The sequence below is a fragment of the Dermacentor andersoni genome, chromosome 7 (assembly GCF_023375885.2).
Source record: "Dermacentor andersoni chromosome 7, qqDerAnde1_hic_scaffold, whole genome shotgun sequence".
Classification (NCBI taxonomy): Eukaryota; Metazoa; Arthropoda; class Arachnida; order Ixodida; family Ixodidae; genus Dermacentor; species Dermacentor andersoni.
In genome coordinates this window covers 81,159,135-81,230,982 of record NC_092820.1, presented here as the reverse complement: position 1 = coordinate 81,230,982, position 71,848 = coordinate 81,159,135, and the positions used below count along the sequence as shown (strand labels likewise).

Below are 71,848 nucleotides of genomic sequence, written 5' to 3'. Positions count from 1 at the left end.
CGTCGAGGAGATGACGCAACGCATTGCCGCCAGGGTCGCGAGCGAAGCTAGGCTCAGGGAGGGGACACGTGACACGACTACAGCAACGAGGAGCGCATCACGAGCCAGCACCGAGGCGCAAGCTGAGCGGATGCGGGAAGGTGACCGCTGGATGAAACGCCAGGATGTGTTACCTGCGTCTTCTGTACACCACGCTCAGACGAAAACGCAGACCGTTTCAATTAAGCCCGCTATTCGCAAAGTGAAGGCAAGTGCGGAACCTGCTGTTGACTACACGGAGGTCATAGCTCTTGGAGCGACGGATAAAGGACAGCAAAGCGCTGCTGCACGCAGAACTGAATGCATCAGGGACGTCTGTAAGAGACGAGTCTCGATGACGAAATTACCTGCGCTCGACAAATGGGCACCGAAGGAGAAAAAGAAGGCAGTGAAAAATATAAATCTCCAGATTGCAGATCGTTCATGTTTGTCGCGCAGCAGTGAAGATGCCAGTGGCGATGCTGAAGTGCGAAGGGATCCTCATCCTGCGACAAGCACTTCGGGACCCGATCGTGTGGATGACGGGCAGGAATTTCGACGATCCACACCTGAAGTCAATTCGTCATGGACGCTGCTGGCAAGTCCTGACAGTACCACAGACCGTTGGACGGAGCAGGCAGTCGGCGAAAACATGCCTTCTCAAATTATGAGCACTGCAGACCTTACAGAAACCGCCGATGTCGCTTTGACTGTTCGGGAATTGCGTGAAAGGTCCGAGTCTAGCGAAGAAGTCGAGTGTCCCGAGATCGGCGTCTACGAGGAAGTCGTTCACGCGCAGGATGACGACGTGGCTTCTGAAGACTTGCAAGAAATCTCCGACACCGCTGCATTTGTTGAGTCAGCTGGGACCTTGAATTGCGAATCTGGCCCTGACACTGAATCTGAGAGTGGTTGTACAGATGATGAAAGTGAGGATGCTCAACTCGTCGGCAGCGATCAGACAGAAGAAGCAGCTGAGGTTATCAGTGCTAGCCTGCCTGCATCAGCAGAAAATACGGACCAACGTTCGACGGGCACCAGTGGAGCTTATTCCACAGCGTCGATGCCTTTGATAGTAAGCGCGGTCGGCGCCGCGGATAGCCTGTGGTCGCGGTCGTGCGACCAGACATCGAATGGACAGGACAGTGATTGCAATGCTCCGGAAGAGTCACCGCGAGGAAATGGCCCCACCGAGCAAGCTTTCGTCTCGTCGCAACGCACCGAACCTGTTGTGCGGGACGCTTGCACGGATGCTTGTTCCGCCACGTACTACGTTGATTGCGAACAGGAGACCGCGTCTTACCTGTCGACGTTGACCGACGCTTGTTCCACCACGAACTGCGTTGATTGGGAATGGGACACCGCATCCAACACGTCGACGTTGAACGGCAGTGGCGCCGACTATGTCATTCCAGTGTCCGAGAGCTTCCCCGCCGCAGCTGTCGCACGCCAGAGCCTGGAAGTGCCTGGTCCTTCGACGACCCCCACCGGACCATGGCGAAGTGCGGCGCAGGAGCACCAGACGCCGCCACGGGAACCCGGCCCTCTAGACGCTGCCGCCACCTGCGACGCTTCCGTGAGCGCTACCGAGGGCGCCCTGTTCGAGCTGAATGCGTTCGCGGCGCTGGCTGTCCACGACTTCTTGGGAGACGAGGTCGCCAAGAAGCAGACACTCGCTTGGTACGCCACGGCCAGGCGCACCAACACGAAGCAGGCGTGCACCCATGAGATGCTGAAATTGCTCTTGACCGCGGCGAATAGCACGTGTGCTAAGCGGGAAAACCTGTCGAAGGCTCTGCGTAGGCTCGCGCGGTTTCAGTTGACCTTGCAGCATTCGAGTCCATGCACGAGCCCCACGGCGCAAGAGCGGGATGACCTGGCCGATGATACGGATGCCTAGATTGTGGGTCTCTTTCTGTATGACGGCTCCAAAGCATCCGTCTATCTCCACCTCTTAACGGTATAGTTAGGCTATTCCACCCATCGCCTTACCAACCATACCGTTAAGAGGTGGAGATGGACCGAGGCTTTGGAGCCGTCATACGGAAGGAGAGTGCAATGTGAACTGTTCTTTTTTTCTCTCAGGTCTTCTCCCGTACACACGTACTCGTGTCATTCCGGTGTCCTGAACTAATCTCATCTATTCGTGCTTGCATTGCTCTTGCGCTAACCAGATGCGTGCGATCTCAGTAGCAAGACTTGTAACGTCGCCTCCAGGTGGACTAGTACAATGACTACAAAGCAGTGCTTTCCGTAGTTAACGTTCTTACCATAAGGGTAGCGATTTCATCTGTTACATATCTTTCGCTCACTTTGTTCTCTGTACAATGCGACTATCTTTTCTTTTTGCGCTCGATCTCCTTTCCATACTCCCTCATTGCGCCTTCTTCCGCGAAGTAAAAGCTTTCTGCTACTAAGTTGTGATTCATACGTACGTGATTCTTACGTACGACTTGGCGCCTCGAAAACCGTGCTTTGAGTTGATGGGGCGCCCTGATGGGCCATGTAATTTTGCTGGCACTCATTGCGTATATTATTAAATGGCGGCTCTGGACCAGATGGCCCTGTTTGCATGCAAACGTTAAGCGCATATTTCTGATCATGCGAATTTTTGAGTCCTGAACCAAACCCAACGACACTTATAACTGATGATGGCGTACCATTGTCCTATCGGGAAATGAGTGCTGCATGGAACATATTTTCTAAGCGGTGGAAAGTCCCCCACATACTTTGCGCTCGTAAAAGGACCACACTTAACAATTATCAGGGTTGGGAACCGCAATATAATTTATTTTCATGCTAAAGTTGGCTCGAAATGCAGGGCCCGGCGTCGTCTACATTATCGCGACGCCATGCCACAGAACAAAGTTAGCTGGCTCTGTGTAGTGATAAGGCGAATCCTACGATGGTGTTGTAGTTACTAAAGAAAAGTGATAATCCAGGATGCCGCACCGGTTTCATTCTGAAGTGTGCCGTAACCGCAGCGCTCATATGAAAGCTGTGAGCCAGTGTATCCGTGACGTCATAATGCATCCACATCCTGAATGCCTAATCGAAACTGCTTCATAGAAATAAGTATTATTACCTGCCGTGGTTGCTCAGTGGCTATGGTGTTCGGCTGCTGAGCACGAGGTCGCGGGATCGAATCCCGGCGATGGCGGCCGCATTTCGATGGGGGCGAAATGCGAAAACACCCGTGTACTTAGATTGAGGTCACGTTAAAGATCCCCAGGTGGTCGAAATTTCCCGAGTCCCCCACTACGGCGAGCCTCATAATCAGAAAGTGGTTTTGGCACGTAATACCCCCTAATTAAATAAATAGAAAAACGTATTGTGATATTTTTTTAAAATTTAGCATTGCAGTACACACTGCGACGTTTAAAGGGTTTTGATTTCCATTTCACACACAAAATGAAGTCGTACTTGTCATGTCAGTACTTTAGACGTTTTACAGCTTCAATACAATGAAAGTTGGGACAGTAGATATTTTTAAAACGTCTAGCCTGCGTTAATCCCTCAGAGTCCCCTTACGTGAGCTGCTATGTCGCACTGTTGTTGATATCTATGGCACCCCTTTCGAAACGGGGTCGGGACAAACAGCCACCTGGGTCGCTTTAGGTTATCAGGTATTGTATACTTCTATCACAATCAAGTAGCACGCCCATCTCCCCTTGATGTTCTCATCTATTTATTTATTTATTTATTTAGAGAATACTGCAGGCCTTGTAAGGTTCCATGCAGGAGAGGCACTTATGCAAAAGGAAGGGTCAAGTAAGATCTGCTGAAATTTATAGAATGAAGAATGACACAGGCGCATAGCAAAGAATAAACTAGAGCTGTACACAATGCAACTCACGAATACACTCAAACTGTAAATAATAACAATACTGATAACGGCTAAGAGAGAACGGCGAGAAAGAAAGTAAGAATTGCTGAAGAAATAGAAATGTCCAGTGCAGCATGTTCTGGAGTCAACACGTTCACTACAATTTGTGCTGATAAGAAGGGATAAAGGTAGAGCGTTCCACTCGGTTATTGCACGCGAAAACGAGGAATACTTACAGATGTTTGCCCTAGCGAAGCAGGGGTTTAATGAATCAGCCTGTTAACTTTTTTTATTATTCGATTAAAATTTGATTGATCGGGTTCCTTTTTAAGTTGATGCCCAGCCCTAAAGATAATGTGTAGTCAACCACACCAGCATGTCCAGCAACAACTCCTTCGGAAGCGAGTTTCCTCACAAGGCAAGATATGCTCCGTTCTCATTAATGACTCCTGGAGTAACTTGCTTGCGCAATAACCGATACCTCCCATTACACTTTGCAAGCAGCCTCTGCCATGTCCGTAGGGGATATGCTCGAGCTGTGCCAGATGTCGGTCTTGCCCTGAACCCCGTTGTTACCCCAAACCGCGGCGATCGATGCAGTGAAGCCGACGTATAGCTATTTTCTTCCGTCAGCGGGTGGAGGACCATGTGACGTTCACGCTCTCCGTTCCTCTTTCGGGGTGTAGATGGATCTGGACGTAAACGAGTCAAGACTTTGTGCGAGCGGTAGAACTCCATTGAAGAGCGGATACGTGCGTGTGTGCATGCATTTCAGTTTCGGTTGGAAACTTGGCCCGATTGACTTAGCATAGCTCACATTCTGGCGCGCTTAAGACGAAGCACGCAAGCACACTGTGAGCGTCGCTCTTTTTTTGTATGTTTCGTTGAGCGCTGTTAACCCAGCACTTGTCTTTGCATTGACGGGGCCTTTTAAGGTATCGTGTGTTCAACTTCCGTGTTTTCCTTTAATCTTTCTTGCTTCCTTTCTTTTTCTTACGTAACGCTTCACTTCTTAATTCACTTTGAGGTGGTTGTGGGTCCCAACAGCCCTGAAGCTTTTTTTTTTTGTTTTCATTTTGCGCGCGTTTGTGCTTGTCGGAAGAAAAGAAGTTGGGTGATAAGTGTACAGCGGTGGGGGGGGGGGGGGGTTGCAGGGTTGGAGATTTACCGAGCCAACTGAATTACATTGCCTCTCAACGACTGCAATTGGAAGACAATTTTCCTTTTCTTTTATTTCGTTTCCTTTCGTGTTGCCTTTTGTCCTAGCCGTACCGGTGGTTGCCCCAAAACCAAGTTTCAACTGTGCGCTTTCTCGGTACGTGGGCCAGGAGTCCGTACGCTGAACACACTCGGAACCTTTTACAATCCAGACTTCTTCAAACATACTGCCAGCTAGAGAACTACACTACGAATAACGGGGCGTGCTCCGGCTATCGATCTGTAGGATTAACGGACGCGCCACCCATGTGTGATCAAATGTAGGTCCAGCTCAATGCGTCGGGGTATCATCAACATCATCATCATCATCATCATCATCATCATCGTCGTCATCATCATCATCGTCATCAGCCTGGTTACGCCCACTGCAGGGCAAGGACCTCTCACATATTTCTCCAATTGCCCCGGTCATGTACTAATTGTGGTCATGTTGTCCCTGCAAACTTCTTGATCTCATCCGCCCACCTAACATTCTGCCACCACCTGCTACGCTTCCCTTCCCTTGGAATCCAGTCCGTAATCCATAATGACCATCGGTTATCTTCCCTCCTCATTACATGTCCTGCCCATGCCCATTTCTTTTTCTTGTGTCGTGGTCTATACTCGGCTAAGAATTGCTCGAAAGACTGACAGAACGACTGGCACTGCCACAGGACAATCGAGTTGCCGTCTCCTACGATGCTCTGCCATTCATTTAGAGAATGCACCCTCTACGAGAGTACTGTGTTACAAAATAAGAAAGGAGTCTGAGGAGTCTAACATGCATGCATGTATGTTAGCAAGATGGTGTATAGTCGGAAGCAAATTACAATGGACGAGTGCGATTGGCCGGCACCCTACAGTGATGAAGGTATTTAGCATTTTGCAGCAAGTATCTGCAGATATTTGCCACACTCGGCCGAATTGACGTATGAAATAACTTTTCGGGTCATAGTGTACAGTCGTGACGTCACTTTGTATGCCAGCCGATGGTCCGCCGCAGAAACCAAGCAGCTTCAAGGCTCGTTTCGGCTAGCTGTAAGTTCATTTTGAGATCGTTTCCTACCGTCGTTTTTCTAACGTGTTGTTGATGTGGTGCCTGTGTAGAGTTGAACCTGTGATGTTGAAAAAGTTCTATGCACCTGATTGTTCTGGAAATTGTCCAAAGAAAAAGGAAACGCTTTTTATGTCCATTTCCTAAACGACAATGCGCTCGGAACGACTGGATATGCGCCACTCCTTGGCTGAATTTTATGCCTGTGTTGTAATCGCAGCGAAGGCAAGAAACTTCTAATGCGAATCGTTCTTTGTCTCATTCCAAGCCCTTTACGGTATAGGTCAGTAGGATAGGTAAGTTGTTAGGTAACTCGATACGCGGGTATTCACTGTCTTGCCATACTTCGGACCTCTGTATAAAAGGAAATGGATGACTAGCAGTAGACGTGAACCTCTTCCTTCGAGCGCAGAAGTTCAATCCTTCGACCACTATGAGCCGCGTATAGCAAGCATACTCCTCTCGTCCCAAACAGATTAGCTCCTTGAGACATTTGGCGCGTGAGTCACGTGCAAGTATCTCGTGTTCTTTGCTCTTGGCAGATCGCACTTTGAGACACTGTGTTAGACTGACCCCTTCCAACCCCCCCCCCCCCCCCCCCCCGCATCAGCGATCGGCCCACATTCCCGGATAACAGCTAACACTAAGTAGGAACTGTGCGACGCTGTACCTCCTTCATGATTAATTGGCCTATGTCGAACAGGCTTTAACGCTTCATCGCTGAGTGCAAAACTCGTCGTAGTTTTAACATACACCGCATGACGTGACCATATGCACAGGCAAGAGCAAAATATTACGGGATCTCCGAGCGCCTGCCAAACTGCATTCTTGTGTCATGGGAGAAGCGCCTGGTGTCAAGACGCAAAGCTCTGAGCTTGCGCACCCTTTCGTTGCTCTGGCGTTTGTCTATACGCCCATATCCGGCTAGCTCTCTGTCATAATCGCGACGAGTGCAAAAGATAACGCTACGAGCGTAGTGTCTGTGTCGGCCATGGTGACGTGCGACAGTGCGCCGCACGGATGGAGCTTGTCCACCTGATGTCTACTTCTACTTCAGATGATGAAATATGAAAGGGTGACCGACAGATCATTCCGATGCTGAGGTCCCTAGTGAATGTCATGAAAGAACTGTACTGACAAGTGTCACTACTAGAACCGCTCGAAGTAGCCTGCAAGTGCTGGACGCGCTGAGCTCAGTCTCAGCAACCCTCGAGTAGAGCCATGGCTGACAATCATTCATCGTTCCGCAAAGAGGTCACGAAGCATTGATTATCCAGTGGAATGCCAGATGACTATCATTTCTGATGCCTGATTTGCGTCAGTATGTATATTCTAACCGCTTTACAGACATCGTAATCAGTGAATCGAAATTATAATATGAAACCCAATTTGGCTATCTGGTTACGATTCAAGCATGTCATAAACCTACAGCGACAGCAGCAAGGTGGATGTTCATTCGCCAGGAGCTTACCTGTGTCTTTCAGCTTGTGCCGCCTCATGATGAGAACAAGTATGTTTGCATGACTCTTAAGAAGAAAAGGCTTGATTTTACACCAGGTGGGTACCTACTTATCCCCCTCACCCCGGTTTGATAGCAAGAGACTACAAGACTACTTAACAGCAACCCCTGGCCCATGGTTTACCTAGGAGACCTTAACGTCCACCACACTATTTGGGGAAGCTTCAAAATAAACGCAACGAGCCCGCGACTGGCTTCATTTGTATCTGATCATGGACTGTTTCTGCTTAATGATGGGAGACCTATCTTTCTACTAGGCTCATCGCACAGCAGCTGCTTGGGCTTGTCGTTCGTGCCATGTCGCTTCGCTACTCGTGTTGGGTGGTTTTTAGTCGCAGACTCGTGGGAATGATCATATGCCCCGGTACCTAAAGATGAAAGCTTTGGCCAGCTGTCATTCGATAAACACAGTCAGCGAGGTCTTCATTCAAGACTAGCATGGAAGAAACTTTTCCCAAAGCTAGGTCTCCCTTCTGGCTTTCAGCAAGCGGTCAAGGAAGCAACGCAGATTGCGATGTGCACGCTGACATACTCTCCAGTGTTGTCGCAATCAGACGTTGAAATGAAGAGTATAAGTGCGATATGTCGGTGCGGAGCGAAGATATATACCGACGCACAAATTCCATCCATGAACTAAGGATAACCAGACGCACGCATAAGAAGATCCAGCGCCGACTGGGCAAATTGGAGTCTCAACGGTGGGCCATATTTTGTCAATCCTTAGACCCCCGAAAACCTCTTTATCATATATGGAGAACCACCTGAGGCCTACGTCTATTTCTTGAATATGCGTGCCATTCAAAGCCCTGGCGCTTTTCCATTGTTGTGAGGACATTAATGCAGCGGAAGATTTCTGTAGGAGGATTGTAGGTCGATCAACGTACACATGCTCCCTTGGTATACTGGTAGCGTCATGGCGCATTTCACCACCTTCACGACCTGCCTTTCACCATCGAGAAGCTCGATGCGGCTTTTACACTGTGTAATCGGTGGTCGTCGCCTGGACCAGACGACATACCGTACGGCATCTTGTGCCACCTGGGTAAGCGAGTACGAAATGCATTGCTGGATATATTCAATGAATCCTGGCGGGGTGAAAACGTTCCTCGAGAATGAATACAAGCCGTCTGGTACTCCTCCTCAAATCTGGCAAGTCTACACTAGAGCTCATGTCATACCGCCCAATCGCACTGGCAAGTTGAGTAGGGAAGGTGATGGAGCGTAGGATACTTGTCATATTGGAGTGGTACAGTCCCTGCGGAAATAATATTAGCACACGTGACTGGTGGCCGGAGCGGCAAATCGCGACACGCGGCGCTGCTGTCGCCGAGCGCGCCGATAGCGAGAGTGCAAGGCACATTCCATTTTCCAAAGCAGGAGTGGCCGCCAGAAACCGACCGACCTTAAAGCCCGCGTTGCGAAAGCTATCATATGCCTCACTTTTCGGTCAAGCTATGCGCCAACGAGGCTGCGTGCGTGAGCCCATAGATTTTTTATGCGCGGGCGTTATCAGCCATGGTAGTTTCTTATCGAAGCCGCCTGGAGGCTTACGAAGCTGCCATGAAGGAACCCATCCCGCTATCGAGGCTCGATGCCGCAACAAAGCTTCGCATACTCGCGCGTGATGTCACACAATCCATGAGGAACACGCAAGGTTTCTGGCATACTCGTGTGAACCGCCTGGACCCGTCCCTCGGACTCCGCATTCCACCTGGACTTTCCCGAATCTAGACAACTGTTCCCTGCCGACTGTGCTTTGGAGTATCGATTACGAATGCATTTGCTTGCCGCATCGAAATGGGTGACACTGCTGCCTGTGACAGTTGCGGCAGCGCGGAAACCACCGAACATTTCTTCTGTTATAGCTCCCAGCTAGAGACTGTCGCTGGTCACGGCGTTGGCACGCCTCGACAACCAGCCGCTTTCTGAGCAGACGATCTTTGAATGCCGGCTGATACGGCCTTCACAGCAGAAGGCAACGAAGGTGCTGCAGTTCTTTCGGTCAAGAGACCTATAGTTCAACGACTGGCACTCCTGCGTTCTTTTGTAAGTGTTCCTGTCTTCTTTTTCTGTTCCTCTCTTTCTATGTGCGTGCTTTCTGTCTCGCCTTACTCCTTCACCACTGCAGAGTAGCAAACTGCATATCTATCTGGCGGTTAACATACCCGCATTTCGCATCACATTTATCTCTTCAAACGATGCTGGGACCAGCAAAATGCTTCGCATAACATCGATTCCCACAGTGGGTGGGATCTGCTTCACCTTATTTTGCATTCGAATAGTTATGGCAGCGTTCATTTTCGCTGCTCCTGTTATCAGTTTTTAGTGCAATGTCCTAAAAACATGTTGCTCGAAAGCGCATGCGTTCCGTTCAAAGTGTGAGGACGTTAACTGATGGCTCACTTGTAACGCGAGCTGCTTCTTTTAGTTTCTGTATGGGTGCGCAGTTCAAGTGTTCATGTTTCTAGCGAAAGACAGTGTACATTGATTTGCGGCCATGGACACTTACACCCCGCCGTACCTGGAAAAAAGCATGATAGAGCGAACAAAAGCGGCTCATTTCTATAGCTTATAGAACCGCAGTAAAAATGGCAAAGGTTAGCTTAGTGTTTACGTAAAAATGAAAGGTTGTAAACCTATGCGGTCGTCTCGGGCGCCGTCCGATCGGTACTACAGGGCTAAGCTGCACTGCTCGTTTACATTGGCTGCTCGATTGCACCCATTGCCACATCTCGACTGCGCGAAATAAACGCCACCGCCCACACCTGACTCGCGACAAACTTAAAGAAGCCTCTCCTGCGATGTGCCATGGCTATGCCAGAGCTTCAGCTTCATCGTCTCTACGGGACTTTCGGAACTGCGTCCTTATTTTATGGCTGCACTACCCTCGATGTGCACAGAGGTATGTGGTAGCTATAGCGCGGGCACCGACGCTCGGACATATAAACACACATTTTCACATCGAAAAAAAAAAGGGGGGGGGGAAACCGTAGAGTCACTACACGTCCGTTTCCTTCTACACCGCTGTCGTCGGCGGCGATGGCTGACAAGGAAAAGGGCCTCCTTGTTTGTAGAAAATCTTTCCTGGCTTCCCACCTCCTTTCCACCTACTGTCTGCGCAGGCGTGCCTGGCTTTCAATCGACAACCACGCTAGCCGGAGCGGTCGCGTTCGGCTTCTTTTCCTCCTTTCTCTCTAGCGGGGTTCGGCAAAGCCGCCGGAACGAGAACGTAATGCCCGGCATTTCCACCGCGCTGCGCGCGAGAGTCTTTCGTCGTCTTCGTCGACGGCCGGCCGTTGGGTCAACATTTGCGCCGGCCCTACCGCTCATGACATTCCGCGGCCCCCGCAGCAGGCTCGGCTAGGCTTGGCTCTCGCGGAGGCGGAGTGCGCGATGACGGCGATGACGATGCGGTCACCGATTTCTATGGGAGCGGGCGTGTTTGTGTATAGCGTTCATCTCTTACCGCGCGACTCGTGGCTTGTTTGTGTTCTTGCTCCCCGCCTCCCTCTTGTACCACTTTCTTTCGGTCCATCGTTGCCGCTGTCTTTCGATTACTCGCTTCCATTTTGTGTCAGTGATAACGTCGTAACCCTCCTTACTTTTGTCTTCACGTCTTTTTCTCTCCCGTGCCTCTCGCCGCTACGAGTTGGTTGGGGCCTAATCCGGGCGCGAGACCAATTGCCACGCTGGTCTTCCTTTCCTTGTTGCGACTACCGCTAACGCCCGCGACGGAGTGTTATTGGGAGCAATACAAGCTAACTGTTCCTTGGACAAGTGGATCCTTTCTTGCGTCACGATCTCGCGCGTTGTTTATACACGCCTCCCGGCGTAGAATTAGTCGGTGCAGTCGCGTAGGCGGCTTACGCAGTCGAGGCGCTGACGAGTTCGTCGTCTTTCGCTTGCCCGAGTGGTCTATCGACCCCGCAGCGGATGAGAAGCACTTATTCTGTGCCAACAAGTATACGGCGGGCTTATTGCACACATTTGCTAGCTTCCATTCCTTGAAATGCGCAAGGCTGTAGATTGTTCTAGATTGCTCCACTCGACTTCCTCTTGAAGCTCTGAGAATAAAGGAAACGCTTCAAATGCTATACAGCGCACATCAGATTGTTTTCAGCGTGTCACCGAGGCATTTTTCTGAGTTCGTCTCAATTGTCAACTCTGCACGGCTGTTGTGTATGTCGTGCACCTCAGTGTCGCATAAAAATTTAACGTAGTACTACTGTGTGCACATGTCAGGTTTCGTTCGTGACTTACCTCGTGACGTGAAGTCTCGTGAACCTCGCGAAGCAACTAACGTGAATAGCTTATAAAGCCCTCTTTTGTTCATACTGCAATTTATTTGCAAAGCTTTCAATCATCTGACCCCTTTCTCCCAATTTCTTTTTCCTGCGCCGGCACCCACCTTCGCCGTTTTCAGACAGCCCAGTTCAGAGCGTGACCACAAGAGCGGCCTCTCAGTAACACTGGTCGGTACTGAGTAGTCCTCAATCATAATAGTCGTCGTTATGACCAATAACACGCACACGCCAGCGTACACAGCATAATCGGTATGTATTATCATCGAGCTACTACAGGTATATATACAAGGTTTCATCGAGCTACGTGACATACGTCGAACTGACGATGCAGCTACATACAGCATCCCTAAATCGTTGTCAAGAAAACCAGTGACGTCGCACTAAAGAACCGCGCGTCCGTTCGAGCATTGGTTGCGGCGCTTTTTATGTACAGTCATTTTAAAGGCTCTGTCCTAAACGAGCAGGTATTGTCGTAAAATTCATGGAACACACAAATCTGAAATGCGAGTACATCGTTTATGACTTTCTGCTAGCGTTCTGCGTATAGAATCGGTACAGCAAGTGTGCTGTATAACATCGTAACTAAAGAATCTTCTAGAGAACGACTTCATCGGCATAGACTGGGAGATTACTTCCTAAATTTTTATACGTTTCTTCAGGCGAAAAATATTTCTCACCAGCGGAGAAAAGGAGAACGACAGCTTTCTTTTTCTTCGCTTAAATTTTTGTGCCTGTACCATGATATTTGATACGTCATGCGCATCCAGGTATATATAATGCGAGAAAATCCCAGGAAAATGGCCAGGTCGAGCGCTTTTTTTTTTTTTCACAATGTGAATTTGTTTTCTTATGACCAATGTAATTAACTCAACTCACCAAAATGCTCTCGACACCTCCAACGTCATACGCAATGGTCCGAGAATTATGAGAGGGCGAGAAACAATCTAATCCTAGAAATTTTGTCTATTCATCGAGCTGGACTTGTTACTTATCTTTAATCTCCCTGTAATATCACTCACTTCTGTCTTTACTTCTGTATTAGTATATTATGTCGGAACGCTGCACTATACGGTCAATTGGACCAGTAATAGCGACACTATATCAAATAGGGTCTCTACTAATACTGCTATTTGAAATTTAGAGCCGCTCTCTCATAGACGATCTGGCTAACCCTCGGAAAAAGAGCGTCAAACGATGTACTCACATTCGAAAGTATGACAATGTTGGTCTTTCGCCGTGAGGGCAAAGGATGCTGTCGTAACGTTTTCTCGCACACAAAACGAACGTCCGCGTAGATTGACTGTCGTCACTGACAGGCGTATTCGCCAGCGTCATTAATACTTGCTGAAAGTTAATGCAGGTTGACGCCTACGGCACTTACACTGTAAACGCGCAAAGTTCACTGGGGAGCAGTTTGATTTTGTCTACCCCGGAGCTCCATAGCTCTTCCGTGGTTTGTGAGAGAACACGGTCTATGATTATCACACATCATTGATCACCACTGGTGCAACGTTCGGAGGGCCGATGTGAAGCTGGAAGAGGAAAAAAAAAAAAAGAAAAGCTTTGGCACTGCCATTCGACTTGGAATTTCGAGCACCTTGTACGTATACGCCGCTTGTTAGTTGAGAAAAACGTCGAGTTGAGAAACCATGCCTGCAACGCCATTTAGGTAGTTCGCGTCGACAGAAGATCAACTCCGCACTTCCAGCGCACATACCTCACACAGGTACAGTTAGGTTTTGCCCCTGTCAGACACAATAGCGCAGTGTTCTTTGTCGCTTTCGTTGCCGCGTTCTGTTTGTTTCGCCCTATATATGACTGAACTGCACCCTCATAAGGTCAGCAGAATCTTTCCTTGTAGTGAGGTTGCAGAGCACCTGCTTCTGGTAAGAAATCTGTCCTTCCGAAAAAGTCAGCAGACTGCACGAAGGCGGTAGCACATTCATGGTGACAGTTTCTTCTAGCCGACACCGACGAAGTAAGCGACATAACTATTTCTGCTTTTGGAAGTGGTCTCCTTCACAAGCCAAAGATTTGCAGTTTCAGCCTGGCTTCCTAGCAGTCTTGGTCGACGCGCCACCTCGCGCCATCTACTATTAAAGCAAGGATATGCCTTCAGTGAGAAGGTGATTACGAGTTACCACGATGCTTATTCATCCCGACTGCATCGAAGGTTTCTTCACATCGCATGTCTTCAGAGCACTATGTCGCAGAGGTCTTCATCTTGAGGCAGTTCCTCTGGCGCTCCTTGCCTGAGCGGTTGAGGTCTCGTTCCGGAAGCGGCGGCGAAGTCCTGGTCCTCTTCTTCGTCCTCCTCCTCCTCTTCTTCGTCCTCGCTGAAGTTGCAGTCGTCGTCGTCGGTGGCGACCTCTCTCTTGACGGTCGCCTGGGACGCCTCGTGAGTCCGCTGGGGTCACGAGGCGTCCCAGAGATCCAGTCACCAGGTGCGTCCCTGCAGCTGCAGGTAGGACGGGCACATGGAGGTCATCGCGGCTCCCGGCATGCCTCCGGCTCCGGTAGCCGCTGCGTTGCCCACCATGCTGCCCGGATTCAGGTCGACCGCTTGGCCGTACGATGTCATGCCTGCGTAACAGATCGGTAAACTCGTTGAGAGACATCCCAACACCTTCAAAGGCACAAAAAAAATTGGAACAGTGTCTTGACGCACCCTATCGTGCGAGAGAGACAAGTGTAGTTATTCTGATAGAAGAGATCATAAATAATTCTGTTCTATGAACTTGTTCTCATATATGACATTATGGCTTAATGCTGAAACAGTGCGCGGCTTTCAAGAAATGACCTAAGCAACCAGCGGAAGTGACTGAACAATATTTGGAACGCGTTGCCGTACTTCGGTTGGGCATCTGGCGTGCTACTAACTTACTAACTTCCTGTGGCCTTTTCAGCTTATTCCAGCTTCGTTGGCACCTCCGTCGCCCGACTTTTCCTTCTATCCCCCTTTCCCCTGACCAGGCGCAGTGTAGCGAACAGCACATTCGCATCTTGTCAGCCTCCCTGACACTCTGTCACTGTGGTATGAGATCTAGCGCTTAACGTGACCTCGGATCTCATTGAAAAGCGCACTACGAGAGATGCAAGCTTCGTGTTGTAACGTGTTCGACTAACGACATTCAGCTGCATTTTTTCAACATCAACGTGACTCATAGTGGAATATTAGGTGAAACCTTACAAGCAAAAGTCAATTTCTCGCAACTCTTATTCCTATCCTATATAAGGATGCAACGAAGCATCAGGTTGGCCACCCTATGTTTCCGTGGAAGTACACGCTATCTTGATTTTCACGCCTCCTCGGTCTCCTCATCACTTATACGGTAAAGGGCGTACAGTACTCACCGTTGATGTTTAGAGGGCTGGAACTACTGGGAGGCGCCCCGCACATGACCCTAGCGCCGGTCGAGCTGTCCACCAGGCACGACCTGTGGTGGTGGTGCTGGTGGTGGTGGAGGCCTCCTGCGCCAATGCCGTTGCCGCTCCTTTGCGAGGAAGAGGACGAGGACTGGTGGTGCGAGGCGCCCACTCCGCCCACCGAGGAGCCAGTAGAGGAGAGCAGGTCCCCGACGGCGTCCTCCTCTCCCGAGGAATTGCCGCATGGCTTGCCGTCCTTCACCAGTACCGGCACGGCTACCTGAAGAGTCGGGTACGGTGAACGGGGAACAGATTATTTATAACTGAACTGAGCGGAAGCAAGCGATACGTTGGTTTAAAAATCGCGGAGCAGAGGCCGTGTTATGTAACGATTATTTCTTGCCTTTCTTCAGTATAGCCTACACTCGCTGCGACTGGTGATACAAAATCAATAGCATCGAAGGAAAGAAATCCCCACATGGTACAGACCGAGAGTACATTCCGCGGTATTTCACTTTCGAAAGGAATAGACAATTTGACAGCTCTGAAATAGCGGGGCTTCCATGTGCGTCTTTGCAGCAAATATACTGTTTCTTGAGGAACCAAGGGGAGTACGAAGGGAGGTCCCACGTCTACCACTCGCATTTCTGCGAGGTATTGGTTCGACGGACAACTGATAAACGGTGTGTGTAAACTGGGACGATACCATAAGACTGAGCAGCTGCCGGCTCAGAAACGGAATAAGCGGTCTGAGATATGAGAAGGTATGATATAACCCACGAGAGGACGAAACAGACTCGGACGGCCATGCCAGTCCCCGCTTGAAGCGACGTCAACACAAGCCCTGCAATTCAGCACCAGTTTGTTCTTTAGGAGCTGTTAGGTCAGTCAGTCGCTTTGTGCAAAAGTTTCGCGGCAAGATAACTGTGCAAGACAGCGACACGGACATTTGCTTGAAGACGAGCCACGCTCTGCTCAGGATTAGTGCACTTCCTGGTCTCAGTAGCATAATTTATATCGCAAGTCACTCGGAACGATCCACATATAAGGACGTCAAGTTCTGGCCCAAGGTTAAAAAGAAGTATGAGGCTGACAGTAGGCTGTGACTCGACGAGCCTAAATCTGAAACGACTCGGAGAAGTCGCTTGACGGTGCAACGTGTCAGTAGATTATTCTGCGTCTGTATTTGTCATTGCAGGTTACACTCGGACTTCGCTTTAACTGTTTCTGATGATAACGTTTCCTGCTTCGAAGCATCCGTGACCTGTGGGTTAGTGGTGGAAGAATTCAGAAATTGTGCGTGCGCATGCGCGTATGATGTATACCTTTCTGGGGGAGTGCGACCCCTGGTGCGCTCCTGACGCCGTGCCTGCGCTGACGCTGTTGGTACCGTGCTGCAGCTGCTGCTCGGCCATGGCCTTCTCCTTGGCCTGCCGCTTGCACTTGTAACGGTGGTTCTGGAACCAAATCTTCACCTGCCCGTAGAACAAGATGCGTTTGACTATATTGACGATGATGAGAAGAAAATTAATGTAAAGAGACCGCAAGGTTTTCCGCCACTTCGTAACGCTCGCCACAAAGAACTGCATTTCGAGGTCACACCGATGCCGTGACAGTGGGTTCGTAGTGTAGGTTATCCGTAGACCTCGGCCTTATGTTCTGAAGATTCAAAACTTTGCTGTACTGTAACCTACCTCACATTTTCGTTTAGACCTCGCCGGAACATGGCATGCTTATGGTGGTCGACAGTATAGCGATTCAGCGAAGACTTAACTTCAACAAGTGCGTGTGACCTTATCAGAACTAACGCTGAACTCGGTGCTCTAACCATATGACCATTTTTCGCCGCAAATTGAAACACGCACAAAAAGGAAGACACGTAGAGGACGACACGGGCGGCAATATGTCTATGTGTTTTCCTTTTGTGTGTGTTTTGATTTGCGGCAAGAAACATGTTTTTCAGCAGCACCAACTAGGCCAACAAGCCGTTCTTTTGAAACATTTGACCATTTTCGTTTAGCGCCTGGCCTTTCCACCTCTTTTCTTTGATCTGCGCCTGGGCTTACAATTGACCATGCAGCCTACATTCTAAGATTTCAGCAGTAAATGACGGGCTACTTAGACCAGTTATTTAAGGGCTATGCTGTCTTAACTTCAACTGCTTACAAAAATATTCCGCATTGCGCTCTTATGCAAACAGGTGCCATAGTTCGGCATTATAAGCGGGCCAATTATACATACTGTACATAAAAGCGCCTCTCCTGAAAATGCATCACTCGAATCCAGCATGTATCCAAGCTTTTTCGAGTCATATTGTTACGTAGGAAGACGCAGACGAAAAGCTATGTACAAATATATTTACAAGGAAAATACGCTGCGCTTGGCCAAGAGGCAACAGCCCGCGCTAGCTTCTAATCGTCGTCGTCGTCTTCACACTGCTGGCCTTTCGTGATCGCGCATATTGTGCCGTAGCACTACCCCCGGCTGCAAAAGCGCCGTCCCGGAGCGACTAAAGATCGGACTCGGAAGCAGTGTAGTAGGCCTTGAGCCTACTGACGTGTACGACATCACTAGATGCCACAGGAGAGGACGAGGTTGAGGCCACAGGAGCAATTTCGTAAGTCACAGGCGTCACCTGGCGCAGCACGCGGTAGGGCCCTGTGTATCGCGAAAGGAGCTTCTCTGAAAGTCCGACGTGACGAGAGGGCGACCACAGGAGCACGAGCGCACCAGGTGAAAACTGTACGTCACGATGGCGGGCGTTGTACTGACACTGCTGAGTGGTCTGTGAGGCCGTCAGTCGGGCACGGGCAAGCTGGCGTGCATGGTCAGCGAGGGCGATGGCGTCGCGCGCATACTCGCTTGTTGAGACCGCAGCAGGAGGAAGTGCCGTGTCTAGGGGCAAGGTAGGTTCGCGACCGTACAGTAGATAAAAGGGAGAAAATCCGGCGGTGTCGTGCCGGGAAGAATTGTACGCAAATGTTACGTAAGGAAGGGCAATGTCCCAGTCGTGGTGGTCCTTGGAAACGTACTTGGCCAGCATATCGGTAAGAGTACGGTTTAACCGCTCTGTCAGGCCATTGGTTTGAGGATGGTATGAAGTAGTCAGTTTGTGTTGAATGGAGCAGGAACGCACAATGTCAGCGATAACTTTCGAGAGGAAGTTTCGACCACGGTCAGTCAGCAGCTGTCGCGGGGCGCCATGAAGCAAGATAATGTCACGCAAGAGAAAGTCCGCGACGTCATTGGCGCAGCTGGTAGGGAGAGCCCGAGTGATAGCGTATCGGGTGGCGTAATCAGTCGCGACGGCTACCCATTTGTTCCCAGAAGATGACGTGGGAAAGGGACCGAGCAGGTCTAATCCAACACGAAAGAACGGTTCCACAGGGACGGTGATCGGCTGGAGATGACCGGCAGGTAGCACCTGAGGTGTCTTCCGACGCTGGCAGGGATCACAGGCAGCAACATAGCGTCGAACGGAGCGAGCGAGACCAGGCCAATAGAAGCGGCGGCGGACGCGGTCGTACGTGCGGGTTACCCCAAGATGTCCTGAAGTGGGTGCGTCATGCATCTCAAAGAGCACAGTCTGTCGTAGCTGTTTTGGCACGACAAGAAGAAGGTCAGAGCCGTCAGGGAGGAAGTTCCTTCGACACAGAATGCCACCCTGGAGGACATATCGGCGAACGGATGCGTCGGTAGGTGTAGAGCGCAGACGCTCGATAAGTGCTCGCAGCGATAGGTCTCGGTACTGCTCATCGGCGATGTTACCGAAGGCAGAGACAGAGAAAATGCCGTTGGCGCTACTACTGTCGGCGTCGTCAGGCTCGTCGACCGGGTAGCGAGACAGGCAGTCAGCGTCCTTGTGTAGTCGGCCAGATTTATAGGTGACAGTATACGAATATTCTTGGAGGCGTAAGGCCCAGCGACCAAGTCTTCCTGTAGGATCTTTCAGTGAGCATAACCAGCAAAGCGCGTGATGGTCTGTGACAACGGAAAAGGATCGGCCATATAAGTATGGGCGGAATTTCGCAACCGCCCAAACTAGGGCCAGACACTCACGCTCAGTGATGGAATAGTTGCGCTCCGCGGGTGAGAGGAGCCTGCTGGCGTAAGCGATAACACGGTCGTGGCCACGCTGGCGTTGTGCCAGTACTGCTCCAATTCCGTGACCGCTGGCATCAGTACGGACTTCGGTAGGCGCAGAAGGATCGAAATGGGCCAAAACGGGAGGCGTTGTGAGAATGTCGATTAGATGAGAGAATGCAGAGGCCTCGTTATCGCCCCACTGGAAAGGAGCGTCTTTTTTCAAAAGGTCGGTTAGTGGTCGTGCTATGGCGGCGAAATTTCTCACGAAACGGCGGAAGTACGAACAAAGGCCGATGAAGCTGCGCACATCCTTGACACACTTCGGAACAGGGAAGTGCGTAACAGCATGGATCTTGCCTGGGTCCGGTTGCACTCCGTTCGCGTCAACGAGATGTCCAAGGACGGTAATCTGGCGACGGCCGAATTGGCACTTCGATGCGTTGAGTTGCAGACCGGCTCGCCGAAAAACGTCCAGGACTGCTGAGAGGCGCTCGAGGTGCGTAGCGAACGTTGGGGAGAATACGATAACGTCGTCCAAGTAGCACAGGCACGTGGACCATTTGAAACCGTGAAGAAGGGAGTCCATCATGCGTTCAAAAGTGGCAGGGGCGTTACATAGACCGAACGGCATCACTTTGAATTGATAAAGACCGTCGGGTGTGACAAAAGCAGTCTTCTCGCGGTCGAGATCGTCCACGGCAATCTGCCAGTAGCCGGAGCGAAGGTCAATAGAAGAGAAATAGCGAGCACCGTGGAGGCAGTCAAGGGCGTCATCAATCCGAGGTAGGGGATACACGTCCTTTTTGGTAACCCTGTTAAGGTGCCGATAATCCACGCAAAAGCGCCATGAGCCATCCTTCTTTTTGACCAGTACTACAGGTGACGCCCATGGACTATATGATGGTTCAATAATGTTCTTGGCAAGCATTTTGCGAACTTCTGCGTGAATAACTTGACGCTCAGCTGGTGACACTCGATACGGGCGGCGATGAATAGGAGGGGCATCGCCGGTATTAATGCGATGTTTGACAGCTGTAGTTTGGGCTAAAGGACGATCGTTAAAGTCAAAAATATCGTGGTAGGAAAACAGAACGCGGTAGAGTTCACGAGCGTGCTCGGAGGGCAAGTCGGGGGCAATCATTTTCCGTAAGTCAGCGATGGTACAATTTGCCGACTGCGATGGTAGAGGAGTATCGGATGAAGTGTCGTCTACTGCAATGGATGCTACTGAGTGATCCTCGAATGAACAAAGCTGGGCCAAAGACATCCCACGTGGCAGCACTTGTGTCGTCAAGCCAAAGTTGACCACTGGCAGGCAGACGCAATTCGCCGTAATAGATAAAACTGTATGGGGTACTGTGATCCCATGTGTAAGGAGGACGTCTTGCATAGGAGCCGCGATGTAGTGACCGTCGGGGACTGGTGGGGATGACACTAGGTCAACGTAGGTCAGTGCCGAAGGTGGCAAGCGAACGAAGTCGGCGGAACTGAGGCGACTGGGGTGTGGTTCAGCAGGATCCAGAACAGGCAGGTCAAGGCGGAGAGTACTGGCGGAACAATCGATGAGAGCAGAATGTGCGGAAAGGAAGTCTAAGCCGAGGATGATGTCGTGGGGACAGTGGGCGATGACTGTGAATAGCACGATTGTTGAGCGATCGGCGAAGGAGACGCGGGCGGTACACATACCAATTACGGGGGCTGTTCCGCCATCGGCGACACGGACAACAGGCGTCGTGGCGGGCGTGATAATTTTCTTGAGCCGGTTACGAAGGTCAGCGCTCATTACGGACAAATGCGCCCCAGTGTCTATGAGAGCAGACACAGAAACACCGTCGACTTGCACGTCAAGAAGGTTCAGATGAGTGGGCAAAGTCAGTAGAGGATTTGGCGGCGTAGGGAGCAATGCAGCGTCACCTCGAGGCGCTGCATCGTCTAGTTTTCCGGCTGGGAGCGGCGTCCGAAAGGAGTCGGCGAATAGGAGCGACGGGGCTGGGGAGAGCGAGATTGTCGTCGTTGGGGCGAAGGCGAACGAGAATAGGGGCGGTTCGTTGCAGGAGAATCAGTGGCGGCATTATCGGAGCGTGCGGCATAGGGACGAGAAGGGCCACCTGAGGGGCGAGAGTAGGCAGTATAAGTAGGCCGGCTCGGGGAACTCCAGCGACTACGACAGTGCCGAGAAATGTGCCCGATTCGATGGCAGTGGAAACAAATAGGCTTGTCGTCAGCAGTGCGCCATTCAGATGGGTTGCGGAAACGTGGTGGGTAAGAAGATGCGGGACGGGGCGAAATCGAAGAAGCCGGGCGGGTATTAGGGCGATGGGCCGAGCAGATGGTGTGAAGACCCATGTTTTCAAACTCCTGGCGGACAACTGCCTGGATCAGTGAGACCGTGACTGCAGATGTGTTGGTGGCACTGGAGTCGAAGGCAGCCGGATAGGCGGCCTCGATCTCACGCCGGACGATCCTGGTAACATCGGCAGTGTTGTTGGGACGAGGAGCGTCGGCACAGGAAGATGTCGCTGGGGTGTTGGGCAGACGGGCAAACTGCTGGTCTTTCGTGATCGCGCATATTGTGCCGTAGCAATATTTCTCCATCTTCTTTGTCGCTCTCAAGCGCGTGGCATTGTTAGCGTAAAGTCTATCCCAAGTTCTCTCATCGCGTTTCTTGTTCCTATTTATTGTGACCACTTCTCCACTTTCATACATGTACCAATATACCGCTGCTCACTGCAGGTGGCGAGAAAATTTGAAATCACTCTTCCAGCCGTATAACCTTTAAAACCTGACCACTGAAATCGTCGGACCGAAAGTAGCAGGATGGGTTTTAGTCTATACCACGTTTGATGATCAGCGCACACCGAAACAACTGCTTCCATTTTTATGGGTTACAGTAATGCATACCTGAGTGGGTGTTAGGTGTATGAGACTAGCCAGGTGCTCCCTTTCAGGAGCTGACAGGTACTTCTGCTGCTTGAACCGTCGTTCCAATTCGTACACCTGCGCCTGCGAATGGAAGGAAATTATGTTGAACGTGCATATTTCATCCCGAACCACGCGCCAGAATTGCAGTGGCTTCTATTTTATTGCGATAGCAATTATTTGGACACTCCCGGCGCATTTCTGCCGTCGCCGTCGCCGTGAGGTTCCGTATAAAATCCAAACGCGATAAATTCGTCGCTGTTTGCTGTTTGTGTGCTGTTTGTGCGAGTGAAAGCGTGCCGGGGTGAGCAGGCGATCGCAGCTCAATCTCGCGCACGTAAGCGAGGGAAGCGGGGAGGAAGCGGGGAGGAAGCGCGCCGTCTTCCGTCGCGCGCAAGGATCCGAGGGGAGGGAGCGCGGCCGCGCGCGCCCGCCCGGGCCGCTGTATATGGAAAGCCATCTGCGACGGGGACAGAGTCCGGCCGCGCGCTGTGTTTCCGCGGCTTAGTTCGCGTTGATGCGAGACGCAGCACGACGGTTAATTCGCTCTCCGCTGCTGCCGCGCTTCCTCGCTCCAGCATTTTGACAGCGAGTTTCCGTGGTCATTGAGTGATATGTGTTCATATTTGCGCGTGCGCGCGTGATACCACGCATATTAATTTAGTTAGGCATACTATATTTACAAGTTTCTACGGTCGATAAAACCACTATCCTTATTTCGTACAGCTAGTTGTCCAGTAATTTGCTATCGCAATCAATGCTTCGCCTTTCGGGCGAAAACTGCGACTTTTTTCTGGGTTCAGAACGTTGTTCCGAAGGAATAAACCACCTTCCTATATTGAAATTTGAACCATTTCTTCACTGTATAGTATTCAACCAGTGGCTCCACGAAAGCGCGCGAGCGAATTAAGTAGATGTAGCACCTTGTGCGAGCTAGGCACAAAGTGAGTGAATTATTCCCACTTCAAGCATATGAATGTTGCAAACTTCTTTCTTGAACAACATGCCACACCCGCACAGTAACGAAGATTATCAACAATCTTCGTCATTTCTGTCTAGAACGATGGAACGCTGCGCTGCTAAACGAAGAATCAATAGTTTTAAGGCGGAATTTGAATTTCAGAGACAGTGCCAGAGCTCAAGGAAACGTACGCGAACCGACAAATCACATAATCTTCAGTACTGTATTTTGAATCTATAGAATGCTGTAAGATTATGCTTTATTTTGTTCAGAGCACTAGGCTATACAGCGCTCTCTACAATCTCGACGAAGCCTGTACCTTCTCTCTCAAATGTTCCTCGAATCCCGGGAAAGGCGTGCTGACAGCTTGGCGGGCACGGACGTAGGCTATATGAGTCTCAGAGTTCAAGTCGCAGCCAGTCAGGGCAACGACGCTAAGACGCACAGCGGGCGCACTCCAGTTTAACATGCGGTTTACGGTGGCTTTCGTTGCTATTGAACAAACGGCACTTTAAGAACTCTAAATGTACCATCATCTGTCGTTCACATGTAACTTCATTTTGTGTTCAACTCTACAGGTATGCACTCTGACTAAACAGCCTTTTGCGATCCCTGTTCAAATGAAATCAGTGTGCATGCGCATACTGAGCGGAGACCGTGTGTTGGAGCTTAGAAAATTAGAAACTTGAACATTCTATAGATGAGTACCATACACAACGCATAAGTTCCATCCCTTAATGATCTGCTCTGACTACGGGCTGTGTCACATGCCTTCGACTAAAATACACCCGCAACTACTCAATCCGCATGCGGCAGACTGTACCCCAAATCAGTAACTTCTTTATTCAATACACTGACATCCCTCCTTTATATATAAGCGATATAACAAGGATTGACCGCTAGCGCAGAAGCCACATGATACGAAAGTAACAAAATTAAGTGAATTGACGCTGCCCCATGCGTTCTTGCTCATATACTGAATCTTTAGACTGCTGCGGCGGCTCTTATGGGGTTCTGCTGCTGGTCACGAGGTCGTGGGTTCGATTGCCTGTTGTGGTGGCCGTGTACCGAGAGAGATGCATGTGCAGGGACGCTCGTGTGCCAAGCTTTAGGATGCACGTTGAGGAGGCCCAGGGTGGTCAACACTAGTCCTCACCCCTCCATTATATACCTTGCATGACATTGTCAATCTGTATGCTTGTTACGCTAAGCTCAATCAACCAATCATACAGTACCCGAAGACCTCTGTGATAGCGGAACGCTCATGTGCTAAGCTTTAAGATGCACCTTAGAGGGCCACACAGGTCAAGAACCTGCGAACGGCGGCTGTGGCGTATTTCGGGGCCGTTTGACTCCACCGCTGAATCACTGAACATTGTGGTGATATACATAGCGTGCCACTGGTAAACAGGAAGGTTCCACAGAAGTTAGCTTACCTGCGTGAAGAGCACGCGCCTCTTTCGGCGCTGGCCCAGGGGAAACTGCATGCCTGCGGCCGCGGCTGCGGCTGCACAGGCGGCGGCCGCAGCAGCCGCCGCGGCTGACTTGCCCATCGAGTCCGCGCCCGAGCCCGGTCCTCCGCAGGCCGCGCTCAGCGCCGGGCCCAGCTGGGCTCCGGCACCGGCACCCCCTGGGCCGCCCATGAGCCGCGAGACTGCAGCAACAGTGGCAACGGGTTAGCAATGACACATCCACGGATGTACCGAATATCTTCTACTGGATATCGAAGTGAACGAGGAAGTGAGAGAGCGAATGAATGAGTGAGTTGAGTGAGTGAGGGAGTTAGTGAGTGAAAGAGTAAGTCGGTGGAGTAAGCGAACGAGTGAGGGAGAAACTGAATGAGTGAGAGATAGAGATAGTGTGATTGTGAACAGGAAGAGGCGCTATTTTCTGCAGCCCTCAGCACCTAAAAAGGTGAGTGGGTGAGTGGGTGAGTGGGTGAGTGAGTGAGTGAGTGAGTGAGTGAGTGAGTGAGTGAGTGAGTGAGTGAGTGAGTGAGTGAGTGAGTGAGTGAGTGAAAGAGAAGGTGAGCCACTCAGTGAACGAGAGCGCGGGAGTGAGTGCAGGGGTGAGTGAGCGAGTGAGGGAGACATTGAGTGAGTGAATCAGTAAGTGAGTAAGTGAGAGGGGGAGGAAAACTTGAGTAGGGGAGGGAGTGGGTGAGAGAGCAAGTGAGAGATAGAAGTTGAGTGAGTGAGGGAGGGAGTGGGCGAGTGAGGTAGTGAATAAATGAATAAATAAGTGAGCAAGCGAGTGAGTGAGCGAGCGAGGGATCTGTGTTACCTTTATGACAAAAAAAAACAAGGAAATTTAGCCGTTCTTTTATGTGCATGTTGGATTGTACGAGTTGCAAATGTATATGATACGGGCAGACCTAAGAAAAAGCTCTCCTTTCGTATTTCTCTTGAGGCTGACACCAATTAAGCCATGTTGTTGAGGACATCAGCGCTTACACTATTACAGCATCCACATAGGTATGGTCAAGGTATGCCTTGTTTGGACTTTCCCAAACGTGAAATCATGCCTCATCTCTCGTCAAGCCTTCAGAGAGAGAACGCTGGCAATGTCTTTGCGAATTCCTTTTATGATTAGTTCTACGCACCAGATCATGTAAGAGGTCATACATAGCGAACTTGTTCTGGAAAGACTTCGCTCTATGGCGGTTTCAGGGGAGTATACGGTCACATGACGGACTTAGTCCGCCCATCCCCTCACCAAATTTAAAGCCCTACATGAAACATCGGTAAGACTATCCTCAAGGTGGATGGTCGCAGTCAAAAAGGCTGGAAACGTGACACGGGAAGGAATACAAGGCTCTATGCAACAGATAAATCTGCTTGCAAGCCTATCAAATTGAAAATTTTGTTTTCAACGATTTTGAAAATTCACGCACGTACACACCCCTCGCCCTCCCCCCCCCCCCCCCCCACATGCATGAAATATTGTTACGGAAGGATGAAAGAAGACACAGGAAGAAGATCGCGAGACGCTAGCAGCTGCGTGTTGTTGGTGGTCAGCCAGCTTATCTACTCTGACTCATCCTGTATATATATTGTAAATACAGTCTTTATATACTCCCAACGGCCCCGTAACATATTGGTGGAGGTGCGGGGTACCACGGCTGGAAACGGAGCTCCGCAGTGGTCGTCGCATCACCGTCCGCACAATGAATGACGGTGAGCACGCGGAATCAACGTCGTTGTCGCCTCCCACATCACCTTCGCCACATATACGTCGCTGTCGCCTTCGGTTGTGCGACCCAAGGATCCTGGAATTTTCTGCGGGACCGATGGCGACGACGTTGAAGAGTGAGTGGCTATGTACGAACGCGTGAGTGGAATCAGCAGATAGGACCCTACGCTTATGCTAGCTAACCTGTTGTTCTACCTACGAGGCACGGCAAAGGTGTAGTACAAAAACCTCGAAGAGGTGCTAACCAGCTGGGACCAATGCAAAGAGAAGTTGACAGAGTTGTTTGGCAAACCAGCCGGTCGTAAAATTGCCGCAAAGCAGGAACTGGCCTCCCGTGCCCAATCCTCCGCGGAGTCCTATGTCTCGTACATCCAGGACGTGCTGGCATTTTGTCATAAAGCCCATCGTGAGATGACAGAAGCCGGAAAGGTCGGGCACGTGCTTAAGGGCATTGCTGACAAGACCTTTAATCTGCTCATGTGCAAAAGTTGTTCTACAGTTGATGTCATCATGAAAGAGTGCCGACAATTCGAGCAGGCAAAAAGCCGACGCGTCTTACAATCATTCGCCAGACTTTCCAATACTGCCGCAACGTCGATGTGTGAAGATCAACTCGCACAGCAGCATGCGCCGCCATCAGAGGACGTGGTGCGAATGGTTCGACGTGAACTGGATGCGATGGCACCCGCAGCTTTCTGTTCGCGTAGCCCAGATGCTACCACTTTTTCGGTTGCAGCCCTCAGAGGTGATGCTTCATTGCCTACTGCAGCAGCAAATCGTCGGTCTGTTCCCACAATGAGAAATGCAAAAGGCGTTAAAATAGCCGGCGTACCTGTCCAAGCACTCGTCGACACTGGAGTCCACGTACCTGTGATGAGTGCTAGCCTACGTCGACGTTTAAAGAACGTCCTCACCCCAGCAGCTGCCCGAGTGCTTCGTGTGGCCGACGGCGGCGTGCTGGTTGTTCTTGGAATGCGTACTGCGCGTTTAAGTATAGCCGGCCGCCCTAATTCTCTTCTCTTTGCTGTGATCGACAACTGCCCTCACCACGTTATCCTTGGATTGAACTTTTTATCCGCTCATTCTGCTCTCATCGACTGCGCGACCGGCGTTCTTCAGTTAGAACTAGTTGCCTCAAATCGCCAATGCTCCGAGCACCGCCCCACCGCACTTGTGCTCGCTTCACGACATGCGTCTGTCACCCGAGACAGTTACTTGCGTCACTTTGACCTCTCAGCCACAGGCTTCTGACGGCGAATATGTGCTTCGCCCCATCATCGACGTGCTTTTGAACCGTAACGTTGCTGTTCCTCATACATTGCTCACGGTTACCAATAACGACGTCGTTCTACCGCTTCTGAATTTCAGCCTGAGCCCTCAAGTGATTCCGGCCAGCATGTTCTTGTCTGGTGTTTCTAGTGGTTCTGAATTTGACATTGAGAGACTGAATGCCGAGAGTGGTTTATTAGCGCCACTTGCAGCTCACAGCTCTGGTTCTTTAATGGATGACCTCGCGAAAATGATTGCACCTGACCTCATGTCGGCACAGGCCACGGACATGCGTCTCCTGCTTGAAACGTACAGTGACAATCGTTGATTTCGGCGACAGGCCTTTTTGCCAAACATCTATTTTCCACCACCGTATAAACACTGGAGACAGGAATCCTATTCGTCGGCGTCCCTATCGTGTATAGCATGCTGAACGCCGAGTCATCCAATCAGAAGAGGACAAAATGCTCCTAAAAGGGGTCATCGAGCCATCAGCCAGCCCTAGGGCTTCGCCTGTCGTCCTTGTGAAAAAGAAAGTTGGTACCTGGCGTCTTTGCGTCAACTATCGCCACTTAAACAAGATCATGCGAAAAGACGTTTACCCATTTCCACGCATCGATGACGCCTTAGACTGCTCGGAGTTCCGCACGGAGTTAAATACTTCTCGTACATCGATCTTCGATCCGGCTACTGGCAGATTTCACTTGAATAAATGCACCACGAGAAGACGACCTTCATCATGCCGGATGGCTTATATCAGTTCAAAGTCATACCCTTTGGCCTATGCAATGCTCCTGCGACATTTGAACGTATGATGGACTCTCTTCTTCGAGGCTACAAATTGACCACCTGTCTTTGTTACCTTGACGACGTTATTATTTTTTCTCCCACGTTCGGCAGCCACATTACCCGACTCGCTGCCATTCTTGCGGTCTTCCGAAAAGCCGGCCTCCAAATGAACTCCACGAAGTGTGAATTCGGGCGCCGTCAGATTACCGTGTTGGGACACCTCGCTGAAGTATGTGATCTACGAGTATAGAGAAATTATGTATTGTGTTGCGCTCCGGTGTATAATCAGAGCGTGCCGTTCAATTTTTTTATGCGGGGTGAAACAGCTTGATTTAGTTTAGACATTTACGAATATGTGAAGTTTCACCGCATCTATTCCTCTTTTCTCTCTTTTTTTTTTTTTTTGCTTTATATCGCAGATGCGCTCCGGTGAACTTCAGCCGGTTGAAGGATTGCCTCTATATATATGGGACAAGTGAAATACGCATATCGAACCACGGTGCTGCTTCACTCGTCGACCGCGTTTGGGCCCAAAGAATCTGAAACTGAGGTCTCGCCTCTTAGATTAGCGCTGTGATTTGACCATGCGTCCCGCTTTCTTTGTCTTTTCTTCGAGACGTTGCAGCGGACTCGCGAGCGAGAAGAGAAAGGAGAAAAGGAAAAGATGGAGGATTAAGTCGTCCGCGTTCTTCAAACGGTTTGTCCTCATATTTGGGACCGCTTTTCTAAAGAAAGCACCTACCTTTCCCCCCACCCTCTTCTTCGCCTAAGCTCGCCTTAATGGCTTTCTGTTTCTGCATTGTTTGTAGTAAGTCTGAGAAACAAGGCCATTCACTATAGTTTCTACGATGTACTGAACCTGTACGTGTTTCCTGTATGGTGGTGTTCGCATGACGCGCATTCGTGTGTGAGAGAGAGAGAGAGAGAGAGAGAGAGAGAGAGAGGGTGCGTGCGGGCTCGGTGTAGCTTCATCGAGAGGATGAGAGAGTGAGAGAGAGACAAACTGGGCTATGGAGATGTCACAGTCAAGCATTTCTCCAAGTTACTCGAAAAACGACGTCCGAATATCGTGTGCGTCTCGCTCGTTTCTACAACGTTGTATAGAAAACCATCTCATGAGCGAGAGTACCGCAGTGCTCGTTCGTAGGCATTGCCGTGCTCTTCAGTATCACACATTCTTCCGACGCACTCCTCATCAAGTACTCGCTGCGTTGCCGTCTTCCTTGCCGTCGCCATGGAAAGGAACCTCCCAACGAACCTCACGCTCCCTTTCCTCCTACGGCCACGTCCTTTAGGGCGCCGGCGCGCGTCGCGTCTAGTCTTCTACACGAATCACCTTATAGCTCTTCGCCCCACCAGCCCACAACCGCCACTGCGACCAGGCAAACCCTCCGCTTCACTCTTCAATATCCTGCACGGGGAGGCACTGGAGAGGTGCTTGGGGTTCCGTCGTGCACAAGGACCTTCTAGTACGGACTCCCCCCACCCCTTTTTTTTTCTCTCCCTGCTCCCTCTTCCTCTCTCCCCGTGCTCGCTCTCAGACACCGCTGCACTCGTTCTGGGGCGCTCTTCAAGTTCCGCCGCTGCTTCAAGGCGCTCGGTGTAGGCTTCGGCGGGGGAGAGTGAGGTAAAGAGCACCTCTCGTCGAAGCCGGGGCGCTCAGCGTCGTCTGGCGCTGCGCGCACTCCAAGGTGAGTTCAGCGGCGGAGTGGTCCCCGCGCGTGCTTCGGCGGGCGTTGTGTGGGCCTCCCCGACGTCGCGCTTCTGAGCCCGCTGCTGTCGACGCCGTCTCGACGTCGAGACCTAAGAGACCCTCGAGTCTCGGCGGCGGGCCTTCTAGGGTCCTCTTTACTCCCTGCACAGGGCCTCCGGTTGTATAGTGCGCTCGCGTCCGCAGATGGTCTCGTCTCTTTCTCTCTCTTCCTCCTTTCTCGTCGCCAAGCTGTATAAAAAAAATTAAGCAGGGGCCGCGATGCCAGTCGTGGTTCAACATTGGACCAGTGCGGTCGACGCCGTGCGGTCGTACTCGGATACTGGGGAGTCTCCCGTTCTGGGCGTTTGAGTGGTGTTCGGTGTCTGCCGGTGCCGGTGATTATATACGTTCGGTGGCTCGGAGGAAAGTGTTGCTTGCGGTGTAAATCACGCGTTCCTAGTGTTCGTGACTTGCACACTTTTTCAAGGTCTTCGAGACGACGTGGACGTCACCGAGTTATCCACGGTTCGTGGCCAGTGCAGTACGTCTTCTCCAAAGCCACCGCTTCTCTTCGGTTACGGCCGTGTCGTCCCCGAAGCTGAAGACGCTGTCACCGTTCTGTGACCATACTGTGTTCTGACGTTGTTCTACCATTAGTAGAAGCAAGCCATCTAGGGCAGTGAGCTCGATGAACCATATACATGTGGCACACGATGAATACATGTGATTCCACGCGATGTCTCCGAGGCCCTAATATTCTTGCACACATTAACCCTTACGAATGCTGATAGGCCAGTGAGAAAATTTGGATTGCAGACTCAGCGGCTAGGGACTATATACGAACTCCCATGACTATATAGCGCGTCGCTTCAGCTCTGATCGTCTGGTAGCGTGGTTTCCGTGTACAGAAATGCGGAGTCAATGCACGGGAAGTTTTGGATACGGGCTGATCGCGCGTGAGGGGCTTGACGCGCAAGTGTCTATCCTTTGCGTTGTAATACGGTACCGACGTTAGGTCTAACGTGCATGCGCATCCACGATTACTGCAACTTCGTAGTGAGGAGTACCTATATCATATCATGCGTGCTTACATTGGCCCAGTCGAGTTCAGTTGGCTTCACAAACGAGAGCCGTGGTGTTATGGATCGATGCCTGCAGTTCAGCCTCCTGCGCCGCTTACCACGATGTGGCTTGGCGCTCTTATATCGCCTATATAGGGTTTGAAGTAGCCTTCGCGATTGTTTATACTCCTTTCTCGCTGATATGGCCGATTGTCTCGAATGTAAAATTTGAGAGCGCAAAGAAACGACTGGCGCAACTTCACGGTGAATGTTCGCGCTTCGGCGACGCGTCGATACGCAATGCAACCGTCGCCTCAAGGGAAACAGAATACTCGAACAATGTTTGCAGCTTATTTATACGTCACCCCGAATGCCTTTATAAAAGCGATAATGTGCTTTGCGAAAGCACTCGGACAACGTACAGCCGTGATCATTCTCATGCATCACACATTTGTGCGCGGACAGTTCATTCTTTCCTCTCCCTTTCTCGCAATATTTACTGCCTTTCACCTTCCTCCAGTTCAGGGCAGCAAACCGGTACCCGGTTTGCTTCCCGATGTGTCATGCGGCGACGACGAGGGGAGGGTTAGGGATCCATTTGCATCGGGCGGGCTCGCAAGTGATTTTTATGCCAATTCGCCGCCTTCGGTGCATGATCGCACAATTGCGGATTAAGGAGGTGATGGAATGGGGCTGTTCCTTCAGGCGTTATACCTCTGAAAGCCGCAGCCGCATGAAACTAATTAACAGGATATTTGCGGTTGCGAAGTTGCATTGATTTGCTTTTTTCGTCAAACTTTCGTTGATTACCTTTCTTAGAGCAAATCAGTTCTGCGGAAGCCCGCAAGGTGGAGCGAATCGTACACGAAAGGGAACAACTGTCATCCACGTGAATAGCAGCGTGCGAAGCTACAAAGGAAACCCATACTAGGTTTCATTTGTAGCTTCGTGCTACAATTCATGTGGATGAAGTTTTTTTTCTCTTTCATGATTGCTTTTTTTTTTATACGGCAGTATACGCTGGGAGACTTTCGAGAAAGATTATGTCTGTAGCCCCAATGTATTTACTAGCACATTACGCCGTCGGATCTTTCAAAGCCTGTTCTATATATGCTTTCAGTATTACTGCTAAATGGATGCGACCTCTCTACTATACCCCAATTCGACTCTGCGGGTGCGGCACGTGCCCTGAGATTAATAGTTAATATTTCAACCATTGCCACTACCTCACCAGCTCATTAACTAAGCATCGCGATTCATCCCCCGTGCATCGGCTCCTTTCCCTATAGTCTCACTCGGGTGGTGGAAGTTTCTCCGTCGAGCCTTCGGGGCCAAGGCGACCCTTGCATCCTCCGTATTCTGAATCCGGGGCCCAGCACCCGAAGACCGCGTGACGGGCCAAAAGTGTTCTGGCTCCGCGTCATGCAGCGGATGCTCGCCATCTTTACGTGGCTGTGTTCCAGGGACAAAGGCCACACGACAGAAAGTGCTTTGCGGTGCCAGCATACAAGTAAACCTACCTAGAAATGCGACGAAAGTAAGTTCCCGCGGTCGAAGCATTGGCAGCAGAGACATTCCCTGTTATTCTACCATTGCTACCCACGAGAAGTTAATTACGGACGACAAGTACAGAAGGCCACTCGCGCAGCTTCTTCATATGACCGAGGTCCTACTCGCCGCGTTTGTATAACTATGGTATTGTTAAGTGGGAAGAGAACGGCGATAGCTCCAAGTACGACGAGAAGTCAGACTGTGCTCTCTTCCGTCTCCGTCAACGTTGTGTATTTCTAAATGAATCCTGTACATGGTTTTATACGCGTAACAATATGCCGTTTGGCAACCACTGCGGACAAAAAGGAAGTGTCGTCAAGCAAATACGCCGTTTTATTTATTCTACGCCCAAAATAAGAAAAAGAAACAAGTCTTTACCTCTTTCGGTATATCAGACGGTGTCCCTGCATAAGTGGGAAATTATGAAAAGACCACTGGCGACTTGAGTCGCGATGCGTATAATGCGACGGGTGTTCAAATTACAAACTTGTGCACGCGCAGACTATAGACCGTTCGAATGCCAAGAGCAAACATGCGGCTCGCGGCTTGACCGATTGAATCGGTCGCGCGTATTCAACCGTCGCCACTTCACGTCACGTCGCGCGCACAAACACGCACGCTCTATACGTGAGCGAGTATAAACAGCGCGTGCAATGATTTGAATGCTACGGTCTCTGCCCGAGTGGTCGTCGATGCTGTCTGTACATGCGCTCGCAGCAACCGCCGCCGCTCGGGGCTTACATATCGTGGTTTCACGGGTCGCGGCGCTTCGGCGAGGAATATGGAGGGCAAATAACAACCCGCGCGGCGCGCGCTCTGGCGTCGCTCCACCGCGTAAAGGCAAGCGAGCGGGCAAGCACGCTCCGCTTGGCTTCATCTTTCTCGTTCGCTCACTCCATCGGGAACGTGCAAACACGGGCTTTTCTCGTGATGTTGGCAGCTCGGAGCCGCGCCGCGTAGCCCGAGGCGCCCTTTTGTCAATTCCGATGCAATCTTTGTCGGTGCGATCTTGAGAAGGGGCCGTGTAAGCCTGTCGCGGTCTCCCCGCCCGCAGAGCCGGCTCGCAAGGGAATAAGAACGTAATAATAGATAACGAGGTTATCAAAACACAGTGCCGTCGTCGACGACGGACGACGCTATAGACGTGCGCGCCCTCTGTGAGCGACGGGTTTGGCGGTAGGCCGTCGGCGCCATCTTTAGGCAAACGCGTTCGCCCGGCCAACCTTCTGTTTGCGTAGCAGAGAACGCGTGGAGAAGAGCGAATGGCAGGAGTTAAAAAGAAAAATGGCGTGGCACTACTGCCCAGTGTTGTGTACACACCAAGTGGCTTTCGAGGGCTGCATATCCGTGGCGCGTTTGAATGCATTGGCCACGCATATGTTTCGGCCGCGAATCGCTTGAAGGCATCGACTCTATTACAGCTGTATACTCGGTACAGCGGCAGACCTGGAGGCGTGTTTTTTTCTTTTTTTTTCGCGCGCCCTTAGCGTCAACCTCAGCGCCGATTAACTGACGCTCCATCAAGTGGCATGAACAAACGAGCGTGGGCAGATGGGTTTTCGCGCCGGCGTCGTCGGCGCTAATGTGTCACTCGGGTTCGCACCGTATCATCATACGTTCAAAGCAAAGCCTTCGAGCGCAAACGGGAAATCTAGACACGCACATCTCGAGTGACGTGGCATGGGATTAAACAGCGACGTGCGAGCGAGTATTTCTATCTCTTCTTTTCGGTTATTTCTGATCAGTAGTGCGAGGGATACAGCCGCAAAAGAATCTGCAGTGAGTGGCCTTATAATTTATATATGTCATGATATAGCTCGAGACATACGCTGGGGCGTGAGGCAGTCTAGCGTGGCGCGGCTTATATATGTTCGGGACGCCTGGTTATACGCGCGTGCAGCGCTTTATAGATAATCTGCATGCATGTCCGCGCATCTGAACGGGGGATTTCGACGCTCCCTGCTTGTCGTTTCGCAGTCTAGCGGAGCTGAACTCTGGGAGAAAGGGTCGGGGTTGCGACCCGTGCGGTTCTAATCGCTGGCGTGCGTGGAGTTCATTAGGTTATTGCAGCTCGTGGTGGCGTTGGCTGCTGGCGTGCCCCATATATGGTGCACGTTCTTTTCTGTTTTGTCCCCATAATTGAAATGCGAGGACGTTTCCTAGCGTTTGGATGGCGCGTCAGAGAGGACCGGCGTGGATATTAGGCTGAGCTCTGGCGGTTTTCGATTGGGGGCATACGTGTGCTAATATTTTCGCGTAGCCTGAAACACTTGGCGTGCATTCTTACGACAGTGTAACGGAGCCCTGTATAGGCGGCACGGACGCATTATACCAGCGGGTTTACAATTCTGATTTAATATCGTATTGAACGGGTCACGAATGCATACCCACAAGCCCATTCCTTACAGACTGTATACAGATGTCGAGCGCTCAAATTTGAGTGACGTGCAACTGTAGACGAAAGCACCAATAGAAACACAACAGAAATAAGCTGAGCAGCTATCACCGATAGAAACACAACAGAAATAAGCTGAACAGCTGAAACGACTCATGTGACCGCTGTAATGCCCGCGTATACCCTTGACTTGTTATCTAATGACTGATCGAACTGTGTGAAGTTGCCTCAGTTGGTTTTGTAAACTTAGTGGCATCACGTCCCTTTTAGAACTTGCTTTTTTTTCCCAGGGAAGAGGGTTGGGAGGTAGGGGGGTTTGGTTTTGTAAGTTTTTTTCCCCGCTTTTTCCTACTTCCGGTAGAAATAAACACGCTGGAAGTAACAGCCGCCTTGGTGTTTTTCGTTGCTCAAGTACAGCGCGCGCGACCATGTTTGAAGGTGTCGACAACCCGCAGTGCTGCTTGTCCAAAATATGCCGGCTACACTCCTCACTGTACGATGACAGTGATCTGCATTAAAAGTTCTTGTGGGCACTTATTATGCCAAGCACTTCTGCGCGCTTCGCAGAGAGAATTGCACTGGGAGCGCACGTATTTACCATTTAAACAATATATGCTGATACATGACGTATCGCAGGAAAGCTCCCTTGTCGTTTATTAAAACGCATGTATATTGCGATGAATTCTGTCTTACAAGTCATGTTAGTGGCTGTGTGCATTCTCACGGGCTGCAGCAGATATATTTTTGTCCCGAGTTTCCCGCGCCGTCTGATGGAAGTATAGACAAGTCCTTACTGCAGCTTGCCAGCGTGTAATAGTGCCTTTAATTGAAATATTATTGAAATGTTATTGAAATGCTATTGAAATGTTATTTAAATGCTATTGAAGTATTATTGAAGTGTCGTAGTACAGCTACCCTGAAGACACGCATGATGCAGTGTGCCGTGATATCGCCCTGTGATTCTCTTTTATTAGTACAGGAACCAAGGAAGTTATTTTTCATCAATCTTTCCTCGCATTTCGTGCTCAGGAGCGAAAACGTTCGCACAAGGCCATGTGAGTATACACTACTCCAATCGCCACGAATTTCCTCTTGTTCGCGCATCGCCAGCCTTCCTTCTTTCTTTTCGGTTATTTCTGTGCAATGATTTATTTATTTGCGTGTCGAACTCCGTATAGCATGCGAAAATTCGACTGTCGATCTTTGCCTGCTCTACGTCGAGTCCCTTTCCGCCAGATTAACCGCCACCACACTTTGATGAATATGACAGAGTACAGCCCGGCGGTGCGTCCACTTAGCTTCGTCGTCTTTGCAACTAAACGTATATCGCACGACTCTGGAGGTCTTCTAAACCACGCGCGCCCCGCACAAGTGCTGTCAATACCAGGACAGCCCGTCGGCGAGTCGCCAGCGCGCCTCGAGTGTCTGTATGTCGCAAAAAAATGAATCTTCATTTTACACTCTGTTTAGCAAACAATTAACCATTGTCCCAGACGGAGCATTGCTATACAGGCATGACGCGTCTTAACTGTGCATGCCTTCGCTCTCCGAGACAGACGCTAATCCGAAGCCACAGCATTCAGGCGCTATATACCGTGCGTGTACAACAGCAGCATGGCAGCGCCAGTATTTTTAAGCAGTTTTAACGAACTGTGCGGCCTCGTGTGTTTGAAAATTTTTCATTATTATCGCGACAGCAATTACGCCGATGCTGGAGGCTCATTCACGCCTTCCCCGTCGGTGCAGCTTCCAGCGCCGTCATGCTGTCACGGTATCGTCGCGCACGCGCGTTGCCTATCGCGCCGTGAGTGCTGAGGCGCCTTCAGCGCTACGCTGAACATTGTTATCGCTTTCAATGCCTCGCCTTCAGATGAAACTGCCATTTTCTTTTTCAACAATCGACGACATTAACCTTACACGATGACACAATGCAAGTAGAACATCACACGTCGTTGCGCCTTTTGGGTGAATGCGCTCTTTTCAATGCGACATTGCAAGAACCACCTCCGTAAAAACAATAATAATAATGTTTCATTCATGAGGTATTGGCTTCTAACATATTTTAGTGACAAAACTCGGCGGATTCCACACATATGTGGGAATCGGTATGAGCGACGCTTCCTTCGAAGTTTATTTGAAATGCCTTCTCTTCTATCGCGTGCTGCTCGCTCAACGCACGCTCTGTGCCATTTTCATTTTTTTTGTTCACTTAGTTTTTTTTCTCCACACTCGGCTGCCCCTGCTGCCCACTCCTTCACTTCTGTGTAGCTGACTTCAGCGGCGGCAGCGGCAGCGGAAAAGTCGAAGGAAGAGGCAAAGAAAGCTTCGCTTAAAAAAAATGCACACACTAACGTGGTGCAACGCACTACAACTTTCAGAGCCGGCCGCACAAACCACAGGTCCTTAGGTATCGTAGCAACGCGTTTGGACTCTCAAGTGCTGAAACCGGTCCCGAATCGTGCTATGGACTCTCTCCTCCGTCAAGGAATCCAGTACACTAAGCACCGCTCGCTGCTGACGCGCGAAATTATTTCAATGTATCACGGTAGAAAGTTTGATAGCCTGTGTGTAATTTCTCCGTCATTTGCGTTAACACAAAGGGAGATTACGTATCTCAATCTCAATTCATTTTAAACCGTACACATGTGCCTCGCGCATTACCAACACATGACAAGTGACTCGCTATATCCATCGACACGGTTTTGACAGCTGCCCCTGTTTCTGCGCATGCCTACTCACTATACATACGAAGGTCTTAATTCGCGTCGTCAATAATGTTGGGAGTCAGCGTTGTGTGTGTGTTTTTTCTTCGTTTGTCCCTGTTTCTCGCGCTGCTGTTATTTCAACAGCGTGAACTGCCAACACGCCCAAGACTCTACCCTTCATGAAATGAAGAGGACGAAATAACAATTGTGGAACAGCTGCTACATGCACGATGACGATGCAGTGACTACGATGGAATGACCACAATCACATAACGACACTGAAATCATTACGAGAAAAGGCGACGACAGTACGACCACGAAGGCACGACGACGGTATGATGACAACGACTGAACGACAACGAGACGACAGAGCCGGAATGATGACGATGTCATGGCAACGACGGCATTACTACGCTGGGACGACGATCCAACTGTATGTAGACGGTATGTCGACGACGGCACGACATCATATGGATGACGGCGCTGAAACGACGACGACGCAATGATGACGACATGGCGCGAAGACGAACGCACTTCGACAACGGTATTACGACAGAGGAGTTACATCGACAGCAAGACAACGATTGAACGACCACGACGACTGCAGCACGGTGACTGTATGACGACGACGTAATGAAGAAACTGGCACGACGGCAGTGAGATGACGACGACGTTATGACAACGACGGTTCGACGATGTCGGCGCGATGACGACAGTGATGGCGATGATATGACGACAACGACGGCGTTTTGTTGTTGCTGCTCACGTCACGCTTACGTGCATGCATCGGCTGCCGCCCCGGGTCGCCTCAGTTGCCACTATATTCGATGCTTCATTGCGCTATGTACCGGCCAATCGTGCAAGGCAGCCAGCAACCAGAACGCGATAAGTGGGAGAGAGAGGCAAAAAAGCTCTTTTTCGGAAACTAAAGGAGCGGAACGCGATTCGTGCTCGGGAACATTGTCGATCCACTTCCATTTCGTGAGGGGGAGAGTTTAGGTTCTTTCAAAACTAGCCTTGTATGATTTGCCTACTTAAGTGTGTGTGCGTGTGTGTGCGTGTGCATGTGCGTGTGTGTGTGTGTGTGTGTGTGTGTGTTTGTGTGTGTATGTTCAAAAGCAGTTCTTCCAGAGGTCTCCCGCAGACTTCCGTTTCACGGAAACTACATCATCATCGCCCAACATGGCTCGACACAGGACAGCCCACATATATGGAGTCGGCGTGTAAGGATATAAACCGTCGGCAAACCTCTGTAGCAGCACAGCCAAAGCTACACGCGCACACGGTCGGACCTTCTTCTCTTGTGTTACCACGCAAAGTATCCTGCCGACGTTTTGCTGGCGGTTTACTATACTATAGGAGATCTTAAAGGACCAGGAAAACCAGACATGGATACCAGAAGGCTAAAAAATTAAGCATATGTTACGCATTGTGGGAATCGATGTAACCGAATCTTTCTGTGCTGTATGCGTTCATTGACGGTATACGGCGATCATGTTGACTACATACGACAGTTGTGCTGCGATATTAAATGTTACCTTGCCTGCACCACTTGTGTTTGTTCACGTAGTATACACAGAACACAGAGAGACGTGTCATTGATTCACTCATTTCTTTACTGAAGCGAATCCAAATGAGCAATGCTTTCTGACGACGCATTTTCTTCCGCCCGTGTCGTGTCAGGTAAGCTGCCACGAGCGCAGAAGGGCAACATTGATCACCCGCTTCCTGACTATATAGTCATCTGTACCGTTCCCCTGCAGTTCTGGTTACTGGCTTCCTTCCCCACGGAACGCAACGCAACGAAGGAAGAAACGCCGAGAAACAATCATCCACCGAGTGACAGGATTTACGCAAATTCATTTATGTATAGCAGTCTCCGGTAACCGCGCCAACAAGTGAGGCAAAAGCCATTAGGTGACAAGCACAATTAACTTTATATGAGTAGCACAATTACGAAGTACTGTTAATCGTGTTAATCAGGGTTATTTGCTAGCAAGCACAAGTTTAAACCCCGAGCACTCTGCTCTCAAGCACCTGTAAAAGGTGCATTGCCTCTTTAAATATGTTTATGTGGTGAAGCAAACATAAAAAAAATCATGAAGGTTTGGTATACAAAGAGTAAGAGTAATTACGCAACGAAGGAAGAAACGCCACCAAAATATTCTCACTGCAACAAATATGCACCTTTAGGCGCATCATTCCCTTAATAAACCGAATTAATTTCCTCGATGCTTTCGCCCGCTTTCATACTCGAACAGGGGCGTTTGTCATAGCACGCCGACTGGCTGTTTCAGGCGCACGCGCAGTCGCACAACACCTTTGCGGCGTGAAAAGCTTTTTTAAAAAGATGCTGTTGGTGGTGGCGGCACGTTGCTGCTTTTCTCCGCCACTCAATAGTTTCTGGTCTCTCAAAACGTGCTCGGCATCCACGGGTAATGCACATTTCAATGCCGTACGCTTGCAACGTATTATGGCTGCTGTTATGCTGCTCCCACGATGACTTCGCGGTTGCAGCTTCTGGGGTAATCTAGTAATTGACTCAGAACATCAACTAGACCGAAGGTATTGTTTCTTCGCCCTTTCAAGTGGGTGGACGGGGCGTCCCTATATCATGAGACAATTGCTACAGCCTGCTTCTCTGTCTCTGCGTATATACGTGGTGTTACATATGCTTACGGGATTACTAATGACACTGTGTCTCCGCGGGTGGCAAAGCAGTCATTTTCGAAAGCAAGTGTAAAGCGGTCTTCGTGCACAGACATCCTGCGATTGATAAGATTGTTCCCTCTGCTCGCCACACGAGAAGCCGCGTCGTGACAAGTATAAAGGACGGTGCCGTTATAGGCGAGTTTTGCACGTTCAAACACAGCAAACTGCGGTTGTATTTTTCCATCTGCCTAAAATTTTTCTTCCCGTTTTCTGATGTCTGCTGTCGTTTGCAACGTTGAAATCGTCGTGACGGGCCGCCGTGTCTAACGTACGCCACTGCGTGCTCCTATAGGATGAAGCTCAAACGCCGTGAATTCGAGTGAAAGAAAAAGACCCCCCCCCCCCCCCCCCCCATTTTATTCTCTCATCGCCTTGTATACACATCCAAGCACAGCATCACCTGATAATCTCTCGACTCGTCTTGTACGTATACACGTCCAAGCAAAACGTGCTACGATCAACGACAGGCGCCGCTGTCACCGCTCGCCGTGTCACTCACGTGGTGTGGCGTGTCGCGTCATGTGTGAAAGAGCGATCCCAGCGCAGAAATGTTCTCGGACGATATGATTTCCTAAAGCAAGCAGTGGCGTATGATTTGTTATCGGAGCGAGTGAATGCATAATTTTTGATGCTCTCAGAAATTTTGAATGTGACCTTCCGAACGACCTGAATATATTGTTGCCATACAACCTACGGCTTATAGAAGGCAGGGCACTGCCAAGAAGATGAAGGGGTGCCTCTCTATAGCTGGGCTCCTGGCGCGGGCGGGTTTTCACCTTCCTTTCGGTCGGGCCTGCTTTTGTGAATGCAGCGTAAGTGTATAGACACTTTTGTTTGCGCTTCTCGACGCGTATAGCGTTTTGGTGGAGGCGCTTCTGATATATTCCTAGAGAACGAGGGTGCTATTCTGCACATATGTAGGCGAATTTCGCCATATTCTCAAATTCTTTAATGGAGGCATTTCGAGCCAATCACAGAGGCTGTAGCAGCCCCGTGAGCCAATCAGAGCTGGCAAGATGGCGGATTCGACACTATGGCCGAATTCGCTGCAATGCCGAGACTATACAGCACCGCCAGTGCGGTGCCGGTCACGTGCCGAAACGAAATCGGCTTCAGATTCCTGCGTTTAAGTATATATGACACAAACACACAAGTCGACAAAGGCCGTGCGCACATATGCGTGCTAAGCGATGTAAGTAACGTGCATATTGTCACGTGGTCGTGACTTCAAAGAACACAGTAGCAATACTGTGAACGACAAAACTAACTTTTATTGGGCGAACCTGTGCCCACAAAACAGGCTACACTTAAGCACAACGATTGCGGCGAACACGGTCGGCGATCGTCGAAAATCTGATCAGCGGGTCCAGCGCGTCAGCTTTTATACAGCAGTCATCGAATGTTCCAGACTAATCGTTGGGACCCGCGTGCCTTCCACAAAGTTCTACACCATTCGCGTCACGCGATGAAATCAGATAACACAAGGTTCGGCGACAACCTACAGCGGATAGAAGCATCGATAACTTTCCAGAAACTTCGGATACATGCAGGCGCGTCCCGTGCTGTGCGATAAGATTTGTTAGGCGGCGAAACGTGGTCGCCCGATAAATATAAGTACACTTGTCAATACCCCCCTCTTAAAAAGCATCGACCCGATGCTGCAAACAAACGAAAGTAATAAGGAAAAGCACTCGTAGCAAAGAAGACAACAAAATAAGGAAGTTCGTCAGCGTCCGTAAAATGGTTTAAGGCGCACCACGTGGACCACTTCAGATCGTGCGCGGCGCCGCTGTGAATGCGAAATGCCGTCTGGCACGACCTCATAGTCCAGTGCGCCAATACGTCGGATAACCTTGTAGGGTCCGAAATAGCGTCGCAGTAGCTTCTCACTTAGTCCTCGTCGGCGTATCGGGGTCCATACCCAAACACGGTCGCCGGGCTGGTACTCGACGAAGCGTCGTCGCAGGTTGTACTGTCGGCTGTCGGTACGCTGCTGGTTCTTGATCCGTAAGCGGGCGAGCTGTCGAGCTTCTTCGGCGCGCTGAAGATAGGAAGCGACGTCAAGATTTTCCTCGTCAGTGACGTGCGGCAGCATAGCGTCGAGCGTCGTCGTCGGGTTCCTGCCGTAAACCAGCTTAAATGGCGTGATCTGTGTTGTTTCTTGTACCGCCGTGTTATAAGCGAATGTTACGTACGGCAGGACCGCATCCCACGTCTTGTGCTCGACGTCGACGTACATTGCTAGCATGTCGGCGAGGGTCTTGTTCAGGCGCTCCGTGAGACCATTCGTCTGCGGATGGTAGGCAGTTGTCCTCCTGTGACTTGTCTGGCTGTATTGCAGAATGGCTTGCGTGAGCTCTGCTGTAAAAGCCGTTCCTCTGTCGGTGATGAGGACTTCTGGAGCACCATGTCGCAGCAGGATGTTCTCGACGAAAAATTTCGCCACTTCGGCTGAGCTGCCTTTCGGTAGAGCTTTAGTTTCAGCGAAGCGGGTGAGATAGTCCGTCGCTACGACGATCCATTTATTTCCGGAAGTTGATGTCGGAAACGGTCCCAACAAGTCCATCCCGATCTGCTGAAAAGGTCGGTGAGGAGGCTTGATCGGCTGTAGTAATCCCGCTGGCCTTGTCGGTGGTGTCTTGCGTCGCTGACAGTCTCGGCATGTCTTGACGTAACGGGCGACATCGGCGGTTAGGTGCGGCCAGTAATACTTTTCTTGTATCCTCGATAGCGTTCGGGAGAAACCGAGGTGCCCAGCGGTCGGATCGTCATGTAGGGCGTGCAGTACTTCTGGACGCAGCGCCGACGGAACAACAAGAAGGTAGTTGGCGCGGACTGGTGAGAAGTTCTTCTTCACGAGTAGGTTGTTTTGAAGCGTGAACGAAGATAATCCACGCTTAAATGCCCTAGGGACAACGTCGGTGTGCCCTTCCAAATACTCGACTAGGGCTTTTAGCTCCGGGTCCCCTCGTTGTTGTTCGGCGAAATCTTCCGCGCTTATTATGCCAAGGAAGGCGTCGTCATCCTCGTCATCTTGCGGCGGCGGGTCAATGGGGGCGCGTGATAGGCAATCGGCATCTGAGTGTTTTCGTCCGGACTTGTATGTTACAGTGATGTCATATTCTTGTAGTCTGAGGCTCCACCGTGCCAGCCGTCCTGAAGGGTCCTTTAAGTTAGCTAGCCAACACAACGCGTGATGGTCGCTGACCACTTTGAATGGCCTGCCATATAGGTAAGGGCGAAATTTCGCTGTAGCCCAAATGATGGCGAGGCATTCCTTTTCGGTTGTAGAATAATTGCCTTCCGCTTTTGACAACGACCGGCTAGCGTAAGCTATCACGTGTTCATGTCCATCTTTTCTCTGGACTAGGACGGCACCAAGGCCTAGGCTACTGGCGTCAGTGTGAATTTCGGTATCGGCGTGCTCGTCGAAGTGCGCAAGTACGGGCGGCGACTGCATGCGTCGTTTGAGTTCTTGAAATGCGTCGGCCTGCGGCGTTTCCCACTTGAACTCGACATCACACTTGGTTAGATGGGTTAGCGGCTCCGCGATGCGTGAAAAGTCCTTGACAAAGCGCCTGTAGTAGGCACACATGCCAAGGAATCTACGCACTGCCTTCTTGTCGATGGGCTGCGGGAACTTTGCGATGGCAGCTGTCTTCTGCGGGTCGGGGCGGACTCCAGATTTGCTGATGACGTGGCCTAAAAATAGAAGCTCCTGGTAAGCGAAATGGCACTTTTCCGGCTTCAGAGTAAGTCCTGATGACATGATGGCCTCTAGTACTGTTGCAAGCCGCCTAAGGTGATCGTTGAAATTGCCGGCGAAGACAACGACGTCATCCAAGTAAACGAGACAGGTCTGCCACTTCAATCCTGCTAAAACCGTGTCCATCACCCGTTGGAACGTTGCGGGCGCCGAGCACAGTCCAAATGGCATAACCTTGAACTCGTAGAGGCCGTCCGGGGTGATGAAGGCGGTCTTTTCGCGATCTCTTTCGTCGACTTCTATTTGCCAATAGCCAGACTTGAGGTCCATCGACGAGAAGTATTTAGCGTTGCAGAGCCGATCCAATGCGTCGTCTATCCGTGGGAGGGGGTATACGTCCTTCTTCGTGATCTTGTTCAGACGACGATAATCGACGCAGAAACGTAGGGTTCCGTCCTTTTTCTTCACCAGGACAACAGGGGACGCCCACGGGCTTTTCGACGGCTGGATGATGTCGTCGCGCAGCATTTCGTCGACTTGCTCTCTTATAGCTTCACGTTCTCGCGGCGAAACTCGGTAAGGGCTCTGGCGGAGTGGTCGAGTGAACTCCTCGGTGATTATGCGATGCTTGGCGACTGGTGTTTGTCGAATCCTCGATGATGTCGAAAAGCAGGCTTTGTATCGTCGGAGCAGACTTCTGAGCTGTTGCTGCTTGCCCATGGGGAGACTTGGATTAATGTCGTAGTTTGGTTCGGGAACCATGGTCGTCGGGGCAGATGCGGTGGAATCCGAGAGGACAAACGCATTACTGGTTTCCAGAATTTCCTCAATGTACCCGATCGTCGTGCCCTTGTTGATGTGCTTGAACTCCTGGCTGAAGTTTGTCAGCAACACTTCAGTTTTCCCTCCATGCAGTCGAGCGATCCCTCTTGCGACGCAAATTTCACGGTCTAGCAATAGACGTTGGTCGCCTTCGATGACGCCTTCTACGTCAGCGGGTGTTTCTGTGCCGACCGAAATAACAATGCTGGAGCGAGGCGGGATGCTCACTTGATCTTCGAGCACACTCAAGGCGTGGCGACTACGAGGGCACTCCGGCGGTGTCGCTTTATCTTCCGACAGCGTTATAGACTTCGACTGCAGGTCGATGATTGCGCCGTGTTGGTTCAGGAAGTCCATACCGAGAATGACGTCTCGTGAACACTGTTGGAGGATAACGAAGGTGGCAGGGTAAGTCCGGTTATCAATAGTTATTCTTGCCGTGCATATTCCAGTCGGCGTGATGAGGTGTCCTCCAGCGGTCCGAATTTGAGGGCCTTCCCATGCGGTCTTAACCTTCTTCAACTGGGCGGCGATGTGTCCACTCATTACGGAGTAATCGGCCCCTGTGTCCACTAAGGCGGTAACTGCGTGGCCGTCGAGAAGCACGTCGAGGTCGGTGGTTCTTTGTCTGGCGTTGCAGTTAGGTCTTGGCGTCGGATCACGGCTGCGTCGCGTTAAACTGAAGCTGGAACGTCGCGTCGTCACGTAGTCTTTTGTCGGTGTAGTCTTGGCTTTCTGACTTCGTCGGGACGGCGGCGTGTCATTATTATGTCGTGGAGATGGTCTCTTCGGCGTCTCCGTCGGCGTCGGAGGGTATTCGTCAGTTCGACGAACAGCAACCGCACCTCCATCGGTTGCTGCTTTTAGTTTTCCGGATATGGGCTCGCAGACCGGCCCCGGGCTGGGCCAGTGTATGGTCGGCGCTGCGGCGACAGGTAACGGCCTGGTGACGGCGAACGGGACGGTCGTCGAGGGCTCCACTGAGTGGCGGCGAGGTAGTCGGCGATATCGCGAGGCCGTTCGCCAATCTGTGGTCGCGGCGCGTTCACGGCGAACCCTCGGAGTCCCATCTCCCGGTATGGGCATCGGCGGTAGATGTGCCCGGCTTCTCCGCAGTGATAGCAAAGCGGACGATGGTCAGGGGCGCGCCAAACGTCAGTCTTCCTTGGAATGCCGCGTGGGGTGACGGGTTGGCGTGCTGGCGGCGGGGTTGGTGGTGGACGACGGAACTGTGTCGTCACTGGGCCCTGCCGTGGGCGCGGAGGGGGAACGTGACGGCGGGCTGCAGCGGCGTATGTCATCGCTTGCGGCTGAGGCTGCGGCGATTCATGGGCTACTCCGAGTTGTTGTTGGAGCTCCTCACGTACGGCGTCGGCAATCGAAGCCACTTGAGGCTGCGGTGACGGGAACAGCTTTTGTAGTTCCTCCCGCACGACCGCTCGGATAGTCTCGCGCAGGTCGTCGGTGGCCAGTGACTGAATTCCTGTGTAGTTGGTAGAGTTCGTGCGGCGGTTGAATTGCCGGTTCCGCATTTCGAGTGTCTTCTCGATGCTGGTGGCCTCGTGAAGAAACTCTTCTACGGTCTTCGGTGGACTTCGTATCATTGCGCCGAAAAGTTCTTCCTTCACGCCACGCATGAGAAGGCGGACTTTCTTCTCTTCGGGCATATCCGGGTCGGCGTGGCGGAACAGGCGGTTCATTTCTTCCGTGAATATGGCGACGTTCTCGTTAGGTAGCTGCACTCGGGCGTCCAGCATAGCTTCGGCCCTTTCCTTGCGCACGACGCTTGTAAAGGTGCGCAGGAAGCCGGTACGGAACAGGTCCCATGTTGTCAATGTCGACTCCCTGTTCTCGAACCACGTTCTGGCGGCGTCTTCTAGGGCGAAGTATACATGCCGCAACTTGTCGTCGGAGTCCCAGTTGTTGAAAGTCGCGATTCGCTCGTACGTCTCCAGCCAGGATTCCGGGTCTTCAGTTGCTGCTCCATGGAAGGTCGGTGGGTCCCGAGGTTGTTGCAGGACAACGGGTGTCGCTGGGGCAGCCATTGGGGTTGTCTTGGCCACGATCTTCTTGGTCTTCTCAGGTAGAAGTCCGTGTTCCGGGGGTAGCTGTTGTAGACGACGGCTTACTCGATGGTCCGTGACTACGTTGGTGCTCTCTTTACGGTCCGGGCTTGGATCACGGCTTGTCGGCGGCGTCCGGTACATGGACCAAAAGCACCTCCACCAGATGTCACGTGGTCGTGACTTCAAAGAACACAGTAGCAATACTGTGAACGACAAAACTAACTTTTATTGGGCGAACCTGTGCCCACAAAACAGGCTACACTTAAGCACAACGATAGCGGCGAACACGGTCGGCGATCGTCGAAAATCTGATCAGCGGGTCCAGCGCGTCAGCTTTTATACAGCAGTCATCGAATGTTCCAGACTAATCGTTGGGACCCGCGTGCCTTCCACAAAGTTCTACACCATTCGCGTCACGCGATGAAATCAGATAACACAAGGTTCGGCGACAACCTACAGCGGATAGAAGCATCGATAACTTTCCAGAAACTTCGGATACATGCAGGCGCGTCCCGTGCTGTGCGATAAGATTTGTTAGGCGGCGAAACGTGGTCGCCCGATAAATATAAGTACACGTGTCAATATATATATGCAGTCGACAGCGATGTGAAATGAAACGTCTACTCTTTTGAAAGCAACAATTAATGACTATCATCATCATTATTCTGTTTTATGAAACGACTTAGCCTTGTGTCGCGTCAGCAGAATCTATCACATGCCTTCAGATTTCCTAATTTCATCGCACCACTTAATAATCTGTCGTCTTCGACTACGTTTCCCCTGACACACTTGGCCACTTGCTATTATACACTTGGCGCATGCGCCATTACGAACCCGCTACTCTAAGAACCATAGTTTCCCACCAGTACTACACGAGTGAAATCGGGCGCTGTGATCGTTCGGCTATCAAGGGAATGATCGTCATAGTAAACGGATTTATTTAAGGTTCTTGCTTGCGGTTTTGAAAGTTCACATGACGTTACTTGTTACGCTTTATCTTCCTAAGTGTCCAAGCACTCTTAATTTTCTAAGCAGAGCAAGGCAATTACTCTACGCGCATGCGTAATAATTACGATTTTTTGCGTTTGCGGCGCGGTATGTTGCGGAAAGTCATCGATTGCCCGAATCCCCTCTATAGTAATTCTTGAGTGTTTGTAACTCCGTGCTTGTGTCTTTGTGACCTTGAGTGTCACATTTTGTAAGTGTCAAGCGCGGGTTTCGTAGCTTTCGCATGTACGTGGCCATCAGCATTGTTTGTCGTGTTCGTCTGCACGTTCATTTGTCGGGGCGCTTTCTGAATAAATGGCTATAGGTTGGCGTCCATCTCCTGCTAACTTTCTTTTTCTTTTTTTTTTTTTTCTGCTCAACGTATGATCCTCGCACTGACTGAGTTGAGTTGAGTTGAGTTGAGTTGAGTGATTGTGGGCTACTGGTGGGATTAGCCTTGCAGTAGCTGCCGGCAACTGCTCCGCCGTAGCGACGCCTAAAATACATAAATCATATAAATCAGACACAGACCTCACAACTACACATAGTCACTCCTAAGGTCACCATGTGGAGGCCAAATCCGTGTCCTGCAGGTAATTTAAAAGAAGGCGAGAAACCTCCTTCCTATCTAACTGGTTCCCGCGTGGGGAAACAATGTCCTGAAGAGAACTTTCATCTTTAGTTTGTTACGTTAGTATGCCTACGCGCACCGCCGTCTTAGTGGACTGATAAGGATCAGGATGCATGTACAGAATAATGAATAGGTTCTTCCGGAAGCGTAAAAACAGGAAGCGGACCCGGGAGAGCCCTAACGGGGAAACAAGAAATTAAATAGATTTCGCATACTCTCTGCCAAATCCAGCATGCACTGTGTAGGACGTAGAAGTGCTAGGTAGGAGAAACGGCAGTGATCACAGTTAGTGAAGTCTAGGATTGCTCTCAGTTCGAAGCGAGAAAGTTCAAAATGAGTGAAGAGGAAGCAGACCATCTATAAGCATGCAGTCAAGGGAAAACTAGATGAGTTCAGGCAATAGTGCTCGCGAACAAATATGCGACTTTAGAACAGGGAGATGAATACAGCATATAGATGAATAATCGGACCATAACTAGTGACTCATTTCAAAAACTGCAATGGAGGTTAGAGGTAATGCACTAAGACAGCAAATAAGTATAAGCTCTCCCAACTAAAGAAGGAGGTATTAAAAAGAACAAAGTATAAAAGTGATGAGAAGGAAACTCAAGTGATATCTGGTATTATAACTTATGAATGATTGAGGAAGTGGGGGAAAATGGGGGCAGCATGAAATAAATGAGAAGACTTGGTATAGGAAAGAGGAAGATGTATGCATTGAAAGCACGACAATGTCAGCAGCATTTTTGATGATGCAGTAAAGACAGCAGAGGAATTCTATACCGAATTGTACAATACTCAGAGCAGCCGCGTAACCTTGATTGAAAGTAATGAAGGACAGGATACAGACAGGATACAGAATTTAGTTCCATGTACTGCTGCCGTTGAGGTTAGAAGGGCTTTGCCAGACATTTCCCGGCTAAAAGCGACAGGAGACGTTGGAATAATCGTCGATTTGATCAAAAATGGAGCGGATATTATACTCAAAAAGCTTGCGACCCTTTATTCACCATGCCTTAAGACTTCAAGTGTACCAAAGAGTTGAAAGAATTCGAACGTCATACTAATTTATAAGACGGGAAACGCGCTGAAGTATTGAAGTAATATGGGCCTATAATATTGCTTTCGTATTGTACAAAGTATTCGCCAACTAAATTTAGTCCACTGAGAGAGCATTCCGGCGTCAGAAAAGGGTATTCAACAATGGATCACAACCATGTCATATCAATCAGGTGCTTGAGAAATCGGCGGAGTACAAGCAGCCCCATTATATATCGCTCTCGTGAATTACGAAAATGTGTTTGATTCAACAGACGTACCAGCGAGACATGAAGGCGTTGCGTAGCGAAAAAGTACAGAAGGCATACGTAAATATCTTTGCAAATATCTGTAAATGCTCAACAGCTGCTCAACAGCTGCCTTAACTCTACAAGAGAAAAGCGGAAAAATACAGCTATCAAGAAATGAATTAGGGCAAGGAGACACAATCTCTCCAATGCTATTCACTGCGTACTCGGAAGAATTAAGTATTCAAGCTATTAAACTGGGAAGGCTTAGGAGTAAGGATTAAGAGCGAATATCTCAGCAACCTTCGCCTTGCAGACGACATTGTCCTGTTCAGCAACACTGGAGACGAATTACAACAAATGATTGAGGACGTTAACCAAGCAATTGTACGAGTTAGGGTTGAATATAATACGCAGAGGACAAAGGCAATGTTCGACAGCCTAGCAAGCGAACGACAATTCATAATTAGCATGTGCTCTCTAGAATCTGTGCAAAGAGTACGTTTATATAGGCCAATCACTCACAGTGAACCCTGGTCATGAGAAAGAAATTTACAGAAAACTAAAAATGGATTGGAGCGCACACGGCTGGAATTACCAAGGCAGGACCGGCAGCTTACCGCTGTTTTTGAAATAAAAAATATCTGCAGTACTTGCATTCGACCGGTACTATAACATATGTGGCAATAGTTTGGAGGCTAACAACGAATCTTAAGGACAACGTAAGGACTGCGCAACGATCGATGCAATGAAAAATATTAGGCGTAAGGTTAAGAAAGAGGAAAACGGTGTTGTGCAGGCTATGTACTGGGCAGGCTATGTAAATCGTGTAGGGCATATATCCAGTGGATCATTGTAGTCACATAATAGGTGCCAAAGGAAGGCTAGGCCAGTCGAGCACGGCAGAAAACTGGGTGAGGTGATGAAATTAGGAAATGTGCAGGCATAAGACGGGTTCCGCTGGCACTACACAGGGGCAGTTGGAGATCACTGCAGGAGAGGCCTTCCTCCTGGCCGTGTATATAAATAGGATTGTGGAAATGATGATGTTGCAGGTGTTACGGCAAGCCGGTTGGTGCTGTTCGAACTGCTCTCATCGGACAAGGAGTAGTTGGGGCGCCACATCAAAGCGCTAACACATTTCCATATTAATAATTTCATGCGCCAAAACTCCTCGGGGGATGTCGACTCTGCACGGCGAGTTTCATAGTTGTTGCTCTCATCAGTGGAACCCCATCCATGAACAAATGGTATGGGGACGTGTTCCAAAACACGATCGACCCATCAAGAGAGGCACCTACAGACGTTACAAATGCTGGTGGCATATGTATAGGCCGTTTACACTATGTAACAGAACACGTGCGCGCGCACACGTCTTCCGAAATACCGAGAACAATCACGGCTATTTCTGCCGAGACCTCAGCTCCTCCATGGCCGTCACTGTAGGCTTCACGACATCTCGCTTTTGTTTGTATATCACTGTTTGCTACGTTGCGCGTTATCTTGTGCTGCTACATATGTAAAAAAAAAACGCATTTTGCTAAGTCCCACATGGCGTATGTGAATGCAATTTAAGATCTTTCTCTACGTGAAAATTAATAACTGGGGTTTTACATATCTGGCATATACAATCGACGCTATATGTTGTTTTGTTATAGCGCAAGCTTGACACGGACAACAGAAGGCACATCTGACACACACAGCGCTGTGTGTGTCAGATGTGCCTTCTGTTGTCCGTGTCAAGCTTGCGCTATAAGAAAATAAGATATGCTGTACCAACAAGCCCCTATTGCTATCCTTATCGGCTATATGTTGGCTCCGGATTAATTTTGGCCACCTTGGCTTCCTGAGAAACTCCGCAGGAACTCGGGAACGTTAAAGAAGTACACACTATGAGTTTAGTCTTGTGAATGATTCTGTAAAAGGCTGTACAAAAAGTTTTATAGTTCACGACAGCGAACTCAAACTACACCTCTGATAATATAAGTCGTATAGTTCTAAGGGCTCTGTACTTATTTTGACCCCCTGGTACACATGGGCACATCTGACACGAGAGTTAGACAGTGCTAGCCATGGACGTTTATTTCACGCAATTTTCCTCTCGTCATGCAAATAATGGTAACACCCTTATTTAATACATAAGGGTGTGAACAATTTTAGTGTGTACTCCTTAAAGAGTAAATGGACAATCTGGCACGCTTAATGGTGCAAAAGAAAATGTTTACTCGGTATACATAACGTTTTTCCATGGTGTTGGCGAAAAGAAGTCGAATATATTAGTGGCCAGAATAAATGCCAGCCTTCCCTTCTCAAATTTCGCCTTCATATCGCGGTGCCAGTGACGTCATTGTAGCGTTACGAAGTTCACACTATAGTATGTTCGCCTGCAGTGTAAAATAATTTACGCCCTAAAGAAGGCTGTGAGGTGCCAAAGACACTTGAACATATATTTTGTGTGTGTCCCACGTACGTGCAAGAACGACAGCAACTAATCTCTTCCATTGCAAAGATCCATGATAGACCGCTATCAGACGAGTTTCTTTTAGGTCCTTGGCCTAATGCAAACAGCGCAGCCCTGGTAACAAGAGCCGCTATAGCTTTTCTGCAAGCCGCTGGGCTGGACGCAAGGCTTTAGAGATGCCACAACTCTGTGAATATGTATATACGCATCCCTTCCTTATACCATCATCATTCATCAGCCCTTTCCCTCCCCGTCCCTTTCACCCAGTGTAGAGTAGCAGGCCAGAGCAAGTTATAGCTCAGGCCGACCTCTCTGCCTTTCAGTAAATAAATTATTCTCTCTCTCTCTCTCTCTACACCCTAAAAAGTGAAAAAGGGTGTAAATGTGCCTATAACTCACACCCTTAGGGTGTTATCTATATAATGGACACCGTAAGGGTGTGAGTTATAGACACATTTACACCCTTTTTCACTTTTTAGGGTGTAAATTATCTTACAGTGTGCTTGGGTCCTTTCTGCGTAGAAAAAGTCGACAAAAGTTTCCGCGCTGACTTCTTGCTTACTTCGGAATGCAATGTGATACGTTTCTTTGTTAAAGAAACAAATCTGTTAATAAACCTCAAGTATACACTGCCAAAATTGATCCCGTCGTGGGCAAATGGCGCAGGAATTCCCAGAGTGTACGTCGCCATTTGTATTTCTTGTGTCCGCGATGACATATACCAAGGTGTCACCTAAGTGGTACTGACCTATTCGCTATATAGAACATCGTGTAATACACCGGAATACTTATTCCTTTTTGCGATCTTTCTCTTTTGAGTCCCTTAAGTGCACATATATAAATCGAAGCACACAGGCGCGTTTTTTTTTGCATTCCAGACTCATATTGAAAGGAAACTGCCATAACTGGGAACCGAGCGCGCAGACTTCACGATCAGCATCCGAATGCCACATCTCCTTAGCCAACGCGAATAATCGTTGGACAAAATTCTTCCATGGAGCTATATGCTTGATAACCGTCACATATACAGCTGTGATACGTAAAAGGATTTTGTCGATGAAGGCACAGCAATTTCGTATTTCTTCAGTGTGAGTGTTGCGTTTCGTTTTTTTTTTCTTTTTGTCACCGCAAAATTCGGAGTGCGGCACTGTGAATGTAAAACAAGATATGCATCTGGGTGCGGGGGTTCGAATCCCGCGGCCATGGCGGCCACATTTCAATGAGGGCGATATGCAAAAAATGACAAAAACAAAAAAAGAATAAACGCCCGTGTGCCTCGAGCATTGGGCGCACGTTTAAAGAACCCCAAGTGGTCAAAATTAATCCGTAGTCCTCCATTACGGCGTGCCTTATAATCGTATCGTGGTTTTGGCATTTAAAACCCCAGATTTTATTTTTTTTACTGGTGGAATTATTGAGGCACCGAACCACGTAACCTACGCGAGGCGTAACGCTACCAACATGACTCAGATTGCATCATCTGTGACTCGCTGTCAAACACTGCTGTCATAGGCAACGTGACAATCGATTTCGACACTTGCTGGGAGGTCTTTCATAAGGTTTGCATGACGGCTGAGATCTAAACCGAACGTGCCCATGCTAAAGCGTGATACGAGGCCCTTTCTTAAGGTCGTTTTCCTACGCTTTCTTTAATGAGATTAGTGCTTACACCTCCTTTAATGCCTACCCTTTCTTTAATGACCTCAAAGTTATGACCCTTGTGCTGCCTAAACATAAAACTTTCATGAAACTACACGTTGTATAGGGTGCATAAACACAATTGTGCCCATTGTCGTCAGTTGTTAAGAATGTAATTAACAGATTTACTAAAGCTTAATTCGCTCCACACGGATTCCAACATGTGCGTTCGATCTGCAAGAAGTTTATTTGTTTGGTGTTACGTGCGATGAAGCTATTTTCTTCTCAAGTTCGTAAATTTGGGCTGTGATAGTGCCGCAGTTAGTAGAAAACGACGTTGCAGAAGGGATATAAAAAATGAGGAAAGAAAAGGTAGCGGAGAGTTAGACGAAAGCTCGTCTGGTAAGGTGGCACGTTCAAGAAAAAAGAACACAAAGGCTTCTGATCACTCACGAAGTTACAAGTTAATCGACGTCTTGGAACCCGTGCGCGTTCTTTGTTCACAATGCTATGCCATGTGTACCAGCTAAGTTTCAATTAAGTTTTGACTTGGTCAGTAACTAGCAAACTTTGTGTTTTTACTCTGGAAAATAGCGGTGCATTTAAGCTTCAACAGCCATTTCTTCTGATCCAAGAAGATGCTTTAGAATACATAGTTATCACTATGACGGAAGTGAAGTAGATGCATTTTGGGCACATTCAAATTATCTGGAGTTGCTAAGCAAACTACAACTCGAGGGTATAAGTCGCAGATATTTACGCGCAATAATCCGGAAGTGTACCACATGATTCGTTTAAATAGTGTTTCCGCTGCAATTTGGGACCTTTAGTAAGGTAACATCGTATGTAAGGTTCTCATCATGAGGTTCATGCTGTGTGCATGTGCAATTTCTACTTCGTGCCCGACTGTCGCTTTACAATTCGAAACCTTAATAGTGCTGCGACGTATATTGTTGTGTAAAAGGAATGAAAATTTTGTCGTTGGCTTAATATTAATGCCCAGAAAAATATTAGGTTTCGCGCACGTATTCACACATCCTATACTTTCAGTCGTCATGCTTCCAGCGCATGCGCAATTAACGCACCCGCAGTAATCGCAGTGGTACAGGAGCTGCATGGCAACGACAGCCAAGATACCTAAATCCGTCTGGTCTTGGATACACTGGGCTTTTTTGAAGGCAACCCCGATAAAGGATTTCAACCTGTTCATAGATCTTGCAGCATTACGTGCACCGGCATTTTCGTTCCTTGGCGGCATCTTCGTACAGGTCGCAGGCCATCAAGGTTCCAGGTTCGTCCTCACATCTGTGTACACTGGCTGGTGTATCATTTCCGCCGAGCTGCTACGTATAGCGTAGTATTTTCCGCCCGTCCTTGGCACTTATTGCATTAAGTGCACCAAGCTATATAAAAGTGTCCACAAAGCTAATAAATGCCGAACGGCCTCTCGGTTTCCTAATGGTGTAGCGATTGCCAATAACTGTCAGTTTCAGTACGACGGGAACATTGATTATTATCTCGCATGGGTATTCTTTTCGCATAGAGCTCGAATGCTCCCGTTTGCACCATTAAATTGGTCCTCTGTAGGTACGTGACCATTGTTACCTTCTTGACAGCTGAATACAACAGAACACTATAATTCAGTTCATGACAGTACATGCCAGACGGCTCCCACTATAGACTCTATTGTGTTATATGGGTGCACACTTCACGAAAAAAAAAAAAGAAAAGGAGGTAAAAACCACTCGCAGTGTTCCACGAGGTTGATAAACACACACGTATATGTTCGTGTGCATGAACGTAGCGCCAAGCTTAATAGTGTCGTTAGCCGCTGACACTGCCGACGAGGAAAGAATACGACAGTGCTTAATAAAACGAGGAAGGTTAAATTTCTATAAGCACATGCTCGGGCATGCCGCTCTGGCTTGTGGGCTGAAGGGTCAAAAAGCTTGAACGTGTGCTCAACATATTACTATACGTTACAGTTCCCGTGGGCGATTATTTGAGTGCGACAGATGCGAATGAGGCGAGTGGTCCTTCCAATTACCCAATATGGCGGAACGCGAGTGCAGTTACATTATACCACAACCATCGTGGTCGATCGAATTTTCCGCGTCCCTCATGTTGATTGTTGAGCTGGCCGAGTTGCCGCGGATGCCGATGAGACCGAAAGAAACAAGTCTCTCGAGCACGATCGAGCACTCTCTGTTCTGACAGCGCGAGCGGCGCGCGCACAGGTCAAGGGGTCAAGTGTGCAAAAGGTGTACTCACTGGCAAAGCGCGGATCCGGCGCCGTTCCGTACCATCCCGCGGCGGCAGCCGCGGCCGCAGACTGCCGCATCGGATCGGCGTAGTGACCCGTCAGGTCCGGCGGGCCCGCGCCGTACTGGGAGCCGGGAAAACCCTGCGAGCCCAGCTGCATCCCGTAGTGACTGTTCATCATGAGGCCTCCGAATCCGCCGGTGGCGGCCGCGCAGCTGACCGTCACCGTGTCGTCGTGGAAGTGCTGCAGCTGCTGGACCGTGCTCACGTCCAGGGGGCTCAGGATGTCGGACACCGAGAACGGAGTGCTGTTGTGGCCTTGCAGCTGCTGGACTTGGCGGCCCGGCGGAAGCACTGTCGTGGTCGTGTCTTCGTCGACGTCCTCCTGGTGTCGGTGTAGAGGCGTCTTCCGGGCGGGACTCATGGACATGTCTTGCCGCTGGCCGAAACCATGCCGGCGCCTTGGCGCTGCCTAGCCTCCGTTCGGCCGGCTCCCATGCCCGCCGCCGGCGTCGGCTTTACTTCTTTTTTCTTTTGCGTGCTTCTCTTCGAGATTCGTCTCTTTCCCCGATTCGCGCGGGCCGCAACGAGTCGTCCCTGTCGCGGTTCTCCGCTCGCTCCTTGTTCTTGCTTCCTTTCCCCCTTAGGGAAATCTCGCCGCTTCTTCCTCTACTTCACCGCCTCCTCCCCTCTTCCTCCGGAGAGGCACGGCCGCCATCTTGGCGCGTCGTCGTCGTCGGTTCGGCGCTGCTGGTCTCGGATGCTCGCGAGGCTCGCGGCTAGGGCGGCGTCGTTGCTGGCTGCTTGCTGCCACGAGGTCCCACTCGGCACTGAGAGGCCCCTCTTCGCCGCTCTAGAGGGGGCTTCGAGTGGCGATTTCTCTTGTTGTGGAACACGTGCGTGTGCGTGCGTGTGTGCGTGCGCGTGTGCGAGCGCCGCCTTGTCGAGGCTCGTCCACACGCCGAAGCGGCGTGTGACGCGAGGGTCGTCGCGACGCGCACCTCCTCCCTCGTTGGACTCTCCTCCTCTCCCACCCAGCGCCCGGGCTTCAGCTTTGGCCTCCGCTTTTCTTTCTTTGCTTCGGTATTACTCCGTGTGATTTCCCCTATTTCGCCCTCGCCCGCCCACCTCCCTTTCCATTCTCCCTTCGCGTCGCACGGTTTTTGAGGAGGGGCCACCGTCGGCGCCACATCGTTGTCAACGGTTTTTCTTTTGTTGTTTTGCGTTTGTGCTTGCACGCGAGGGTGTCGAAGTGGGGCGTGGCCTCGGAGAGACAAACGTCGGCGATGCCGTTGACGCTGGAAGCGACGGCGGCGACGAGCGATGCCGCGTAAATCGCGGATAGGATGCAAGCGTCGTCTCCCTCAGTTCTAATGCTTGCACAGAGAAGTCGCCCATACTTTTCCTGTACCCGAAACCCGCGAGCACGAAGAATAACCGACTCACTCGCCTTGGGCCACAGCTGCGACGAGCCTAAACCTCCGGAATCCTTAGGAAACGAGCGGTTGCTACGGAAAGGAACAGATAGAGGCGGAGCCTGCGACCAGGTCGGGGGTGGGGGCTCCGCCTTCACCCGCCGGTTATTGTGGCACACCCGAACACTTTGCGTATGCCCGCGCAGAGGGGAAATCGAAGCCGAGCGCGAAGCCGAATCGTATCAACATTTCTCTCCCTTTCGACGCTCTCGTTCGGATAATGTGTCAGTCTCCTCGCGCCGTGCAACCCGTATGTCAGGGCCTGCTGCTTGCGAAAGGCGTGGCTTCGAACTCCACGCTTGATTGATGGCTGTCGTCACAGGGAGAGGCGGTGAGCTCGGACGGCCCCGCCCCGAGCGCGTTTTTCTTTCACAACGAGGCTTTTTGTTCGTGGCGCTTCGTGAGGCGCCCGGGCACGTGTGTGCCTTGTTGGCGTGTCCGTTGACGTAGTTAGCGGCTGCCCGCTTTCGGGATCGCTAAGTACATACGTTGGTCTCTGGAGAGGCTGGCTATTTATCGCTTCGTCCCTCCAGTGTATTGTGGGGACGGTGTAGTCGTCGGTTGGCGGCTGGGCGTTCTTCGAGCGCGTGTCTGGCTGGCTTGTGCGGTCGCGTCTCTTCGTTAGCGCGGTGCGGCGCTGTATAAACGTCTGGCAGCCAGAGCTGTCCTACTCCCCCCTCCCTCTCCCCACCCCCTTTCGCTTAATAATCAACTCTGAGCATAAGCCCTGTCGCGAGCAGTGAACGATGCTCTCTCTCCAGCAGGGGTACGTCGAGTCAGAACCGTCGGTAGGGTTTAGTTCTTTCCGGGCGGGTTACCACGCTTCGTCGGAACTGCTATAGGTTGTGTTCGCTCTGACTAAGAACGATGTTCACGACATGCCTCCTGAGAACCCGAAGGAGTAGTTCGTGTCACGGATTTGGCGTGTGTGTAAAAATAGAAGAACTTGTATTCTACTGTCTTCCATTGACAAGATATTTCATCAGAAAAAGATAATAAAGAGAAGTTGCCAGAGCCGCTGCTTCTCATACTGGCGGGATAGAGAAATCTCTTTAATGAAATGCAGAATTTTTTCTTTCCTGCGCGTGCGTGTATCACCTCTACATGCGGCGCACAGGGCAAGATATGTAAACTTAAACATCAAATTATAGAAAGCTTGCGATCACAAACCCACAATCTCGCCGTGAGAGAGGCCGTATAGTTGAAAGCACAAAATTAATTTCGAGTGCTCCGTGTTCTTCAGCATGTGCACAGAGCTTGACATAAATGGGCGTTTCCACAGTCACGCTTGAAGTCGAATCCTCTACCTTGTGTTCAGTTGGAGAACGCAGCCGCTGAGTCATCGTGGCGATTGTGAAAGGAGTTCGGGGCCAAAGCCTCCAGAATAAGAAACCTTAAGCATAAAAGAAAGAAAAAAAAAATAGACACGTTGTAAGGAATAAGACGGGAAGATACCGGTGCATACAAAGATATTATCCCACTATTAAAATTTCTCGGCCCTCGCCCATCGAAAACAGCACAGCGGAATACATTGAATGCAATTGAACACATTACTTTGAAGAAGCATGGACATTGAACATGTGCTATATAGGTGCCGCATTGGGTATACAGTTCTGTAAACGCAACCCAATTTGCATTAGTATGCATTTCACCTGTACTTAAAGGTGCGCTTGTGGTCCTGTATAATATGTGATTGTTGCTCGTCTTTGCACGCCCCGTGTGTGACGAAGCACCGTTATCACTATTGTGTCTCTGTGAGATTGTTATGTCGTCTGCGTATTTTTATTCATATGTACGCCTGTTCATATAGAACAGCATGTGCTGCCTTTTTGTATGTTTCAGGAACTCATTACACGCATGCGTGATGCGACTCTGTATGTATATATATATATATATATATATAATATGGTGTATCGTGCAACCTGTCCTCGTATTTTGTCTCTATTATGTTCCATTCAGTGTGCCTAGGACTATATGGTGGACTTCATTTACTGTATTATCTAACTCCTCTCTAGATTGTGCGAACCTGCGAGGATTTTTTTTTTTTTTTTTGCATTGCGAATGCAAAACAACGCTAAAAAAATACGAGAACAAAAAAAAGTACACGTGACATCTACTGACATTTATTTTAAAACGTTCTCTTTTTATTATGCCATTACATGAAAAAGAAAGTCACCGTCACCACTGTAAGTGATTATTGCTCTCGTTTATTTTGACTTCCCTTGACGAAAGTTTTCTAAACCTTGCCATTTAGGTATTATAGAAACGATTTGTGGGGCTCCGAAGGGCATGCCAAGTGGTACAATATTCTTTGAATGCAGTGGTGCTTACGAAAGTTACTCAGTTGGATTAAAATGATAAGTCGCCTTGACTGCATAAGTAGGCGGTTCGTACACAAACTGTGTTCTATGTTGTTTCCGACGCACCTAAGCTGTCGTCGGGTATATCTGTTGAACCCGTTACTCGAATGGAGGCTATGTGTGATATCGAATATACGTGCTCCAGAATAGACGAGTATGCGGAGGGAGAAAGTGACGCTCATATCAAGTAGCTGTAGGCTGATTAAAGGTCAGAGCTATATATGGGTGCGGGCTATGCGAGAGTTCGGAGAGTCCGTGCGTCGGCGTTTCTCAATTTTGACCACCTGAATTTTTTTTTTTTTTCAGCGTTGCCCCCGACGTACACCAGCATTCTCGCATCCCCCCATTGGAAACGCGGTCATTAATTGCCAGCTTGAATTACGCCTGCCAACCTGTGCCCAGCAAAGGTACGAATGTCATAACCACTTAGCCGCCCCGCCGTGTTCCAACGCGCAGTTCCGACGCAACGTTGAAACTTAAAGGATGCGAAGCTTGTTTGAATCAGCGAGGCAACAACATTACATGGCGGGTGACGTGAACATAGGTTCGTCGCCCGCATATATCGTGAGCGCCACGAGGACAAAAGACGTTGTATGATGCTTGGCGAGGGTGCAAGGTTGGCGAGAAGCCGCATGCGCGTACAAATACAAAGCATATCCATAAATACATTTATTTAAGGCTTCGTACATGCTGCATCAAGGTGGCACAGCTATATTGGGGGGCTGGTCGAGAATGGGCATCGTATGACCAATTCAGCAAATCTAACGCCGATGTTGTCTGTGCGGGTGCACATAGTATAGCCCAAGCTGTCTGCTGCGGGCCAGACAGCGCCAGCAGCAAGTTGTTTATCCGGGGTCACATATACCTGCAGTGGCTCAGGTTGTCCGTACATCCACAAATATATCCCGCGAGAAATCGACGACAAACGCCAAACTCATGGGAAGAGACGAAGAAAGCTCCGCTTCGAATTACGTTAACACGTTTAGGCCATGCGAAATGCCAGTTTTCTTTCATGCAGATTGATATTTATGCGACGTAAACCGACGAATAGTGCATGCAAGTTTTGTGCGGAAAGGCATGCGCGCCTTTCGTCTGTACAAAACTCGTATACACTCTTCGTATGTTTACGTCGTGTCAATTTGCATGAAAGAAAATGTACATGCACATAAATCTCATTTGTCTTCTGTCCTGAGCACGGCTATCTCGTCGGTTCGAAGCATGTACACTGCACAAGACGTATACATGTTCACCGTCTTCCTCGGATTCTGAGCATGGAGTTACTGTGACTTAGTTAGTTGCCCGAACAAGACTAACGGAAGGAAAGGTGGGACACGACAGAGCGCTCTTCAACTGTCTCAAGTCCTTCTTCTCTCCTGTCTCACCTTTTTCTTTGTTACCCTTGTTCGCTCTATTAACGATGTCACAGCAACTGCATCAACACCAACTAGCCCAACTTTCTGCGTTAAGCATCCAACTGCAGGGTCGCCGGTCACATCTGAAAAGGCCTTGAAATGGAGGCAAGTCAGTCCTTCGGTAAGCGAACAACAAACGCGTCAACCATCCGATCGACAGTTTCATTCTGCACCCAATCCTCGAGCACATGCTGCAGCGTGGCACACACACTCATACAAGCTCTTCTCCTTCTTGGCTTTGAATGTGTAGCATACAACAGTGCCTTGAAACGTGCGTTTCGGAAATGTCGTTGGTGCGCAAGCTTGCCTTCTTTAAAACATGGAGGAGGGCGTTTAATGTCTGCGGTGTAGACGTCTGTCAGGGCCAGGAGCTTAGAGTCACTCAGTTATTAAATGTGTAAATGCGTAAATGTGCAGTAAACAGAGAACCCTTCATCATATATGTAGGGTGTCCCATCTAACCTTAGCCAACCTGTTCAACGAAAAAAAATTAAAAAGACATGGTGCAGGTTACGATTTTAAGGCTTACGGTGCTCGTTCTTCAGATCTATGAAGGCCGAGCACCGTATACATATATATAGGTCTTACAATTGTATCGTGCACCGCATTCTGCTTTAAATCTTTATTTTCGTAGAACAGTTTGGCTAGCGTTTGCTGAGACAACCGGTGTGGGAAACCTTGTAATCTACGTGCTGCCAAAATTGCTGTACTTGCGTTCTTCTCCTGAACAAAAGTGACCAATAAAACTAGATAAATCAGTAAAGCAGATTGGTACCGTAATTAACTCTGGTCACGGTGTACACTGCGTGATAAGGAATATTTACTACTTGCCTGTGAAGTACTCGAGCTCCTCGGCAGCACTATAGAGCCCTACCGAAGTAGACAATGGATTGGCAACAACAACGGATGATTATTGGATATGCTCAGAGTGTTGAACTCCCCCATTTTGAGAACGATATTTCACTCGCAGAATATTTCTTTTTTTTTTCAGTGCAATGTTATGTTTGCCACCACAATCTATTCGTACAACGTGTCCCATTGTTCAGTGTCCACGGAATCGCCAAACCCCAATGTCCACGGCAAATAGTGTTGAACCATGCTAAAGTACACGAAATGCTTTTTAGGGCTCAAACTAAAAACACATGTAGATATTTGTCTGACGCAAAATCAATTTACGGTGGTTTCTTGTGAAACAGGAACTGAAAAAAAGAAAAAAAGAACATTATGAACACGGTAAGGGCGGAAGTGTCCTTCACGGCGTATAATTTCCGGGACCAACGACCTCCGAACTTCGCCCCATCAAGTTTAACAACTTCCGGCAACATCACCTTCCCATACCTTGCAGAGTGCCCACCGCTCTGACCTTGGCTCCATGCTTTGTGGACAAGCGACTAGCATGATCATTCGTGCACGCATTGATTTGAGCCCACGCCTAATCACTGCGACTCTTCTATGCTCAGAGCCTGCATATTTTGTCTCCGCAGTCAGGCGTACATGCGTGGACCCGAAGCTTTTCAGATTCGCGTCGCATCGCTTCACTGTTCTCAATAGAGCGGGAAAGAAGCCCCCGGAGTTCGTACGTACGCGTAGTGGCGGTGGAAACCCTCAAATTGCACGCATGGCGCACCACGAAGTAAAGAGAGGCGGCGCGTCGCGTCAACACAAACACCATTTCCATATCTCGGAGCTCGTTCCAAAATGGTTGTCACTGCATCTCGAACGCCGTGCGTCGTCGTCGCGTTCTCGAATGAGCAAGCGCACGCATGATACCGGAAGTTGACGTCTTGCCATCCATATACGGCAACTACTCTCTCCCTCTCTACCAGGAGCTCCCTATTCTTGCCTTTACTCCTCTTTTTTCCCCTGTCCTCTCTATTGTCCCCTTTTAATATATTCCTCGCGTCCCCCTTTTCGCCAACTGCCGCCTTTTCTTTTTCTCTTTTTCTTAGTGCTTGGGCGGCAGACGACAAGGACGAATACGACGAGTGTCTTTTGTGCGCGCTCATCGCGCCGTGCGACCCCCCTGGTGGCGGAGGGGAGAACCCGTGTGTGTCTTCGGCCCTCCGCGTTGCTTAAGATGTCAGCGGGAAATAGAAATAAGCGCGTAAGAAATAAAGAACACGTACGCTGAATGGCGATGCAGTGCCTCTGAAGCCGTTTACTCAGCCGATTGTATGTAGTCTCCCTCCCTTCCCACTTTCCCCTCGTCTGTCTTCTTCTATACTTCTGCTAGCTTACATCCCACCTTCGTTTGGCCGTCTGTTCCGCAGGGAAGACGAACTAAGCACTCCCGAGTCGAATTATTATTGCTCTTTAAAAAGAGCTGAGAGTACCGCGTGGTCGCCAAGGAATATACCGGTGCGCACAGATTGGTTCAGCTCGTTACTTACGGTTCGGCTCGTTTCGCGGGTCGTTTTGTGCGTTTCCTGCAGAAGAGGGCACGCTTCTCTTTATTCTCTTTTTCTTCCTTTCCTTCTTTTCTTTTTTGTTTTTCTTCTCGTGTAGGCTTCCACGTTCCTCTGGAAAACGCGAGGGCGGAAGTTTACGTTTCCGTCCAAGCCTATGTGGTTTGTTATGTTTTTATTGGTATATGGCCCCTTTGAGTCACTTGATTATTTTGTTCGCGCATACCGATATATCGATGTTTGTCCGGCTTTTGAATTAACGACAGAGACAGAAGTACGTGACATGACGCTGTATATATAAAGAAAGCGGCTGTTGAATGACGTGCATACATACGTGTACAAAAGGAGGGTGTCGTTAGTTTGGGTAGAGGGACATATGCGAGTGTGATTCGCGTGAGCATTGGCGGAACTATTCGGGGTCTCATTCAATTCTTCGTCCTTGCATTGCGCGCATGAATAACGGCTCTCCTGGGGAATATGATGGTTTGCCTCGTGGTTGAACGGCGTCTTGTATAGGGGAGAAGACAGGAGCGCGGCTTTCACAGAACCGTGAACTCGAGTCGAAGATGATGAGGTCGTTCACGCAAGATACGCGTTTGGGTTGTCGACCTTGAGTGCCTCAAGCTGGAACAGTTGTACTTAGTTTTATGTTTTCGAATCACCTTTGGGTATTGCAGTATCTGTAAAAATATATATATATATATAGTGTCAGTGGTTGCACGGTCGAAAGCCGCCGACGTTCATTGCCTCTTGAGTACACGGGAGCTGAAGGGCATGTGCGTATGTAGGTCAAGTGTGCTAAGCGTTATATACTGAACAGGCGTGTATACGTGCAGCGTTAGCCTTGACGAGCGCCTATAAAAGGGAGCAGGAGCTTATTAGCGGATGCAGATACTCGAAGACAAGATGAGTCAAGGACGCGTATTTACCTGATGCAGGCAGGGCCTGAGAAAGCCGAGGGCACTTGACATCTTTTTTTTTTTTTTTTGTAATCTCGGTGTTCCGAGATATGGCGCCTTCTGCTGTATGGGTGAGACAGTACTTGTTTCAAGGATACCATGAATCTGTCGCACGCGATACCTGACCATCTTTATGTGCTCCTGACGCTTTAATATAACCCAGGCATTTTTTGTTACATTTTTACGCTGACACTCACGCAGGCATTACCCATTGCCCTCTCTTTTGTACCAAACCACAGCGTAGCTGCCGGCGCGTACTTCATGCATGGCTGGGAACTGCCGCGTCATTAGCGGCTGACGACTTCATCGTTAGCCTGTTTTGTATCTGAACTGCAGGCCGAAGGCCTTTCCCAACACTCTCCTTGTTATCCCTGTCTTGTGTCGGCCGATTTCATTCTGTGCCTGCAAGTTTGTAAATCTCGCGGGAGAAAGCTCTTCGAGACATGTCCCAGGAGAGCTCCCTGGGCGTCGAAACGGCCGCTACTATGCCCTCTGGAGCTCCCTGGCCTTTGCCACAAGGCCCGCAGCGTGGCCTCCGCCATCAGCTCCGGAACTGATCGCGGAGGCCACGCCCTGTGGAGCTCCCTGATCGTCGGCACAATGCGCTCTGGACGGCAGAAATCACGCGTGAGCCCCTTTGCACCCCCCCCCCCCCCCCTTCTTGCCGACTTGCCCAAATGTCGATTCTTCTGTCCCAGCAAAAGGATTTCAGAAGCTGTATCAGCGCTTAGCTTTGTATTCACGCGCAACAGCACAGGGAAAAGTTAGAATGGTAGAGAGGAAATATAGAGAGAAGACCGGGAAGGGGGGGGGGGGTAAAGGTAACGCTATCATAAAGCCTTTTCTCCTTCCCCACAAGAACCACTTCTCTATCATAAAGACGGGTGAATATTTTGAATGAAACCGTTGCCACTCTTCAATCGTGGCAGTTTGTATATACATGGGAGGATCGCGAGAGAGGGGAAAGGCACCGTCAGAAACCACGGCTCGTTTGGTGTCTTATCGCCACTATATAGTATATCACTGACATAGGTAACGTTGCTGACAAAACTGAAACGAATAAATTCAAGGTAAGGTATGGCGCGTTTTTGTTCTTTCTGAAAAAAAGAACACCATGCAAGTTAGTCCATCCGGACAACCGGCGCAGGACGTGCAGACACAAGGCCGCATTAAAACACCGCCCTGTACAGACAACAATACGCAAGCGGCCGTCCAGCAAACAAACATTTCAGCCATGATGCGACACACAAGTGTTGTTAAGCAGACAAGCACAAGTGTTAGGCAAGGTAACACGTAACGTCCTTTCACGACTGTCGTATACGTCGCCAACATCACTGCCAAACATTGCCAGTCAACGCTAACAGGACAGAAAGCTTCGCTACACATTGGTTCACACTGTCCATGCGTGGGATCAAGCATAACTTTTCGTTCTATCGGGTAGTTCGCTATACGCTGTCCTTATAAGTTCTTGTGAAGCGACTTCGTCAAATGCCTGCGTGCACCGTATAATTATCACCAGTACAATATGGAATGATTGTGCACTTATCATTTTCGATGATCACGTTAAGCTGCGGCTCATCACATGGGAATGTCGTCTATATTCACCCCAACCCCTTCGTATTTGTCGGGAAGTCACCGTTTCGCCACCCGGGTCACCCTGTCACTACTTGTATCAGGCACATAGAAGTGCATCCCACTTCAAGAGGCTCGCAACCAGTTACAAGCTCTTGGCTTGCATTTGCACTGAAGTCCAAAGTCTACTTCAACATTTCTTTATTTTTTTTTTCAGCCACAAGCAGGTTCACCAGGTGATGGTGAACCACTGTCCTCAGCTATATTGGCGCTGCATCTCCTTTACAATCCTAATTGCGGCAAGCGAATTTTCCTCGTGCTAATCACTTTCGGGCTCTGAAAGACTATTGTGACCATTACAAGGTCCTTTAAATTACTGGGCGGCCTGCTTATTTATGACCACTAAATATTTTTTTTCAGTTTCAAATACATGACTGAAAGGTCAACGTGTCACGTCTTGTAGATCTTTATTAGACATACATATGCGCGCGCGCGCGAGTGTGTGCGAGTGTGTGCGAGTGTGTGCGTGTGTGTGTATGCGTGTGTATGCGTGTGTATGCGTGCGTGCGTGCGCGTGCGTGTGTGTGCGTGCGTGTGCGTGTGCGTGTGCGTGTGCGTGTGTGTGTGCGTGTGCGTGTGTGTGCGTGTGTGTGCGTGTTGTGTGTTGTGTGTTGTGTGTTGTGTGTTGTGTGTGTTGTGTGTGTGATATGTCTTTGCATCCAGTAACTCTAGGCGAGTGAATGATAGAACACACGAAAGCAAAAACATTTTATTTTTTCCAACGTTTCGGCTCGGGTCGGGCCGCTCTTATCAGGTATATATAAGCGTTTAATCTGCAATATGTGTGAGTCTGTGTCATCGAGAAAGTGCGCGATATTAAAGTACAAGCGGAACAAAAGGTCGGGCAGCGTAAGAAGCGTAGTTTCAGGTATCTATAGCAGCCAATATGCAAGACTTTACATTCAAAATAGAACGAGATGCATCCCGAAAATCTCGCAAGAAAAGGCGTTTTCTATATCGAAAACGAAAAGGAAAAAATAAATAAGAACATCGCTATTGCCACTCGCCGCAAGTGACGCATGGACTAATATGCGCGGAGCTCCTGGGCATGACCTCCGAGATTATAGGCGGCACCCGCGGGCCGGGATAGCTGCGAGGTGATGTGGCTGGGACTTGAGTCATATCCGCTAACCACCAGGTGCACACGTCATCGATTTAGCTGCTCTTGAAAGGCTGCTAATAATAAAAAAAGGTGACTAACACTTCTGCAGCTCTGCCAAGATTGCTTCTATATAGCATGTATAAACTTATTACCAATTTATCCAAAAAATGAAATATCGTTGCGGTTGGCGTTTGACCCTCGAGATGGCGGTTGTCTCCGCTAACCGACGGCATTTGTTGAGCTTTAAAGAACTGAGTTCGACGCCTCCGGAAAGGTCACAACGCCAGTTTAGGAAAACTTGGCGCTTGCCCTTACGCGGCCCTTCATACAACCGGTGCAGTCAACCAATGCACGACCTGTACGATTACGTGTGTGTGTGTGTGTGTGCACACCTGAGCGCTGTTCAATTCTCGTGCGGAACCCCCGTATTGTTCGCTCATCGGGCGTCCGCGCTGGTGCGCGACCAATGTCCGTCTTGTGTCCATCACACTGGGCGGCACACGCTGCGACTTGACGCCCAACGCACTGTTGAAAAAAAAAAAGACAAAGCGAAAATAGAAAGTTACATAAAGTAAAGAAAAGGGACGGCAGGGGGGGGGGGGGGGGGGAGGGGAGTCTAGTGGCGCGCGCGTCACTACATGCTCAGTGCAACAGTCAGAATGTGTGCAGAGCACAGAATAGGAGACTCCGAGTCCGTGGCGTGCGCAGAGGCACCGCAGAAGGCACTAGCCGTGCTGGCCCGCCGGACACTGCACCGCATGTGGTCGACGCTGCGGGACTGTGCGCCATGAAAGAACCTGGTGAGCGCGCTATGTACGGCTCGTGCCGTGCATATATATATATATATATATAGGCGTGCCTGTAGCACTGCTCGTACGCGCACCTGCGCCAGAGGAGCTGGTCTAACGTGCACGCATAGCCGCGGCTCTGGCCGAAACGTCAAGAAGACTGTTTGTATGAGCATAGACGGGGCAGTGTACAGCTGGAACGGGAGGCTGTCACGTCTTATGGAGTCTCGCTTTGTTAGCGATGTTGCGGGTGCGTGCGTTTCGCGTGCCAAAACAACGATTTGATTGTGACGTACGCCTTATAGTGAAAGATTCCCAGTTAATTTTGTGCACCCGAGGCTGTTTCGTGCACATGAATCTACCTACATACAGGAGTGGGGTTTTCTTTTTTCTTTTTTTTTTTGTTTTGCCCCCATCGAAATGCGACCGCCATGGCTGGGATTGTCTTCGAGAAAAAGAAAAAAGAAAAATTGCGCGATTGTACTTCTTGAAGATTTTCTTTTATTCACTACTTCCTACAAAATGTACTATTTTTTTCTACAGGTAACTGCTTAAGCTCGTTTAGGTTTTACTGAGCAAAAACAAGTGGTATGTGCCTTTCTGTTCTTTTTTTTCTTCTTTTATTGTTCGATTTTTTTTTCCTTTTTATTCTTAAGCATATATAGTCCTAAACCCACTGATAATTTACACTTAATTAAGGTACTATAGGTTATCTGAGTCCCTTCCAATCCCAACCTGCTTTGGAGGTTGGAACAAAGCATCCTTTTCGTAGTTATGGTGTTCGAAGTTCTCTGTGGGTTGTATCGTTTTTCAAACCGTGCACCTGGCTAAATATTTTGAAGGCCATTGTGTTTTGTTACGGCTTCGAAGAAGGCATGTTGTAGAACTAAAAAAAATAATACACATGGATGAAATAAAGAATACGATGGGAGCTTCATGCGACAATGTTAAAGCCTAGTAATTAAAAAAATACGAAGGGAAGGCTTATGAGAAATATGCCCTTACTACGTGGTATGCAACGGGTATTTCTAGGAGCCAAGCGCGCGCTATGAGTGTGGGAGAGCAGAGCGAAGAAGGAGTGGAGAGGGCTGATCGCGTCGAGGGTGTCGCTAAATTCTACCACGAACCAAACAATGCCTCGAAAGGTCCGGCAACCCCGTAGAATATTTCCTGAGAGCCAACGTGCATCTACACCCAACACCACCTATAGATTGCTTGGTGCTCCCCGAATGAGGCAGAGATGGTATCAGAAGATATTGCCTGAGGTATAGCTGCCTGACGTCATGATTCCGCCTAGTCTTTTTCCTTCCTGCATGGTCATAACCATGGATCCCGGCGGTGGCGTATCAGTTGTAGCGCGCACCAAAAGAAACAAAATGAGATGGCACAGTGACCGTCATGTGTGAGGTGTCTGCAGAACCGGAGAAGTAAACCGAAACGCCCTCGGTCGCTCCAAGATTTGACAGCTGGCAAGGAACCGACTGACTGACTGCCGCGCTCTGTGCGGTCCGCTGTGGCTCTGTTTGCTCGAGCAAATCGGTCCTTCGCGCACCCTCTATCTCAAGCACGCCATCTCGAACGTTACCACTTATTTATTTTTTTCCCCCAATCTTTACGCCGGCGTGAATCACCTGCAGGCTTCTCCTGATATCGTTTATGCCTGCAGAGGTGCAGTAGGGCGTGCTCGCCCGATGAATACTCGGTGGCATAGACGTGTGGTTACCCCGCGTAAGAATAGTCAAATATAAAGTAAGTTAACAGCGCGTGTAGCGCGGTTTCAACATTGCTTAATCATGCTGAAAGAGGAGAAAACGAGGAAGTGAGTATTGCACGTGCGAGAGCTAAAAAGCACAGCGGAGCGCGTGGCTCACTCTCTGGAAGGATATGTAGATGGATGCTATTAGCATCCCGTTTGAAACGGGGTGGTGGCTTGCGCCACCATGCTCTATTTTTGTTATTTTGTCGAATGTCTTATCTACTTGTCTTTTGTTGTTGCTGCTGCTGTTCATTTCTTTTTTCGTTTCTTCTTTCTTGCCGACAGTAAATGCCCTGCATCAAACGTTCTGAGCTATTATTGGGAACATTGCTTTTGTAATCCTCCGTATGTTTCTGGTCTGCCTACTTTTCGACCAGCAAACTTCCAACCACCTTTTTACTAATCTCTGTTGCGGGCATGTTTACTTTCCCCCTGCTATCCCTGAACCCAAGGACTTCAAGGAAGCCAGCGGAGCCTAAACCGACACCTGGGTAGATATCTTTACATTCAAAGCATATTCCATCGTTTCCTTAACGTTACCGCGGCAAACACGTGCTTCTTCTTCCTTGCGTGGTATACCTCGCTTTCTAACGCGTTCCGGGGCATTTCGATGGCTCTTGGAAAAGTAAGTGCTTCCCTTTTACGATATCATACATTGCTACTTCTCTGATTTCGTTATTTCGGTATGCACATTTAGGGAGCTCCCTAAATGTACATACCGAAAGCGCTCCGTTGATCGCGTTTAATTTCGTCGTAATACTGCACAGGGTCACTGATTGACTCTTTATGCTGCCTTCGTATACTACGTACGTACACTCTTAATCTATATTTGCATCGAAGAGGTTTAAGTATTTTCAAACTATATGTGACTCGAATGATATGATGTGCACCGTCAAAAATCGCTAAAGGGACACTGTACATGACTCAGTTAGGACTGGTCGGTGAACTGCACTTTAGGAATAGCGAAATAATTAGTCTTACCGATGGCGGGCGCTTGGTAAGCCAGTAAACAGTAAGCCAGTAAACACGTAAATGGTTTACTGGTAAGCCAATAAACAAGCAAATTTGCATGTTGGCGACGCAACATGGAAATTCCTGCAACAAGCTATATAAGGTGGCGCCATGTATTTTGATAGACTGTTCAAGTCGAGTTAATTGTTTATCGATGAATTTGGTTTTTATACAGCCATCTCCATGGGGGTACTACTATATGAAGAGTCAACCGTAGAAGTTATAAGGCCTTCGTCTGCGCAGGAACGGCCTAGTTAGGAGAAAGAGAGAGAGCAAATGATAAAGGAAAGGTAGGGAGGTTAACCAGGACTGAGCCCGGTTGGCTACCCTACACTGGGGAAAGGGAAAAGGGGACGGAAAGATTAAAATACTATGAAAGCCGTCACGTCACACTGACGTGCCGGTGCGGCAATTTTGGAGCTGAATTTGAAAAAAAAAGAAGGAAAGTTTTGCCTTCATTTTATCCACTGGT

The 71,848-nt window shown here is 49.6% G+C and overlaps 2 protein-coding genes across 2 annotated transcripts in view; one reads left to right on the top strand and one right to left on the bottom strand.

Annotated features, from left to right (window-relative positions):
* LOC126534231 (uncharacterized) overlaps positions 1-2,486 on the top strand; it is a 14,824-nt gene extending 12,338 nt beyond the window's left edge. The window contains exon 2 of the mRNA XM_050181492.2: positions 1-2,486. This exon is cut by the window's left edge and continues 666 nt beyond it. Coding sequence (XP_050037449.1) covers positions 1-1,918 — 1,918 coding nt within the window. The 3' untranslated portion in view covers positions 1,919-2,486.
* A 9,666-nt stretch (positions 2,487-12,152) lies between these two features.
* On the bottom strand, positions 12,153-57,493 carry LOC126534234 (homeobox protein Nkx-2.1-like). The gene is made up of 6 exons (XM_050181496.3): positions 56,486-57,493; positions 24,687-24,904; positions 22,272-22,373; positions 16,610-16,759; positions 15,273-15,564; positions 12,153-14,501 (listed from the first exon to the last, which is right to left on the bottom strand). Exons 1-6 carry the CDS (start codon positions 56,904-56,906, stop codon positions 14,356-14,358), a joined length of 1,329 nt encoding a protein of 442 aa, XP_050037453.1. The 5' UTR covers positions 56,907-57,493; the 3' UTR covers positions 12,153-14,355.
* Between the last annotated feature and the right edge of the window lie 14,355 nt (positions 57,494-71,848).

Excerpts from the sequence above, each read along its gene's own strand:
- LOC126534234 (XM_050181496.3), bottom strand. The coding sequence starts at position 56,906 with ATGTCCATGAGTCCCGCCCGGAAGACGCCTCTACACCGACACCAGGAG. Across the intron at positions 24,905-56,485 it reads GCCGGATCCGCGCTTTGCCA|TCTCGCGGCTCATGGGCGGC; the intron begins GTGAGTACACCT and ends CTGTTGCTGCAG. Across the intron at positions 14,502-15,272 it reads CAGCCCTCTAAACATCAACG|GCATGACATCGTACGGCCAA; the intron begins GTGAGTACTGTA and ends TCTGTTACGCAG.